Here is a 59,027-nt window from a genome sequence, read left to right as displayed (position 1 = left end):
ACATTCTGTTTTTGGATCTGATTAAAGGCAGCGCTTTCTCAGGCTGCAATGGAGCGCCCCCTAACGGCCTAAATAAAGCATTGACATTTATCCACACAGGTACTTTAGTTGTTCATCTGCTTGTTTTTGTTTTTTTGTCAAACCTAAATATTAATTGGCCATAATGAGGAGATAATTTTGTTCCAATTCTATTCAGTTTATTTCTATAGCGCCAATTCACATCATGTCATCTCAGGTCACTTTCCAGTTCACCAGATCATCCAGTCAGATTGATTCAAAGTTTTCTATCTAAGGAAAACCAGCTGATTGCATCGACTCATTGACTCTTCAGCAATCCCTCACACTAAGCATGCTTGTAGCGACAGTGGAGAGGAAAAACTCCCTTTGAACAGGAAGAAACCTCCAGCAGAACCAGGCTCAGTGTGAGCGGCCATCTGCTGAGGCCCACTGGGGTTCAAGGAGACAGAAGCAGACATAGAAAAAGAAGCATAGATACAAAAGGCAACTGTCAACCAGCTCCACAGGCGGCCCCGTCCAGGAAACACACAGCCAGGCAGACCAGCTCCGAGCCAGCTCCCATGTCAGAGGATGAAGAGAGCACATCCAGTTAGTCACAGTCAGAGAAACAGGACTACACTGGAAAAAAAAACAGGCCAAGCTCCAACATCTAGAAACAAAGATGTTGATGGCAGCAGCACAGCTGATATAATGTTCCATTATTGTTGCAAGGTAAAAAAAAACAAAAAAAAAACACATTGTGTAAATGTGAATTTGAAATAAAAAACAAAAATTCATATTTTTAATTAAAATTTGAAAAAAAAAAAAAAAATGTAATCCAGAAATAAAATTTTGAAAATCATTTTAATAAAAGATTATGACATTAACTTTGCTGTTTTCACATTTATGTTATTTCAATTTTTATTTTTTCCACATTTATCTTTCGTATTAAATGTTGTCAACTTTACATTTTTCCAAAAAAAAAACTACACAGTTTTTTACAGATTTCAAATTGTCTAATTTGTTTTCTCTCATTTTATGTTTTCTTTGCGTATTTTAGATCTTTTTTATATTTATTGTTCAGATTGAGTTTTGCTATTTGCATTCTCCTTTTTAATTATCATATCAATAATATTAACCCTTCATCTGTCATCTGTGCAGATAATTGAAAAGTGAAGTAAATGTGATTTAAAGTTTGTACAACTCAATCTTAAAAAAATAAATAAATTGAAAACACAGACTAAAAATACAGAATCTGTAAAATATTTTTTGTTTTAAAAAATTTCTAAATGAAATTAAAAAAATTAAATGGTTAAAGAAGAAATTTAAACTTTAATAATAATTGGAAAAATAAAAACTGAGAAAACAGCAAACAAAACCTAATAGAAAAATACAAAAATTAATAGATTTTTTTCAAGTTTCATCGGTGGAATCTATTTTCTCCCAAATGTGGAGCTTTTTTGGGATAAAGAGCAAAAGAATAAAACATTGAACAGAGCAATAGTTTATAGATTAATATATAAAATGATCCAAGAGCCCCTCATTTATCTAAAGAGGCTCTGATAACAGCGAGGATCTTATTTCAACACATCTGAAGCTAAAGGAGCAACACCTTCTCTTCCAAATCATTTACAAAATCAGGTCTATGGAAATACATATGATCATATAAAACTTGTTTGGTATTAAATCTTCAGTAAAGAAGCAATAACAGGGACCAGGACCAGTTCTATGGGCCACTGGCCCCTGTTGGCCCCTGTATAGAACAAAAGATGAATTATTTTCTGAAACATATGCCTGCCATCTGCTGAACGCTGTCCGCAGTCAAAATAAAACTGCTTTAGCTGTGCTCTTTTCTGTTTCTAATGATCATTATTATATATCTGTGTTTCCTCTATTTTGCAGAACAGAAACCTGTTGAAAAGCGATTATATTAGAAAGCCAGATGTAATTCTTTTAATCTCTTCCTGTTTTAAAAACCTGAATTACTGAAAAACATTGGCTGTGGTTAAACAAATGCAGCTGAAACAGGAAACTGCTGCCTTCATGTTGACTTATCCTGATTCCTATTTTAAACAATAAAAATAGCACACTATTGTTTAAATAGTTTAAATAATAATTTTGAATGTTATATGTCAACATGTGGGAGCAGCTATTTAAGCTATAAACGTAGATAACCAGGAGGACGTGATGTAAATACAGCCGGGGGACTTTTTTCCTGTCAGACATGCAGGCAGGGTTCCCCTCCTTGAGGTGCGTTCCCACTAAACGCAAAATCTTCTCCAAGGAGGATCCATGATGTCCCTGTGAGAGCGAGGGGCCACTAAGGAACCCAGGGGAAGGAAGTGGTTCTAGTGAAGCAAATAGCAAGTTTTTGATGATTGCATCCAGAAATCTGTCCCTTTATGGATCAGGACATCCAATCAGGGACTGGATGTGACGTACAGTGGAGGAACACCACAGAGACAAGCTTGTTTCTACTAAAATGGAAGAAAAAGGAAATCATGTTGATATAGGAGGAAGTAAGGAAAGCTCTTAGGAGGTTTTTAGGCCAGCGGTCCCAGCGATAATAATGGGAAATGTGAGGTCTTTGGCGAACAAGACGGACGAGCTCTCAGCGCTGGTGAGGACTCAACGGGAATACTGCGAGTGTAGCTTATTTTGCTTCAGTGAGACTTGGCTACACTCCAACATCCCGGACAGCAGTGTGGAGGTCACCGGTTACAGTTTGGTACGTGGAGACAGAGACTGTTCTAAAAGTGGGAAGAAGAAAGGCGGCGGGCTTGTACTTTATGTGAGTGAGAGGTGGTGCAACCCTGGACATGTCAGAGTGAAGGAACGTCTCTGTACCCCGGACATTGAACTGCTGGCTGTGGGATTGCGCCCGTATTATTTGCCAAGGGAGTTTACATCTACCATTGTTATTGCTGTCTACATCCCACCATCAGCTGATGCAGCGGTGGCCTGTGACGTCATCAGCTCCGCCGCTGCTAAACTGCAGACTGATCATCCAGATGCGTTCATGGTTATTACTGGTGATTTCAATCATGCCTCACTGAACAATACTCTCAGTAACTTTCACCAGTATGTTAACTGCCCCACCAGAGACAATAAAACACTGGATTTATTATACACCAATACCATGGACGCATATGACGCCGCAGCCCTCCCTCCCCTCGGCAGGTCAGACCACAACCTGGTCTTGACGACCCCGAAGTATGTCCCACTTGTGAAAAGGCAGCCGGTGCACACCAGGGTGGTGAGGAGGTGGACACCAGAGGCTGCTGAGGCACTGCAGGACTGCTTCGAGTCCACAGACTGGGACGTGTTATGTGAGCCACATGGGGAGGACATCGATGGGATGACCAACTGCGTTACGGATTACATCAGATTCTGCGAGGACACCACCATGCCAGCCAGGACCGTCCAATGCTTCCCTAACAACAAGCACTGGATTACCAGTGACCTGAAGGAACTTCTGAACAAAAAGAAGAAGGCTTTCAGGTCTGGAGACAGAGAGGAGCTGAGGAGAGTGCAGCACGAACTCAGGGATATGCTGAGGATGTGCAAGGACAATTATAGGAGGAAGCTGGAGGCCAAACTCCAGCAAAATAGTGTGAGGGACGTGTGGGCTGGAATGAAGTACATCACGGGGATGAAGGGGAAGGACAGGCAGACACCTGGGAGCCTGGATAGAGCGAACCAGTTCAACCAGTTTTTTAACAGGTTTAGCTCACCTCCTGCCACCCCTCTGACACCTCCAGCCCCCCACACACTCACACTGTCCCAAATGGCTCAACCCTCCCCCCAGCCTTCTCCTGTACAGCACCTCTCCACCACCACCCTCCCCTCCTCCTCCTCCACTGAGGACATCTGCACCATCCCCCGTGTGACTACAGGCCAGGTTAAGAGGCAGCTGGAAAGACTACATCAGCGCAAGGCTGCAGGCCCTGATGGCATCACACCCAGGATCCTGAAGATCTGCGCCAGCCAGCTGTCTCCTGTACTGGGACATCTCTACAACCTCAGCCTGAGTCAGGAGAAAGTCCCGTTGCTGTGGAAGACGTTGTGCTTGGTTCCTGTCCCCAAGAAGCCGAGGCCATCCGACCCAGCAGACTACAGACCGGTCGCCCTCACATCACATGTGATGAAGGTCCTGGAGAGACTGGTCTTAGCCCAGCTGAGGCCACAGGTGAGGACGTTTCTGGACCCTTTGCAGTTTGCCTACCGGTCCCACTTAGGAGTTGACGATGCTGTCATTTACTTGCTGCAACGAGCCCATTTGCATCTGGATGGTGGAGGAGGCACTGTGAGGATCACTTTCTTTGATTTCTCCAGTGCTTTCAACACCATTCAGCCTCTGCTGCTGGGTGAGAAGCTGCGGGTGATGGGTGTCGACGACACAAGGATCTCCTGGATTACTGACTACTTGACAGGCAGGCCACAGTTTGTCCGTCTGGGCAGTGTCCTGTCTGATGTGGTGGTCAGTGATACAGGAGCTCCACAGGGAACTGTGCTCTCTTCCTTCCTCTTCACCGTGTACACCACTGACTTTCAGTACAATTCTGAGTCATGTCACCTGCAGAAGTTTTCTGATGACTCAGCTGTTGTAGGGTGTATAAGAGAGGGAGAGGAGGGGGAGTACAGGACACTGGTGGACAACTTTGTGGAGTGGTCCGAACAGAACCACCTGAGGCTGAATGTCAACAAGACCAGAGAGATGGTGATTGACTTCAGGAGAGAGAAGAGGTCTTCACAGCCACTACGGATTAGGGGGGAGGTGGTGGAGGAGGTGGAGGACTACAGATACTTGGGAGTGATAATTGACAATAGACTGGACTGGAGGTCTAACTCTGAGGCTGTGTACAAGAAGGGGATGAGCAGACTCTATTTCTTGAGGAAGCTGAGATCCTTCAATGTGCAGCAAGATGTTGGAGATCTTTTACCAGTCTGTTGTTGCCAGCACCATTTTCTTTGCTGCTATGTGTTGGGGCAGCAGCATTAGAGCCAGCGACACCAACAGACTTGATAAGATCATCAGGAGGGCTGGTTCTGTACTTGGACTCAGGCTGGAGTCTTTTGAGACTGTGGTGGAGAGGAGAACGCTGAATAAACTCTTATCCATCATTGACAATGATCAGCACCCTCTCCACCACACAGTGGTCAGACAGCGAAGCACCTTTTCTCACAGGCTGCTCCAGCTCCGCTGTCGAAGGGACAGATACAGGAAATCTTTCCTACCATATGCCATCACATTGTACAATAAAAAATAAACTCTTGTTTCAGCATACAGTAACCAGCACTGTACTATACTGCACTCCATATTTTAATACTTATTTATAATCTGTTCACTGCACCTCAGGACTGTTCACTGCACCCTTATAATGTAAATACGTGTGGATGTTATGTTATTTTTACTTTTTCTTATCTTATTGTGTTGTGACTGTCACTATGTGTAAAGCTGCTGCTACACTGCAATTTCCCAGCTTGGGATAAATAAAGTACATCTATCTATCTATCCATCTATCTATCTAGGTGGCTTTTAAAATTTTTTCAATAATTTGTTTCTCTTAAGCCTCTTTCCCACTGAAAATAGCAGGTTAACACATGTTTTTCAAACATCAGTCTACCCGCTTCCCACTGGCAATAACAGCCCATGGAGGTACCAGATCTGCTCAGGGCCCCCCCCCTTCTTATGATGTCATAATATGGCAACTCCACTCGGACAAACTGTATTGCATCCGATTCTTAAGGATCGAATCCCATTTGGAGTCTCAATGTAATATTCCTTATATCTGCTATTTTTTTACATTTCTTTTTTTTATTTTATTTATTTATTTATTTATTTATTTATTTATTTATTTATTTATTTATTTATTTATTTTCTTATAAGACTATACTTTCAGGGATCGTTTCTATAGTTATTTTACATTTCATCAGTTATCTAAAGTAGCCCGACAGTAGAAAACAATCATTGTCAGATTTGAAGGAAAGTACTGCGTTCTAAGATTGAGCTTTGCCATTTACCGAGGTGATAAAAAAAGTACCAGCTTATTTTTATTCTTTTTATTAAGATCTGAGGACAGGAAGGACAAATGGAACATCCTAAAAAATGACTTTCGTCGAGATTGTAGAGAAATAAAGAGTTATTCTACTTGTAGAAACTAACGGTTGTTGTTGACACAAAGTTAAAAGTAGTGTAGCTTAACATGGCTAACTGAGCGAGCTAACAGAGGCTAACCTGTTAGCTTCTGAGCTCAGCTAGCCACAGCGCTACCCAGCTCTCCCCCTTTATATCAGGGTCTAACAGTTAGTTTGTTCACCAGAAGCAGATTTTTTTCTGTTTTTTTATCGAGCAGGTAAAACGTCATCGGTCATTGGACACGCTAACGCTACAGATGCTCCTGATTCTGCACACTGACACTGCATGATGTTATTATCGTTGTCTGGGCAACCACAATGTTTTACATCATGTGGCAACGTTCAGCCAATCATGTAGAGTAACCCCCAAGTTCCTTGGGGGCCCCATAAAACTCTGTTTCCATGTATGGTTAATACAACTATTCCTTATTTGTGCACATTAATTGTGTTTCTGATGAAAATCCACCTTCAGTGTCCACCATATTGGATCAGTCCATCTGCTGCACATGTTCAGAAAGGTCCAAACAGACAGCAGCAAACCATTTGAAAACAAACCATGCAAAGAGCAGTGTTGCCAACTTAGCGCTTTAGTCGCTATATTTAGCCACTTTTCAGACCCCTCTAGCACTTTGATTTCTAAAAAGCTCCTAGCGCCAAATCTAGAGACTTTTTTCTGCTACTGGAGACTTTGGAGACAACATCTAAAAGCAGCGAACTGAAAACAAGAACAAAAGGGACAAGAAGAGAGGGACAAAACCTAGAACAGATAATGGATGTCTATTCTATTAACATTTCTCTATCTGTATCATGGGTCTGTTTTATGTTTTGTCTTCTCAATTCAGAGGGCCCCCTGCCTGTCTTTGCCTAGGGCCCCAAATTTCCTAAATTCGCCCCTGCTAGAAGACTTTGGAAGAAAGAATTAAAGATGGCTGCTGCTTTCAGCCCTAGATTGAGGCCTTCCCCTTAGATCAGACCACTAGGTGAGATGTTCCATTAAAGTAGCATAGAGTCCTTTATTTAATAAGTGCCTTACTGATAAAAAAAAATGTCACTATGGGGAGAATGACCACCTGCTTCCTCGGTAGTCCAAGTAGTTGTAGGTTCCTTATTCTGCCACCAGGTGGCATTGCTACTGTTTTTTGATGTGTTCCTTCAGCTGTACCACAGAAAAGTTACATCTGATCTGAAAATGTGTGTTTTTATAAAGAACTGCAGTCAGGGATTGAATCACTCTGACACAAGCCATTAAGTTAAGGCTTAATAACAGTTGTCATTAAGGCTAGATTTTATAATTATTCAAACATATTTTTCAAAATGTAATTTTTTGATTTAACCCTTTTTGTTATTTTTCTTAATTTATTCTGGCAAGTTGGCGTTTCTTGTTATTACATTGACTTTAATTTTTGCCATCAAAATATCCCTGTTGTTTTAATGTTACAAAGGTAATAAGGTCTTGTCCTGGATTCCAATAACATTATTGCCTTGATTTTCATTTTCAAAGTATTTCACTATATAAAGGGTTAAGGCCCCCGAACCATTTAGGAATTGAAAGATGATGTGCAGATGTTCAAAGGTAACTTTTTCTGTAACTGCCTCTTTCAGTCCATCCATCTATTTTCTATTCCCACCTTTCCTTACAGGTCAGCAATGTCTGTGTAAGTTTTATTTATTTTTTCTTGGTTTGTGATGCATCTAACTTCCACAGAGTTTGTATCAGCATCTTCCAAATGGAAAATGCCATTCAAGTCCCAGAAGATGGCAATTAAAAATGCCTAAAGTACAATAAGTAAAGAAAACATTTTTAGTCAGGACTGTTGAGGAAAACGTTCACGCGACGGTAGATGATATTGTCTAGAGATGGATCATTAGCACCGTGTTTGAGATTTAAAATTCATTGTGATTTACAAGAAAGAAACCACAGCAGCTGTTCATCTTGTAAAAACTAGATAGAAACTATTCAAAGTAACATCTGGATAGAAGGGTTCTAGAACGAATGCAGAGGACAGAATAAGTAAAGAAACTGAAACTGAAAACATGCTGCTTAGTGAACCATTGCAATAAAGAAAAGGCTTTTAAACCAGTTTATCGCTGTCATGCTGTTCTTGCAAAATGTTACTGGATTAAAGGGGTGAGCTTTAAATAAAAATTAATGTGGAATCGAAGAAAAATAATTTGCTTTTTTCAATAAACAGTGCAGCTGTATATTGTGTTGTATATCCACCCCCCTCAGAGAAACAATTCAATTCAATTAAATTCAGTTTATTTATATTACTTTTAATACAGTCACATGTTCTATTCAGTTTATTTCTATAGCGCCAATTCACATCACGTCATCTCAGGTCACTTTCCAGTTCACCAGATCATCCAGTCAGATTGATTCAAAGTTTTCTATCTAAGGAAGACCAGCTGATTGCATCGACTCATTGACTCTTCAGCAATCCCTCACACTAAGCATACTTGTAGCGACAGTGGAGAGGAAAAACTCCCTTTGAACAGGAAGAAACCTCCAGCAGAACCAGGCTCAGTGTGAGCGGCCATCTGCTGAGGCCCACTGGGGTTCAAGGAGACAGAAGCAGACATAGAAAAAGAAGCATAGATACAAAAGGCAACTGTCAACCAGCTCCACAGGCGGCCCCGTCCAGGAAACACACAGCCAGGCAGACGAGCTCCGAGCCAGCTCCCATGTCAGAGGATGAAGAGAGCACATCCAGTTAGTCACAGTCAGAGAAACAGGACTACACTGGAAAACAGGCCAAGCTCCAACATCTAGAAACAAAGGTGTTGATGGCAGCAGCACAGCTGATATTTCTCTCCACACTAAGCATGCTTCTAGAGACAGTGGAGAGGAAAAACTCCCTTTTAACAGGAGGAAACCTCCAGCAGAACCAGGCTCAGTGTGAGCGGCCAAATGTATTCATACGCCGTGAATCTTTTCCTTTCTAGTAACATAACTACAAGCTTACATTTTACACTCAGATTTCGTTGAAAGCAATAAAAATCTCAAATATGTCAATCTCAGAAAATAAAATAAAGGCTGTAACATAGAAGATAAAATGTGAAAGAAAGGTATTACACAGCATCTTAACTGGAATCAATTTTTAGGCTTCAGATTTGTTTGTATTTCAGTTTTCGATGAAAATAATTAATGTCTGAAAGACTGCAGATAATGTACATTTCTACATCACATTTTTCCTTTTAGAACTTTATTGATCTCACGATCGAAAAAAATTTATCTCTGCATTTGACCCATCCTCTTGGGGAGCAGTGGGCTGCCATTTTGCAGCGCCTGGGGAGCAGTGTGGGGTTAAGGGTCTTGCTCAGGGACCCAGAGGACAGGCTGTGGGAATTGAACCGGTTACTTGCAACGTTCTCAGAGCACAGACTGCTCCAACCACTAGACCAACACTCCCACATTTCCCTCTTATTACATCATGGGGATGTATTAAACAGAGGATAATATATAACTAAACAAGTTTTTTTCTATCATGTTTTCTTTACTTTCTTTAGTTATTTATCTGTAGAATTTATAAAGGAGCATATTACAGCTTAGAGCTTAATAATACTACAGTAGCATGTCACAGACTAACTTCATTTCCTACAGAGTAAAGAGGTCCTGGGTTCATTCATGATAATGGCTGCAGATCAAAGGACGGTCTGGCAAAGGCAATAAACTCCTTATTTTATCCGTAGACATATTTGGTTTAATAATCCTAAACAAAAATAAATGTATAGATATTTGAAAGTCCAAAAATATCAAATACAAACATTGAGTCAGAAATTATGTTAAAAGAAATCAGACGGCAGCGTTTGATCATCCTAAAAGATGAAAAGACTGAGCTGGTTAAGGTGGGAGACGTTCATGCCTCTCAAACAGATGCTGGCCAGATGTTCCAGATGCATGATGGGACGCCCCTTGATCACCGTCAGAGTAATCAGAGCCATAACCTTAAACTAGCTTCTAAAAGTGTAAAGGATTTAAATACCTTTGATCAATTACTGTCAGAGCTTTTCTTTTGTTTCATAGAGAATTTAAAATAGAAATCCATGTGGCCCTATATGGAACAGGGGTCCCCTGAGGGCCACTTCAAGGGCACTGAGTCAAAGGAAGGGTCCTAACCTCTGAACTGCAAGGATCACCCAAACTTTACACTTTATAAACATATATTTGTTTCTTTTAATTTCTAATTTTATTTTAGACATTTTCATTTTGAAATGCTCTATAAATAATTAAAAAAGAAGAGCAACAGAATAAAATAACATTTCAAACTGGTGAGTTTTTCTTTTTTCAGAAGCCTGAGGCCCCCTATATGATCCTAGAGGGCCCCTTGGTGCCCGTAGACAAGAAAAAGCAGCTGTAAAAACGGCCCTGTCCAGGAAACACACAGCCAGGCAGACGAGCTCCGAGCCTGCTCCCATGTCAGAGGATGAAGAGAGCACATCCAGTTAGTCACAGTCAGAGAAACAGGACTACACTGGAAAACAGGCCAAGCTCCAACATCTAGAAACAAAGGTGTTGATGGCAGCAGCACAGCTGATATTTCTCTCCAGGATGGAGTCACAGCCAAACAGGAACAGACCAGATGAAGCTACTATGAGAAAAAGCAGAGAGAGCAGAACGTTAGAGATTGAACTAACAGATTCTGCAGAGTGGGAGAATAGAGATAGAATGAAGCAGAATGATGAAAAAGGGGTCCCTATGTCCTCCAGCAGTCTAAGCCTATAACAGCATAACTATAGAGATAGCTATAGAGCTATCCAAATAAGAACTTTTCAGGTCTGGATTCCTATAATTTCTCCTAAAATGCATATTTATTTATCTCAAAAGGAAAGTTTTTTTGGTGTTGTCTTGTGGAAACTTCTCATTTAGGCTTATTATTAGCTTAAAAATATTTATAGTACCTATGTCACGTAATATGACTATGATTTCCTATGTGACAAGTTCAAACTGGCTGCATATAAAAGGCTTTCCATTTAATTTATGTAGGACTTAAAATGTTTAAGTTCAATGTTTTATACCTGTTTTGATTTGTTTGTTAGTAAACATAAACATAATGAAGAATGAAGCACAATGGTGAAAAAGGGGTCCCTATGTCCTCCAGCAGTCTAAGCCTCTAGCAGCAGAACTATAGAGATAGCTCAGGATAACCTGAGCCACTCTAACTAGAAGCTTTATCAAAAAGGAAAGTTTTAAGCCTAGCCTTAAACTAAACTAAAACTTCCTGTGTCCGCTCTGCCCTCACTCGATTCTCTTCGGCTTTTGACTCTGGTCACTTTCTGGACTGCCTTTGCTTATCACCATTCTGTTGTAACGTTCCTCTAGTTGGTTCAGCCTTTATTTGCCTATCACAAGCCTGCTAACCTGCCATTACAGCTCAGTGTCACAAACTTTCCATAAACGTCTTTAAGCGCAGCTGGTTTTCGGGTTTTCATGAAGCGTCTCATTATAGCTTTAAAAATCCAAAAAGAAATCCCTGACTACTACGCCAAGTCAATATTCTGCTGGAAGTATTTACACTAGGAAACAGGTGGCTTAACAGGTTATTAAAAACATTTTTGTATTCAAAGGCTCCTCTTCCAGGGAGCTATTTGCTTTTTTTAAACAACACAAAGCAGATCCTGCTTTTGCTCAGGGTTAGGCGAAGCTTCAACTGCTGTATGAAAACCACAACAATGGAAGCTTGAGGTGTTACTCTGAAGTTAATCAGTCCCTAAAAGCCACGTTGATCTACTGTCAATATAACTCCTTTAGTTTTCAAACTGTAAGTGTTATTCAAATATACACAGAGTGTAAACAAAGTGAAAGTTGGTTTTGTAGCAGCAGTGATCAAATATAAACAGTGTGGGAGAAAAAAAACATAGTGCAAAAAAAGCATTGATATGGAAGTTCAGTTGCATTAATATATATTGTGCAAAGATGCAGTATTTCTGTTTGGTGTCAGTTTGATGCAGAGTCTGAGATGATTTAGAGTCCAAGCGCTTCTGGGCCCTTTGGACCAGTGAGGTGGTGTTTCCAGTCCAGGTGAGGGTGTCTGTGATGAATGTGGTGCTGCTGACCACCTCTACAGCTGAGCTGTTGATGAGCAGTGGAGCGTGGTTAGGCCGGTTCTTCCTGAAGTCCACCATGATCTCCTTGGTCTTCTCCCCCTTCAGGATCAGGCTGTTATCTCTGCTCCACCAGCTGCTCCACCTCCTCTCTGTAGTCCAGGTCGTTGTCGTCTCTGATGAGGCCCACCGCTGTGGTGTCGTCTGCAAACTTCACCATGTGATCGGTGGTGAACCTGGGGACGCAGTCGTGTGTCATCAGGGTCAACGGCAGGGGGCTCAAAACGCAGCCCTGAGGGGAGGGGCTTAGACTGATGACATCAGAGGTGTTCTGTTGGACCCGGACTGATTGAGGTCTGTTGGTGAGGAAGTCTAGCAGCCAATAGCAGAGGGGTGTATTGAAGCCCAGCTGTTCCGACAACCGTTCAGCATTTTTCCTATTTCACCACCTAAGATCAGTTGGTGCATTTAGGCTGCTAGGATAAACACTAAATATACAGGAGAAGCGGTAACACATTAAACCCCTGCAGAGCAGAGTTTATTTGTCCTCTAAACTACAAAAGAGATCAAATTTTTCTAGATTTCATATTGGAAATAAAGGGACAAAATAGATATTTTTACAAACTGTGTTTCTTATTTTTTATTTTGAACAATGGACTACAAGGAACATAAAATGCGAATAAGCTCAAGGTAAAAAACAAACCAACAACAACAAAAAAAAAAATCTGTGCTTAGTTTTGTTTTGAAAAAAAAATGCATTTTTCAAGGCCCAAAAATATGAGACAGAGCCAAGGACTGAGGCATCACATTCCAGGGCTGAGACCACGACTGAGAACAGGGATAAAAAACAGTCTCCAGCTCTCTCTCTCTTTCTATCTCAGGCGTAACTTTCTGTCCCAACCAATAATTTCAATACATAGACTTTGGCTCTCAGCTCTGGGACAAATTTCTATATTTGATTTAGCTGCTTTTGAAGGAAGATAATCACTGATAATCACATCCACAAATCAGCATTTTTCAACATTATCAACAATCGCTTTCAATCTGCAGATGAAAGTAGAATGGGAGGCAGATCTTTTAGTTATCAGGCTCCTCTCCTGTGGAACCAACTACCAGTTTTAGTCCGTGAGGCAGACACCCTGTCTACTTTTAAGGCTAGGCTTAAAACTTTCCTTTTTGATAAAGCTTCTAGTTAGAGTGGCTCAGGTTATCCTGATCTATCTCTATAGTTCTGCTGCTATAGGCTTAGACTGCTGGAGGACATAGGGACCCCTTTTTCATCATTCTGCTTCATTCTATCTCTATTCTAGCCTGGGTGCCATTCCGAACTTAGTCCCGCCCACAAAGTTTGAGGTTGGGAAGTTCGGTCTGGCTCTGCTCCATAGTAGCGTGAGTATTATCGCCCACTGTCAGGCGATCCAATCAAATTGTCAGGGCGGGCTTTATACGATGATGGACAGATGATCAACAGTAACATAATCAACCACGTGACCAAAGCGCGCTTGGGTGACGACAACAATGGCTGCCGCTGGAGAGTTGAGGTGTGTAGATTCTGCTATTAGGTCTGTTCTAGAAGATATCGACAGCAAATTAATTTTAAAAGAGGAACAGAGAAACGCGATCAAGGCTCATCTTCTTATTCTAGGCGTGCAACTGCACGCTTTGATTTTTGTGGACAACAACTATGCCTCGCTTAACATACGTCACGCACTCCGTTGCTCTTATTGGTTGTAGGTCTATCCAATTGAGTGCAGAGGCATTTTTTTTCCTGGTTCGTTCGAAACACGCCCCATAATCACAGCTCTATGGAGCAGCATCAGACTCATTCTGACTAGAATTGAGTCGGACTACGTCATTCTATCTCTATTCTCCCACTCTGCAGAATCTGTTAGTTCAATCTCTAACGTTCTGCTCTCTCTGCTTTTTCTCATAGTAGCTTCATCTGGTCTGTTCCTGTTTGGCTGTGACTCCATCCTGGAGAGAAATATCAGCTGTGCTGCTGCCATCAACACCTTTGTTTATAGATGCTGGAGCTTGGCCTGTTTTTCAGTGTAGTCCTGTTTCTCTGACTGTGACTAACTGGATGTGCTCTCTTCATCCTCTGACATGGGAGCTGCCTTGGAGCTTGTCTGCCTGGCTGTGTGTTTCCTGGACGGGGCCGCCTGTGGAGCTGGTTGACAGTTGCCTTTTGTATCTATGCTTCTTTTTCTATGTCTGCTTCTGTCTCCTTGAACCCCAGTGGGCCTCAGCAGATGGCCGCTCACACTGAGCCTGGTTCTGCTGGAGGTTTTTTCTTGTTAAAAGGGAGTTTTTCCTCTCCACTGTCGCTACAAGCATGCTTAGTGTGAGGGATTGCCTTTCAGTCAATGAGTCGATGCAATCAGCTGGTTTTCCTTAGATAGAAACTATTGAATTACACTGACGAGTTGTCCAGGGTTACTGGAAATAGCTGGAAATAGGCACATCTGTTATCTAAAAAGAGTACACCATTAATTCATTTCATTCCACTCATATTGACAAACGCAGACATTTCTCTGTCTTTCCACGCTCTGTAGGTACGTGGCCTACAGAGCAGCCAATCAAATTAGCCAGAATATAATAAAACAAATAAAAATCAATTATGCTCCCAGGAGTAATTTCTTTATGCCTACATAAACTTTAAAGTACTCAAGCATTACTAGGCCTGGCCATGGACAGAATGGTCTGTTTTTATGTTTCACCTTTTACCATTTTAAGATGAAAATGGGTGCTGAACTGTTAGCTAAACGTTTTAACAGTAAATGACCATGCCAACCGGGATTGCTCACCCAAATACTGAGATCAGAGATTGTTTTTTTTTTTTATCTATATTTCGGTTTGATTCATGTTACTGCTGCAAAAAGCACAATTTCTAAAGGCTATTTCCACATATTTACTGGCTGTATGTATAAAAGTATACGCTAAGTGCATAAAAACATTTTGGTTTTACAGATTTAATAATAAGAGTAACAAAACTGAACTTAAATTGAGTGCACTAAAGAAATAAGCAAAAAAGGTTCAAGCATCATTTTAAGTTATTACTATTCATTTTATGCTAATTATGTTATTATTTTTACAAGAAAACAGATACGGTTATAATACAGTTCTTCAATGAGGATAATTTTTTTGATAATTATTAAACTTTAATCAGGATGAAAATGACATAAGACTAGATCTGGAGTCTGCAAACTTTCATATCCAAGAACCATTCTGTATGACATTACTTTTTAATAAATCTTAACCCATTATTTTTGTTAATTATATGCCGTAGGACACCTGTTACAATCTTAATCAACCAATAGATTATTGGTACTATTAGCTTTTAAAATATGGAAAACCATAAATCGATTTATAATAATAAAGCATTGATGTTCTTCTATCAGAATAACTTTATTTATCCCTACGGGAAAATGTTTTGTTGCTGTGCAAACGATTACAGAAGAGAAAAATAAGGTTGTAAAGAAAATAGAGCAAAGTAAAATGTAGTATAATAAAATAATAATAATATGATAATAAAAAAGTAAAAATAGTAAAATTACAACCCACATAGTAAAATTAAACCCTTTCCATATATAAACTGTAAAATAAGATATAACAATAAAATAAGGTTCTCATTATATACATATTATCGACAGTATTAACAATTCAAAATGCTGCTCAGAACCAAGATACCATTACTGCACATGACCGTGTTGTTGCAAATAGTGAAGTAATGAAATATATAAATAATAAGTGATGAAATAAAATGACTGTCAGAGAGATAATTTAAACAGTTTGATGACCACATGCAGGAATGAGTTCCTGTAGAGCTCTGTGGTGCAGCGATATGAAATGAGTCTCTGACTGAACGTGCTTCTGTGGGCGTCCAGCATATTTTGAAGAGGATGTGCAGAATTGTTCAGCATGGATTTGATCCTACATTCTGCAGTCAGAGAGTCCAGCTCCTCTCCAACAACGTATTATTTGATGTAAAAAAAAAACAAAAACAAAAAAACAACGGAGCACATAATTTCTAAGTGAATTTAAAGAAAAATTGCTCAATAAAACATATTTCTGGTTCTTTTAATGTCATTCTGTTGAAATATTCTTATTAAAAGCCACTAAAGTGCTGGGTTTATTTTTTATTTTTTTCCTTTTTCTTTCTTGATGGGGATAAAAAAAAGGCTGAAACTGCTGGATTGTAATTTGTAATTATGAGATTTTTACTTTGGTCACCAGAGATCTTTGTACTGGATTTGTGTGTGATCACAGCAAGAGGCACATTGTATATATATATATATTTTTTTTTTTCTGTTGTGTTCTGTTGTGTTCTTTTGGTTCCAATTAAAATAATAAAACACAAAACAAAAAAACAGTAAAGCTGGTGTTTGTTATGATAGTACATGAGTTGGTTCTGTATTAGGAGCCATTGCAGAGGGTGCAAAGAGGCCGATGCAGCTCTGGAGATGCAGGTTGCAGATCTGTGGACTAGATGGAAAACTAGAGTAACTCCAGAAATTGGAGAGGGATCCGCAATGATGCATATTGTGAAGGGGTCTTGATGCATCCTGAATAAAAACACAGGAGTAGGAGCTTTATTGGAAAGAAAACAAGAAAAGAAAAGCTTTTCTTAGCAGCAGATGAATGAATTAAATTATATATCCAATCTTTATAGAACTATTTTAAGAAGAGATCAGCTGTAATTTTCAAAATGTAGTCTAAAATCTGCATAATCTGTGCGTGGTGGCCTAGTGGTTAGATAATTAAAGAAGGTCATTAGAGGGTGATTAAAACAAGAAGGTAATTAGAAGGTATTTAAAACAAGAGAGCTAGTCTCTAAAACAGAAATGGTTACGGCTTGATGCTCACATGTTTGTTAGCTCTCAGATTTCAGTCAGAATTCTGAGATTAAAGTCTCAGAGATTAAAGAGATTAAAGTCAGAATTCTAAGTTTAAAGTCTCAGCAATTAAAGAGATTAAAGTCAGAATTTCTGTGATTAAAGTCTCAGAGATTAAAGACATTAAAGTCAGAATTCTGAGATTAAAGTCTCTGAGATTAATGACATTAAAATCAGAATTCTGAGATTAAAGTCAGAATTCTGTGATTAAAGTCTCAGAGATTAAAGTCAGAATTCTGAGATTAAAGCCAGAATTCTGAGATTAAAGTCAGAATTCTGAGATGAAAGTCTCAGAGATTAAAGTCAGAATTCTGAGATGAAAGTCTCAGAGATTAAAGTCAGAATTCTGAGATTAAAATCAGAATTCTGTGATGAAAGTCTCAGAGATTAAAGATATTAAAGTCAGAATTCTGAGATTAAAGTCGGGATTCTGTGATTAGAGTCTCAGAGATTAAAGACATTAAAGTCAGAATTCTGAGATGAAAGTCTCAGAGATTAAAGTCAGAATTCTGAGATTAAAATCAGAATTCTGAGATGAAAGTCTCAGAGATTAAAGATATTAAAGTCAGAATTCTGAGATTAAAGTCGGGATTCTGTGATTAGAGTCTCAGAGATTAAAGACATTAAAGTCAGAATTCTGAGATGAAAGTCTCAGAGATTAAAGTCAGAATTCTGAGATTAAAATCAGAATTCTGAGATGAAAGTCTCAGAGATTAAAGATATTAAAGTCAGAATTCTGAGATTAAAGTCGGGATTCTGTGATTAGAGTCTCAGAGATTAAAGACATTAAAGTCAGAATTCTGAGATTGAAGCCAGAATTCTGAGATGAAAGTCTCAGAGATAAAGTCAGAGTTCTAAGATTAAAGTCTCAGAGATTAAAGACATTAAAGCCAGAATTCTGAGATTGAAGCCAGAGATGAAAGTCTCAGAGATTAAAGAGATTAAAGTCAGAATTCTGAGATTAAAGTCAGAATTATGAGATTAAAGTCGGGATTCTGTGATTAAAGTCTCAGAGATTAAAGATATTAAAGTCAGAATTCTGAGATGAAAGTCTCAGAGATTAAAGACATTAAAGTCAGAATTCTGAGATTAAAGTCAGATTTAAGTCTGACTTTTTTCCCCATATTATACTAAAACAATATTACTACTATATATATACTATATATACTAAAACAAAAATCCATAAACTTTTTTTTCGTTTTCAGTGGCCCTAATCATCCCAGCCAGCTCTTTATGCCCCAAATTTCCTAAATCCGCCTCTGTTTTAGACTGATAACTTTATTTCTTCTGGATAAAAACCCTACAACCTACAGCTAAGCTCTTAATTTATTTACTTAATCAGTTCTTTCAGTCATTTTTAGCATGACTTATAAACTTCCACATATATAATATTTCCCAGACTGTTGCCAGTAATGAATCGTTTCTAACTGCAGTGTCCAGAGTAATGGTGGCCATGCTGAGGTGGTTCAGATGAAGAAGTTGTGAATTAAAGCCTCACTGCTGGCAGTTGTAACCGGACTCCTGGACGTGACGTTCGCGGACATGATTGGTGGCGGAGTCCTCTATATATCCGCCAGGCTTCACTCCCACCTTCTCGCCAGTGGAATTTCAGTTCCTGCACCTTCAGGGCAGACGAACACATCAAATAAGTGAGTATCGCCTCGTTCTGTCCAGTATCAGCCTCTATATTCCTGCCATCGGTGACTTTAGCCCATAAAGGCGCCGCCATGCGGGTGTTTTATCCCCGCTGTGGATGAGCGCCTTATGTTCCAGGATGTTGTGGCCTGACTCCGTGTCATCTCAGCCTGCTCAGCTGTGTGCCTACGTGGACTTTAGCTCGCTGTGGAGGCTAACGCTAGCTCGCTAGCTAGGCTATAGTTGGACTTGTACTTTTAGTGAGTGCGCTAATGTTGGGCAAACCACATTAAAATGACACGACCACAGTCTGAATATGCGGGGCTGATTGTTGGAAGGATTTCCCGCTTTGAATCGGCCTTTACTCTGATGTCACTAACTATAAAAGCGATAGACGTAAGTTCAGTTTCTCTAAGTGAGAGTACGGCATGCTAACCGAAGGCTACCTGTTAGCAGGAGGGCTACGTGTCACGCGCCGTAGTTGAAGTTTTTAGCAAGTTTCCTACCAAGCTAATGATAATGGTTGTCCTTGAGGCTCTCTCACTTCTATCCAAATGCTTGTTTATTTAACGTTATCTCGCCTGATGATGTAACATTTTGTCAGGCTGACTTTATCTGTTAGCCGATGTGACTTAGCATTAGCTGTAGTTTAAAGTATCGTTGGCAGCTGTCAGCTAGTTAACATGATATCCTGTTAGCTGCTGCCTTAAGTCTGTAAGCTGGGATTTACACTATAACGTTAGAAAGGATGGCAGGCGGTAGAAAATATAATTATTGCAAGAACACGGTGGCTTATAAGCAGGTTATTAACAATATGATCAATTGTTTAAAATTTAATAGCTGTTAAGCATTTATTATTGGTTTTAATTAACTTTATTTAAACTAGGTAAGTACAAGTAAGGCAGAAGCAACAGTATAAAATCTGTGGAAGGCAAAGTAGAGGCAGATTTCAAAATGGAAAAAATATAAGGAAACATCGATAAGGAACTAAAAACATAAGAATAAATGATAATAATTAATTAAGGGGATTCATGTTGGGATCAGGGGTGGATTTAGGAAATGTGGGGCCCTAGGCAAAGACAGACAGGGGGCCCTCTGAATTGAGAAGACAACACATAAAACAGCCCCATTCTCCAGATAGAGAAATGTTAATAGAATAGACATCCATTATCTGTTCTAGGTTGTGTCCCTCTCTTCTTGTCCCTTTTCTTCTTGTTTTCCTCTCTATGTTTTGTACTCAGCTGACTTTTCATGCTGTCTCTAAAGGAATGAAAGATTTTTTCCAAGCACTAAGCTCACTTAGCTGATTGCTCCTTCCTGTGTTTCCAAAAAGGCCAAAGTAAATAACCCAGTCCTTCTTTTCACTGTAGACAAGCCATGATCTGCTTATCTGTTCTCCATTTTTCATTTGGATGAAATAATAGCTGCATGAATCATGACAGCAGACAAGATAGAGGAGAGCAGGAGGCGGGGTTACCAATCTACTCGCTCTGGAGAGCAGAGTTCGCTGCTTTTAGATGTTGTCTCCAAAGTCTCCAGTAGCAGAAAACAGTTGCTAGATTTGGCGCTAGGAGCTTTTTTGAAATGTGAGACACACTTTATATTATAAGTGTTCTGAAGGTGTTTCAGCGAAAGGATTTTTATCAAAAACATAATTAATGTTTACAAATAAGGAATGTTTTATTAACCGTACATGTAAAAGGGTTTCATTCGTGCCCCCAGGAACTTCGAGCCCTAGGCAACTGCCATGTATTACCTAATGGTGAATACCCCCCTGGATAGGATTGATGTACATCTGTGGGCATTCCCATTAGTATTTCAGTCAGATATTCAAATGATTTAATAATATATTAGTGGTAATGGCTGTACTATACTGATAATGCACAAATTCTAGCTTCATTCTCAAAGGAGCTATACCTGAAAATAAGTGATTATATATCAGAGGTGTAACTGAAAGAGATGAATCAAAAATTATTTATAAGCTGGAAACTGTATTTTCCCTGGATCCTGTCTGAAGGGGGGGTTAGGTTAGTTATGGTGTGAACAACCTTATGCGGTTTTATATTTGGATCAATCGTGTAATAAAACCTTAAGTGGAGACCGAAGATTTGGCTGTGAGTAGCGTAAAATTATTTGACTGCAGATTTTGCAGAGGACCAGTTAAGGATGTGCTGCCTTAATCGGTTGTGTTTTAATCTTTTTGTATTTTTAATGCTTAACACTGAATTAAATTAACATAATGAATGGATTCAATGTCTTATTAAACCATAAGACTGCATACAAATTTAGTTCTGGGAATTTTTTAGTGGGATTTCATAGGTTTAAACTGATAAACGGCAACATTTTGGGGTTATTCTGTATCTGAACGTGGGAGGACAGCCACTAATTGAAACAGAAGTGGATCCTGACCCACATCTGGTAATATGCCTGATTATAAGCCATGCGTTGGCTGTGTAAGATCAAACATTTCCATTTCCTGATGTTTAAAAGGTAAAAAGCTTCACAATCCTGCTCGTGCCAATTTCTGATTGCACTAGTCGCTCAGATGGTTTGTCTTATGTAAATTAGCAAAGCTAGAGGGGCTGCATGTTGAAGGACCGTAAACTTGTGAAACTTTTCCCTGGATAAGGTCTGTTGCACATTAAAATCGCAGCACGCTGCGTCTCAGCCAGTTCTTGTTTTTTATGTTGTGCAGTAGCTCAGCACATTGCCGCTCTGCACGGCGTCCCCAAGTTAAAATGGTTTAAACTGTAGCAAAATGAATAGCCCCCGGACGCCTTATTGGTCTGATCAGAATAAATCCTGCACCTCGAAACCAGAAGACAACTTGTCCATGCATTAACAATGCTCCAACTGAAAAACCTATCCCTTATTAAATGATTTTTATAGAATATCTTCTACTGTAATGCCACACTGTCTCATGAGGGATCATTGTGTTTATGGAGGTGATAATCGTCCATGCTGCTCCGCAGCGACTAATGACCTGAAAGGCTTCAGTGACAATTTTGGTTCGCTGCTTTTTCATCAAGTTGTAGGCCGATGGGAATGTTTTCTTTTGGAGTATTTATTTCCACCCCTTCTCTTTTCTTTTTAAACAGGAAAAAAAGCTGGCAGGCTGACGGGAACTTGCAATTTTACAGGACGGATTATCTGGTAACTGACCATTTAGCTGGTAAGTTAGCACGCACACAGCAAACAGCCATTTATCCACAACAAATGTATCATGATGCTTTGCTAAAGGATCATATCTGATGGATTACGATGGAGTATTAGGACCAGGCTAGAGATCTTTTTTATTTTGAGAATGAATTTGTAAAGTTACGAGAAGGAAGCGATCCTACAACAACCCGTTTCAGAAAGAAAGTTTGGAGCTCCGCCCAGCAGATGGCGGCTGACCAGCTCCACCAAACAGCATCCAGAGTCACTTTGACCTCCTGCCCAGTTGGATGCTGCTGCTAAAAGATTTCCTGATTTGTCAAACCGATGCTAAAGTATAATTTCCCATGATGCTCCACATTCCTCATTTTAGGGAGGAAAGGGATTCTTGGAAGAGTTGTCATAAAATACAACTTTATTCTTGTAATTTAAGACTTTTATTCTTGTAATTTTAAGACTTTTATTCTTGTAATTTTAAGACTTTTATTCTTGTAATTTTAAGACTTTTATTCTTGTAATTTTAAGACTTTTATTCTTGTAATTTTAAGACTTTTATTCTTGTAATTTTAAGACGTTTATTCTTGTAATTTTAAGACGTTTGTTCTTGTAATTTTAAGACGTTTGTTCTTGTAATTTTAAGACGTTTATTCTCGAAAAAAAGAATCTTTCTCCTAATACTCCATTATAGATGGATAGATCCCTGTTATAAATCTGTTGTTTTTTTTTACCTCTTAAGCTTGATCCCTCCTATAGTTTCTCTGTTTTTACATTTATTTAGCTTTTTTTTTATGCTAAAGTTTTCCTGTATGACAATTATTAGTGAGGTTCCCTGACCAGGAAGTACCTGGATGGCCTGTTTTAAGCCTTTTATACGCGCTTGAGGACAGGAGCGATACCAGCATGTTTCTTCCCATGTTCACAGCTATGAACCAGAAGACGATGGTTAAACCTTTAGAGTTCCTTCATAGTCCCAACACCCCCAGGCTGAGCTACTAGGCTGTTCCTAAGTAAGCCGCAGGTGTTTATTGAACCTCTCCATGCACGGCATTACCTTGTAGTAACTAGACAGGCTTTGACAGGTTATTGGTTAACGTCAGGATGGAAGAATTCGTCTCATTTAAGTAAAGCACGCAGTTGAGTGAAAATTGACCCAAACCCTGTTCACATATTTCCTTTTGTTGGCTTCATTTTTCTCCTTTTTAAAAAAAGAAAACGCAGAAGCTAGATATTTGCCTGCCTAGATCAGGTTTCACCATAGATGAAGTTTAATCCAGCCTGAAATGGGGCCCTGTATTCATTTGTTCCCACTGTAATCAAGGTTTTATTAGTGGAGCTTAATCAGAGCCTCAAATGAATGAAATTTGAAAATACTGGGTTATGGTGCGTTTTATTTTATCCCCCCCCCTTCATCTTGGACGTGAACATTTGGCTCAAAGATCTAAGGCCTGGCTTGCTCATGGGTATTGACTTTAATCTCTTGCATTGTGGACAGAGAGGGGGGGGGTCACTGAGGGAAATCCTCTTAACCTTCACCCACCTATCATTCTTGGAAATGGCGCACTGTGCTTTCAGTTAGTTCTTCTCATCAGTGTTTGATCTCCTTATTTAGCGTCTTTCTTTCTTTTTTTTTGTATCAACACTACTTTGAGGTCACTTATGTAATAAAGGTGATCCTGATCTCTGGAACATGACTTGTCTCTGATAACAGTAGATTAGATTAAGCATGTCCCTATGGAAGCATGTGACTGAAGGTTTTTATGTTCTTCAAGTTAAAGTCGTAGGGAAATCGGATTTAAATTTCAAATCATTCTGGCTTAACATGTATATAAATGTTCTCTTTATCAGACCATATTGTCCTAAAATTTAGAAAATTTCTATTTAAAAAAAATCCTGTCCTAAAATCTGTTTTTTTTTTTTTTTCCGTTATCTTCTGCAGGCCAGTTAGTTCTACGTCAGCCTGAACACCTAAATTCAGCCAATCATATATCAACGATCATCTGTCAATCAAATGTTTTCAGTCATAGCATCTTGATTCATGTGTCGCAGCTAATATACGCAACGGTTGAAATCAGAATCCTTTCCTTTCCCATTGAGTTGCGTCCCAGTGTTCACGGGGATGGACGTCTGTGTCTTCGGCAGGCGTAGAGCTAACAGAACTGGCAGCGTTGCGAGGCAAGGGCTCAAACATGTACGGCTGGAAGCCTTCTACACCAAACCAAGCTTCTGCCGCCCTGGCGTCCTCTTCCACAACATCTTCGTCCCCGCTTTCCTCCTCTAAATAAAAAATGGATGACGGAGGAGACTCATCCACGACCTCCGACACTAAACTCTCCTCCTCTTGCATGTTTCCGCTGTCCATAGCGTTCCTTGACAGCGTCGTTTCTAAGTCACCAATTTAGTGCTACTTGGTCCCAATGGAATTTCCCATTGGGAACCTGCTAGCACTGAGTTGCTTCAAAGATGGAGGGACATCACAGACACCATTACGTCATTTTAATGTTTTTAGATGCTCTAAATCTGTGATGTTATTTGGTCTTCGGCGGTTTTACAGGCCTTTTCTAAACTTGGTAATGTTCTAAACTTTATCACTTTTTGTTTTAAAATTCTCAGCAGGTAAAGATCAGTGCTAATAGTTTGGAGATGCTATGTAAATGCCTTTAAATTTTGGACAGTATTTCCACTTTTTATGTGTAATTTTATTTTTTCATTCCGCATTTTTTTTATTAATGCCCAAAAGAGCCCTTATTTTTCATTTTATTTAGTATTGAATGTTTTTGCTTTGTTTCCTGTTTTGTTGCTGGAATCTTGATAAGGGTCTAATATCGACACCCAAAGACATCATGGAATTATTAGTGAATATTAGTGAAAAGCTTTGAGATGGTTAAAATTAAATTAGAAACCAAAAGTTTGAATGAATATATCAGTGCAATTTATTGTTTTTGAAGGTAATTTAAACATATCTGGATATATGGTGTATCGCGATATAAAGCCCAAATATATTGTGAGGTTAGATTTTCTTCATATTGCCCAGCCCTAAGCCATTGGTGTAAATACTTTGTCAGAATTCAGACAAAAAGGGATTTTCCGTACATGACTAATATGTTTTATGTTAGCAAGTCAAATCACATTAAACACTTTTCCAACTAATAAAAATGTGAAATAAGTGTCCAGTTTGAAGCCATTGCTTTGCGTGTTATTCACCCTGTGGTTGTTTCTCCTCAGTGGAACGCTCGGACTCTGTGTTTGACGTGGGATCCTAACCATGAGCTCAGTCGCTGTACTTACGCAGGAAAGCTTCATTGAGCACCGCAGTGGGCTTTTGCCAGAGCAGAGTGGTGGTGAGTCCATCATTTCTGCTTGTTTATTTTTAGTAAGCAGAGAAATTTCATCTGACTTTTTTTTTTTTCCTTTAGCTGCTGGAGGCCCCAGTGGTGAAGATGAGGAAGACCTTCCTACCTACAAGGATGCCTTCCCACCTCTTCCTGAGAAAGCGGCCACACCTGAGGGGACGCAGGAAACCGCCAACGCGTGGACATCAAAGATTCGCCCTCTGAAGTCCTCCATTATCACCCAGGTATACCAGCACCGCTGCTATTATACAACCAACACTCCTGATGCTGTATTTCAGAGTTATTGGACTGACTTAATGTCCATTTATCAGTTTATAATTTCCGTTGATCGCTGTTACAGATTAAATTAATCTACAGTCAATAAATCCTGTTGACTGTTTTCTTAAAGGAAAAGTACGGTCAGCAAGGAATAAAAAAACAAACAAAAAAAACCCTGAAAAAAATCATTTTCATCCAGGTGTGGCCATTTTTGTCCAAATAGTAACCCCTCCCTCCTGCCATCTTCCAGCAGTGACGTCACGGTGCGGTAAGCCTAGCGCCATTCTCCCCGCTTTACAAGCTAAATCAATGGGAACTACTAGACACATCTGCAATCAACAACAACTATTGAAGATTTCCAGAGGACTTCACCATTGAAATTCACCAGAGCTATAGTGAAACTGACAATGCCCACGTGCGTGGCAGCTGGATGCTGGAATATATTAGGGATGGAACGGTTTATGAAAACCGTCCGAACCGTTCGGTTCGGTTCGCGTGTGTTGCGTTCGGTTCATGCGCTGCTCCTTTTTCTCATAGGCGAAGCGTTTACACTGCAGAGCAGAAGGTGGCAGTACTGCGACCAAAGCCAACCACCAGTAGTAAACAAGAAGAAGAAGAAGAAGCGAAGCAGCGTGTGGATAAAAGTGCAACAGTGTGCAAATATTGTGCAACACGTTTTATGCTAACAGCAACATGTCAGGCTAACAATCAACATATACCGAACCGAAAACTGTGACCACGAAACCATGAACCGAACCGAACCGTGGATTTTGTGAACTGTTCCACCCCTAGAATACATCGGGTAAAAGTGGGAAAAAAAAAAACGTTATTCCACCTTTCTGATTCCTGATCATCCACGGACGGGTTGGTCGTTGGATCGCCAACTTGAAGAGGGAGGATTTGCCATCGAACTTCTGGCCAGAGAAAAAACCCGTAATATGTAGCCAACATTTGGAAGAAGAATGTTTTCAAGATGACTTGGATAATAGCGCGTTGTGACAAACACCAGATACAGCACTGGGACTTGAAGAAGCAATAACTATTCAGTCTATTGCTGAGTTTTTTAATGTCAGTGGGGTTTCTGCTTCACGCAGCTGAATCTCCTCCTATTTGATGATGCGGTCCAGGGTGTAAACACTGCAGAGCGGTGAACTACCTGCTGGAGTAAATCACCGCGCTCGACGTGCACGCACCATAACGGGAGGCAGGCGCAAGATAACATAAGTAAACTTAACATTTATTGGAGGAGGCCAAAAAAAGAGTCAACAGTAAGCAGCAGTGAACCATAGTGAAATAAATTAAACTATAATCTTTTAATCACAAATATACAGCTTTTGAACTGTAATAAAATAAACTTTTTATTTTACTGTTTAAAAAAATTTGTGGTGAAAGTTAATTTTATTCTTTCCCGAAAAATGTTTGAAACCTCTCCAAGTTATTATTTATCTGATTGTGAAACCCTCTCAGGGAACCACCGGTCTAACCTTTGATTTGACAATTAATTTCCTTCCTTAATGAAGGTTGTGAAAGCTTGTTTCTCCTCGGCCTATTTGTGAGGCTAAATATTTAGATCGTGCTTTTTCTTGGCCTAGTTGAAGTGAGTTTAGAGAAATCTTGTACCCGCCTCTATGCTGTAATGTTTACGGTAGGAATGACGGAAAGCAGCTACCTCCTTACTCTAGACAAAGGTGAAATATAGAGACATGCTTAAGGATTCCTTATGCTGTGAACAGAAGACGTTGTTGTGAAATGTTTATCTGGCCACTAAAAGATGTATTAACCTATCAGGGAATGTCATTGATGAACTGCTGTTTTCCTCCAAATTTTTTTGTGTGCGAAAGTTCTTTATTCAGGGGTGGGATGGTTCCAAGGGAGAGTGTGTTGGGATTTATACAATATAAATGTGTGTGCTGGGCTTGCCCCAGTCAGAGCTTTATCTCTCTAAGGATGTAAAATAAATTTTAACCTTTTTGTCCATAACTTCACAGGCTGCACCTGTTTCGCTGTGGGCATCGTTCCACAATCGGTGCACAATCAGCAAAAACTCTAAATCTGATCCTCCTCCTTATATGATCCAGGTTTTCCATGTGCCGCTGGAGGAGCGCAAGTACAAGGACATCAACCAGTTTGGAGAAGGAGACCAGGCCAAGGTCTGTGTGGACATCATGCACAAGACTGGAGCCCACCTGGAGCTCTCCTTGGCTAAAGACCAGGGCCTCTCCATCATGGTTTCTGGGAAGCTGGAGGCCGTGATGAAGGCCCGTAAGGAGATCGTGTCCCGACTGCAGACTCAGGTATGCAGCTTTTTCATTTGTCGTTCAACACGCGTTGCTTTGGAGAAGGATGATAAAATAATTTTATTTTTCTCCCCTTAACCCCAACAGGCTTCAGCTACTGTCGCCATCCCCAAGGAACACCATCGTTTTGTCATCGGCAAAAACGGGGAGAAGCTTCAGGAGCTTGAACTCAAGACCGCCACCAAAATCCAGATCCCACGACCCGACGACCTCAGCAACCAGATCAAGATCTCTGGGACGAAGGAGGGTCTCGAAAAGGCAAAGCATGAGATCCTGTTGATCTCTGCCGAGCAGGTAATGTTCAACACCCTGAAGCATGACACCTGGAAACCTCTGCAGGTGGAGGATTTCATTTCTCCATGAACTGGTCTTTGTTTAAAGGACAAGCGTGCTGTGGAGAGGGTGAACATCGATAAGGTCTACCATCCCTTTATCACCGGGGCCTACAACAAGGTAGTGGCAGAGATGACGCAGGAAACAGGCGCTCGTATCAACGTCCCCCCTCCCAGCGTGAATAAGACCGAGATCGTCATCACTGGGGAGAAGGAGCAGGTGGCCCTTGCTGTGGCTTTGATCAAGAAGATTTACGAGGAGAAGGTATGTGGATGAGGGGGGGGGAAATGTTTCACACATTGTGTTTCTCTGCTTCTGTCTCCTTGAACCCCAGTGGGCCTCAGCAGATGGCCGCTCACACTGAGCCTGGTTCTGCTGGAGGTTTCTTCCTGTTCAAAGGGAGTTTTTCCTCTCCACTGTCGCTACAAGCATGCTTAGTGTGAGGGATTGCTGAAGAGTCAATGAGTCGATGCAATCAGCTGGTTTTCAAAGTGCCTTGAGATGACATGATGTGAGTTGGAGCTATAGAAATAAAATGAATTGATTTAAAATTGTCTCCTGCAGAGGAAGAACACGACCACGATAGCGGTGGAGGTGAAGAAGTCGCAGCACAAGTACGTAGTCGGCCCCAAGGGAAACACCCTGCAGGAGATCCTGGATAAAACTGGAGTCTCGGTTGAGATCCCACCTTCTGACAACAGCTCAGAAACAGTCATCCTTCGTGGGGAGCCTGACCGCCTGGGGCAGGCCCTCACTGAAGTTTACGCCAAGGTCAGGCTGCTTTCAAAGGAAGGGGGTAGAGGAGGGGAATTTATGGAAAATTAACAATCTGTTTTTAACTGCAGGCAAACAGTTACACTGTTTCCTCGGTGTCGGCTCCTTCTTGGCTTCATCGTTTCATTATTGGCAAAAAGGGACAGAACTTGGCTAAGATCACCCAACAGATGCCCAAGGTGAGAGCCGTCTGAGTGGGAAATCAAAGCTCTGTGTTCTTGGTCTTAACGTTACTGATCTTTTTATTTAGGTGCACATTGAGTTCACTGAGGGCGAAGATAAAATCACCTTGGAAGGACCAACCAAAGACGTGCAAATGGTGCAGGGTCAGATTGAAGCCATTGTTACGGACTTGGTGAGGACTGACTTTGTTTGCTGGTAGCAGCAGAGGTTAGGTTTTCTACAGATGATATAAAATGAAATCTTTCAGTTCCCTCCGTACTCATAAGTCTGCAATCTAAAAATGCTCTCAGGTGAGCTCTAAAGATAAAAACCCAAACATTTTCTGCAAAGCCGTCCGTGGCTCCCAGGAAAACTGTCTTAAAATGGTTGTTTGCTGAAGTTACACCAACATGTAGCTTTTATTGAGACTGGATCTGTTGATCTACTGTGACTCTATGAATATCTACACTAGTAGCTCTGGTTACATTTCAGAGATTTGGACTAACCACCTACAGATGGTTCAGGTTTCTGTACTTTGATTGATTTTTCTCAAGATCTTTCACTTTTATTCAGCACATTTAAACACAAATATCTGCACTTTCTGCTCCTTAATTCCTCAAAACTGTCTTTGAAGAAAAAAAAAAAAGAATATTTTCATTTTAAAAGTTAAAATAAAAAAAAAATCTCATTTAATAGGACAAGAAATTCTGTTAAAGATATTTAAGTATAGGTATCTATCTTTTTTGTGTAGTGTCCACTATGCAATCAATTAAAGCTAATAATACAGAATTTAATTATAGTTGGTAATATGCAATTAAATGTTTTTTGTTTTTACTCTTAAAAAAGTTAATATAATTTCATGATTAAATAAATTATTTCATATTCTTGAGCTGAAGCTCACCATGAGTTTAACTGTCACACATCTATCAAAGGTAAGGAGGCGGGGCCAAACTAACCTCAGAAACTCTGACGTCTGATTGGCTGTTTTTCACTGAGAAATTTGGTGGACGTTCTCCAGGTTTTCTTTTACTCTTTAAGTCAATATTTTCTCTGAAAAAGGCCAAAATGACTTCATTAATTTCTTCCGATCTATTTGCACATTGGAGGAGCGACTCTAGCGTCTGTATGTCTAGTTTGATCTTATGTATATCTAATAATTTACGATGGAACAGACAGCCAGACTCAATGTTGGCCCCGCCCACTAACAGCAGCTCACCTTCTCTTATTAACCTACCGAACTACAAGTATAGAGGCTGGAATTACTCACCAGTGTGCTGCATATAAATAAAAACACTTTGTAGAAAATGGTTTACATTTCCAGGAAGAAGTGATCTTTCTCAGTGAAAAGCAGCCAATCAGATGTCAGGGTTTCTATGGAAGCATCCCTAGTCCCGCCTCCTTTATTTTGATGGATGTGTGACGGTTTAAATTCAGTCATGGTGTGCTTTAGCGCACAAACATGAAATCTATTAAATCATAACAGAATTGAATTCACTATTTTTAGAAAAATATATATATTTGAGGTTCATGATATGTTCTATATTTTCAGTTTTAATAGATTAATTATACATTTATCCAATTATTTGTGCTGCGGCACCCTATATTTTTTGCTCTTTGCTGGACTGAAGTCAAAAATGGCTATTTGGATTGTAACGATTGCAGAGGCCTAGATTAGACCAACCAGTGAATATGGAGTATAAAATGATCCAATCAGAAATATTCTTTGCCTTTCTAACAGGTAAGTCGAATGGACTATGCGGAGATCTCTGTGGATCCTAAATTCCATCGTCACCTGATTGGAAAAGGCGGCGTCAACAGTAAGCCTGTTCCATCAAATCCTGAAGCTACATGAGCCGTGAGCTTTTCTTTAAACTGAAAACATCGTTTTCGATTTTCACTCTTAGTCAACCGCATCAAAGAGCTGCACAAGGTGACTGTCCGCATCCCTCCTGACAACGAGAAGAGCAACCTGATCCGTATAGAGGGGGATCCCCAGGGTGTCCAGGAAGCCAAGAAGGAGCTGCTAGAGCTGGCGTCACGCATGGTTGGTAGACGGACGCTGTGTGGTCTAACTACAGAACCACGTGTCGCTAAAGAACTTGTTGGGTTTGCAGGAGAACGAGCGTACAAAGGACCTGATCATCGAACAGCGTTTTCATAGAGCCATCATTGGCCAAAAAGGGGAGAAGATAAAGGAAGTGCGGGATAAATTTCCAGAGGTCAGTCCGAACCGCTTTTATCAGTTTGCTAACGGTCATCTCTGTAGAAAATGTCTCTAAACGAGTCGGTTTCTTCCAGGTCATTATCAACTTCCCTGACCCAGCACAGAAGAGTGACATCGTTCAACTCAGAGGGCCGCGGAACGAGGTTGAGAAATGCTCCAAGTTCATGGGCAAGATGGTGGCTGAAATGGTGAGCTTTCCATTCCGAGCGCCACAGCAGTGCAGCTATTGTGTTCAGCTTCTGGTTTGATGGCTTTTTCCCCATCTGCCGTAGGTGGAGAACAGCTACTCTCTCTCCGTCCCCATCTTCAAGCAGTTTCACAGGAACATCATTGGAAAAGGAGGGTCCAACATCAAGAAGGTGCTGGATGTCACTAACGCAACAGCTCGGTCTGTGAGAGCAGCTTTTTGATCAGTGTTGGTCGTTTCTGCCGTAGATTCGAGAGGAAACCAACACCAAAATCGACCTGCCTGCAGAAAACAGCAACTCTGAGATGATCGTCATCACTGGGAAGAAGGCGAACTGCGAAGCTGCAAAGAACCGCATTCTGGCGATTCAGAAAGAGCTGGTAAACATGGAGGACTGCTGCCATCACGCCGTCTTAAAAAAAAAACTCCAGTTTGATCATCCCCTCTCTGCTTGCAGGCCAACATCACAGAGATGGATGTGTCCATCCCCTCAAAGCTGCACAACTCCCTGATTGGTTCAAAGGGCCGTCTGGTGCGCTCCATCATGGAGGAGTGTGACGGCGTGCACATCCACTTTCCTTCTGAGGGATCAGGGATAGATAAAGTCACCATCCGGGGGCCTGTGGAGGAGGTGGAGAAAGCAAAGCAGCAGCTGCTTGCTTTGGCAGAGGAAAAGGTTTGTATAGATGGGGAGGGGGACTGGTGGTCAGTCGGTTATAGAGGGACAGATTAGTATTTAGTTAATTCAATTCACTTTATTTCTGTAGCGCCAATTCACAACATGTGTCGTCTGTAGGCACTTTCCAGTTCACCAGATCATCCAGTCAACGTTTTTTAAGAAAAACCGACTGATTGCATCGACTCATTGACTCAAAGGCAATCCCTGTTTGTAGCGACAGTGGAGAGGAAAAACTCCCTTTGAACAGGAAGAAACCTCCAGCAGAACCAGGCTCAGTGTGAGCGGCCATCTGCTGAGGCCCACTGGGGTTCAAGGAGACAGAAGCAGACATAGAAAAAGAAGCATAGATACAAAAGGCAACTGTCAACCAGCTCCACAGGCGGCCCCGTCCAGGAAACACACAGCCAGGCAGACGAGCTCCGAGCCAGCTCCCATGTCAGAGGATGAAGAGAGCACATCCAGTTAGTCACAGTCAGAGAAACAGGACTACACTGGAAAACAGGCCAAGCTCCAGCATCTAGAAACAAAGGTGTTGATGGCAGCAGCACAGCTGATATTTCTCTCCAGGATGGAGTCACAGCCAAACAGGAACAGACCAGATGAAGCTACTATGAGAAAAAGCAGAGAGAGCAGAACGTTAGAGATTGAACTAACAGATTCTGCAGAGTGGGAGAATAGAGATAGAATGATGAAAAAGGGGTCCCTATGTCCTCCAGCAGTCTAAGCCTATAGCAGCAGAACTATAGAGATAGCTGAGGATAACCTGAGCCACTCTAACTAGAAGCTTTATCATGCCTCACGGACTAAAAGTCCAACTAGGAAAGATTGAATCTGTAATTTTCATCATGCATCACATTGTATGGTCATTTGAAATGATGATGGAAATTAATTATTTGATTAAAAACAAATGTTCAGCTTGATACTTTGTAGCACAACCTTTGTTATGCTGTACCAAAGTTTATCTTAGAATCTAGTTTATCTTTCAATTAAATTTTTTTGTTATAACTGGTCTTTTTACAGCAAATAAAGAGTTTCACTGTCGAGCTGCACGCAAAGCCAGAATACCACAAGTTTCTGATTGGAAAAGGGGGCGGAAACATCCGCAAGGTGCGTGACAGCACCGGAGCCAGAATCATCTTCCCCACCTCTGAGGACAAAGACCAAGAAGTCATCACTGTGGTCGGCACAGAGGAGGCGGTGCGGACGGCCCAGAAGGAGCTGGAGGAGCTGATCAAGGGTTTGGTAAGTCCAGGAGATTTAAACGTTTCTAAATTTAGCAGCTTTGTTTTTTTGTTCTTTTTAGGGTTTTCATGAACGGCTTTAAATCAGAAACTACAATCAGTTCAAAGCTGTAATTTAGCTCTGAATCTATAGAGATGTAAATCATTGCAGAAGCAAAATTTCAACTAACTCAACCCATAGATGACGTATACGGAGACGTCTCATTGGACGCTGGCCGACTTGTCTAGAGGGCAGCCATCTTGGATCAGACCTCAGTTCAGACAGCTGCTCTGAAAATGCAATCAAACTCCATGTTTGATTCTTAAAAAAATCATCCTGTTAAAGTCTGTTAAACCCACCTGCTCTGTTCTTTACTTATCGGGGTGGTTTAGAAAAATAAATACAAATAAAAGCTGCTTTATTGTTAAAAAAAAAAAGCAAAACCTCCCACTCGTTTGTATTTTATATATTTTTCTTTTTTTTAACTGGGGCAAACGTCAACATTTGAAGAAAAGCTTTAGTCTCAGCAGTGATGATCTCAGTGAAAACAAAATGAATCGCTTCAAACATCCCATAATGCCACAGGACGGCTCCTGTCGGAGGTGATGCGCCGGCGCTCTCTGGTTTCATTTAAAGGCCGCGCTCGGCTCTTCTACTGTAACTGACCATCTGCTGCTTTGAGCGACAGGCTTTCTTCACCTTCTGCTAGGGCTGGGTATTGTTCAAAAATTTTCGGTGCCGGTACCAATACCTTCACTTCGATACCGGTTCCTGAACGATACTTTTTTCGATACCAGTTTCATAATATCAATTCGAAGAAAATTACACAACATAAAAAAGTACAAATCTTGAGTTTTATTTTAAGCTCTGATTTTTCCATTAACATTTCTCCTCTTACATAAAAAAAAAAATTCAGTGTCTAATATTCACTGTTACATTGTGAGGACCTTTTTACTTAGCAGTTTTCCTTTAGAAAAATTACCATGTCTGACAAACAAGCCCGTTAAATGGGATTCCTACTGACAGCGCACCGCTGGTATGGGGGGGTCTGAGCGGCTCCCACAGAAATATTGGAAGGCAGGATGAACTGACTGCACTGATGAAGTTCTCAGGTGGATTTTCCCACTTAAAAACATATTAGAACTACTTTATTCCCACTGATCACAGCAAATATAGCTGCAAGGCGAATAAAGGATAGAGTAGCTCCGCCCAACGCGCGTCAGAGCCACTTTTCGACCGCGCAGCCAGAGCAGCAAAGCTGCTTCAGCCGCGCGTCAGAAGCTGGTACAAGCAGCAAAAAGGAAGCGGCAGACGTGATTTTGCAGCTCCTGCTGCGTCCAGTGTGAAAGCAGCATGATTCACTCCGCTCTGGCTTTGCTCCGCCCACGGGCTGCTGAGAGCGCCGGCTGCGGTCCGCTCTTCTTGCAGTCAAACACCGAGCAACTTTCTGCTCTTAAATTGTTTCCGTGCACGATGTATTGCATTGCGCACTATTGGCGTCAGTCTTAAAGGAATAGTACACCCAAAACATGATAAGCCTTCATTTTCTACTCACCCCCATGCTGAACAACACTCTGGAGTACTTTTTTGATATCTCAAATGCATCTGGAGATCTGGGAGGCTTCTTGCTGTCTGCTGACATTCAAATAATGGAGGTCTATGGCGCCCGAGGCAGAAAGGTCCATAAAAGTCCACAAAAAACGTGTCAATATTCCTCCATACTGGTCGTCCAATGTATTCCAAGTGTCCTGAGTGGGTAGCGTCCAGAACTACTCGAAACGAAGTCATTTAGAATGTTTTTTGAGCATAAACAGTAGTGTATAGGATTTCCTGAAAGCGCGCACATGCGCGTTCACGACGCTACGGAAGCCGGCAAACCAAACCAGATGAAAGTGCGCATTCAGCGTCTGCTCTGCCGATAATGCAAGCGTAGAAGAAGAAATGTGCTGTTTACCTGTGCAAAGAAAGAAACAACGAAAGAAAAATGTCTGAGGACTTCAGTGTTGAGGAAGAGCATGAGTTCTTTGCCGAGCTGAATGCGCTGGTTTGGTCAGTCTTTTGGGTTAAAATGGTAACCGTATCTTTGTGGTTTCAGGACAACGTGGTGGAGGACACGATGAGTGTGGACCCAAAGCATCATCGCTACTTTGTGGCGCGCCGGGGTCAGGTCCTCAGGGACCTGGCTGATGAGTACGGAGGGGTCATGGTGAGCTTCCCTCGTACCGGCTCTCAGAGCGAGAAGGTCACCCTCAAAGGAGCCAAAGAATGTGTGGAAGCAGCCAAGAAGCGCATGCTGGAGATAGTCGAGGACTTGGTCAGTAATGACTTGCTGTCTTTATTTGGTTTAGTTTTTACCCGATTTTTAATCTAAATCTATTTTTCTCCAGGATGCCCAGGTGACTGTTGAGTGCGTCATCCCTCAGAAGTTCCACCGTTCTATCATGGGTCCCAAGGGATCAAGGATCCAGCAGATCACCAGAGATCATAACGTGCAGATAAAGTTTCCAGAACGTGAGGATCCACAAGGTAAAAGCTGCGTCACGTACTTCCTCATTAATGTTCGTCCAAAGAGGGAGGAGGCGATTTGCTCTGTCGTTCCCAGCCTTCATTATTTGTTTCTTTAGCAGCGCCTCCTGCTGAAGCTCCTGTCCAGGAGAACGGAGAAGCTGACGGCGAAGCGAAGGAACCGGTCGACCCCAATGCTCCCAAAAAGTGTGATGTGATTTTGATTTCTGGACGCAAAGAGCGCTGCGAGTCGGCTGTGGAGGCGCTAAAGGTCAGAGCAGACGCCTAAAGACTGCCTTGGTATTTATTCCTCCCATCTAAATGAGTTCCGTCTGTAGGCCCTGGTTCCCGTCACCATCGAGGTGGAAGTGCCTTTTGAGCTTCATCGATACATCATTGGACAGAAAGGAAGTGGAATCCGTAAAATGATGGATGAATTTGAGGTGTGCTGTCTTATAAAATTGGTGTTAAAATATTAGATTTTTTAGGGATGTTTTTTTTCTCATGAGCTCAAAATATTTTCAGGTGAACATTCAAGTGCCTCCTCCTGACCAGCAGTGTGATAAAATAGCCATCACCGGCTTGGCCTCTCACCTTGACCGCGCCAAAGAGGGCCTCCTGGAGCGAGTCAAGGAGCTGCAGGCTGAGCAGGAGGATCGGGTTGGTTTTAAACTTTGTTTTTATTAGGAGAATAAAGTGGGTGGAGTGGGAGAATAAAGTTGTATTTTATTACAACTCTTCCAAGAAGCCCTGTCCTCCCTAAAATGAGGAATGTGGAGCATCATGTGAAGTTCTACTTTAGCATCAGTTTGACAAATCAGCAAATCTTTTAGCAGCAGCATCAAACTGGGCAGGATGTCAAAGTGAACTCTGGTTGCTGATTGGTGGAGCTGGTCTGCCGTCATTTGATAGGCGGAGCTTCTTTATTTTTACATTTTATTCTCAGAAAATTATGATTTTATTCTTGAAGTAAAATAAAAGAATCTCTATCCTGGCCCTAATACTCTATCGTGGCTTCTTTATGGTCAAAAATTCATTCAGGTTGTCTGAAACTGAAATTTCGATTACAATGTAAATTGTAGTTGACAATAAAGAAGTTTCGATTGAAAGGTGTCATTCTCAAAGGAACTTAATTACATTTAAACGGGGGAGGAAAATGTGCTGGATGAACTTAACGAGCCGTTTTCCCCCTCAACCTCCAACAGGCACTCAAGAGCTTCAAGCTGACCATCACTGTGGACCCAAAGCATCACCCAAAAATCATCGGGCGCAAAGGCGCCGTCATTACAAACATCCGCACTATGCATGATGTCAACATCCAGTTCCCAGAGAAGAATGATGAAAACCAGGTAAGTTAGGCCACATCAGGTCCATTCACAGCTCCAACACTTTTCCTAATGAGTGGAGGAAGGGAGGCGAGTCTGTTGCTTTACTTCTGAAAGCAGAAAATATGTTCCAGAAATGATAAAAAAAAAGCACTCGAGGCATTTTACTCTTTTGTTTATATATATTTTACATTTTTTCTTTTTTTAACAGATTTTATATATGTATATTTTAAGTGATTTGAATTTATTTAATTGTAGTTTTTCAAAGAATTTATTCCCAGAATTTATTTTTTCTTTTCAAATATCTTTTTTTCTTTTTCTTTTTTTTTTTTTTTTTTTCGGGTGATTATTTTCTTAAATTGCGTTTCACAGATTAGATTCTTTTCCCTTCAAGTCAAACACAAATGCTTCATTTTCACGCACAGATTGACCAATAAAAATGTTGCTAACGTCCAGCAGACCTCAGAGGAAAGCCCGCCCCTTTAATTAAAGACAATGTGATCTATAGAACGCAATTTTTAAAACTCAATAAGACTTAAAGTCGTAGGGAAATCATATTTAAATGTCAAATCATTCTGGCTTAAACATGTATATAAATGTACTCTTTATCAGACCATATTGTCCCAAAAGTTAGAAAATTTCTATTTAAAAATAAATCCTGTCTTAAAATCTGGATTTTTTTTCCGTTATCTTCTGCAGGCCAGTTAGTTCTACGTCAGCCTGAACACCTAAATTCGGCCAATCATATATCAACGGTCATCTGTCAATCAAATGTTTTCGGTCATAGCATCTTGATTCATATGTCGCAGCTAATATACGCAACGGTTGAAATCAGAATCCTTTCCTTTCCCATTGAGTTGCGTCCCAGTGTTCACGGGGATGGACGTCTGTGTCTTCGGCAGGCGTAGAGCTAACAGAACTGGCAGCGTTGCGAGGCAAGGGCTCAAACATGTACGGCTGGAAGCCTTCTACACCAAACCAAGCTTCTGCCGCCCTGGCGTCCTCTTCCACAACATCTTCGTCCCCGCTTTCCTCCTCTAAATAAAAAATGGATGACGGAGGAGACTCATCCACGACCTCCGACACTAAACTCTCCTCCTCTTGCATGTTTCCGCTGTCCATAGCGTTCCTTGACAGCGTCGTTTCTAAGTCACCAATTTAGTGCTACTTGGTCCCAATGGAATTTCCCATTGGGAACCTGCTAGCACTAAGATGCTAACTGGTTAGCAAGATGCTTCCCACAAACCGGCCGCAACCAAACTTGCTTGTGAACCTTCCGCCATAACAATCCCGCCCCCTTTAATTTCCAATCACATTCACTTTCGGAAATAAAACTGTTGGAACAGCCGCTTCCCTACGACTTTAACGGAGAAAAAAACAAAACAAAAACAAAACAGAAATTTGGTTTAAATGAAAGTGTAAAATATGTTTAAAGAACATTTGAAAAATTTTTAAAAGTTTTATCTGAAAAATTTAGGGAAGAAAATGTGAAAAAAACCGAGAAAAAGATTCTCATAACTTAGAATTTTTTTAAAATTAAATGTTTTGTTTGCCACCATAATGGAAGGTAATTCACTCCATATGTAAGAATTCCCCCCCCCCCCCCCCTTTTCAGGATCAGATCACCATTACAGGGTATGAGCAAAATGCCATCGCTGCACGAGATGCCATCCAAAATATTGTGGGAGAGCTGGAAGAGATGATCACTGAGGAAATCACCCTGGACAGCAGGGTTCATGCTCGCATTATTGGAGCTCGGGGAAAAGGCATCCGCAAGATCATGGATGAGTTTAAGGTGAGTGTGCGGTGCCAAGTCTGGATCTACTCTAAACCTAGAGGAAATAAAAACTCTAAACTATTCCTGGAGAACTGAACTTTTGAAACGTCGATTCTGTGCTGAACCCTAGAAAATAAGGTTTTGTGATCAGGAAAGTCATACTTTATCAGGTCAGCTAGTATTAAATATCCGTACCATTTGGAGAAACAGAATGTGGTTCTAATGTTACGCCGGCAGCAGGAACGGCTGATCCTTCATGTGGGTAGCTATGTTGAAACTTATCCAACAAATGTTTCAGTCTCCTCTTATCCACATTTTTTAAAAGGAAAAAAAACACATTTTAAAATGTAATGGCGATGCGGATAATGCTGGGGAGATCCGGGGCGGGGGAGGAAGTCTTCCACCTTATTAAACAAATATTAAAACTGTTTATTCTTGGACTTTTCTAGTTTAGTTTTTAAATTAATCCTGTATTTCTCTGCACTAGTGCCCTGCACTGCTACGGGACCCAACCCAAAGCAGTGCGGGACAAATATTGAAAGCTCATAGTGGCTGAGGGCGGGAGGAAGAGCGCACAGTGCGGGCGCGGGCTGGAGCGCTGATGAGCGGCAGTCCGGCGAACCCAAAACGCGTTTTAAAATGTAAAATAAAGTCATAAATTATCAGTCTAGGTCTATCATATATATATATATATATATATATATATATATATATATCTATATCTATCACAATGTGCTGCATATTGCAGCTTGTGCCACCTAACGCGCATCATGCTCTATGCGGTGAAGACTCGGCCAGTAATGTGCTCAGCTAAGCACAGCGTGTTTAATTCCTCAAACTAATGACAGGAATTGCCTTGAGCAGTAGGTGAACGTCGTAATTATGTGGGAATTGCAGGCGGGACAAACTATTACAGGTGCGGGGGGGGGGGGGGGGGGGGGGCGCAGGACTGGAAAATCTGCGATGCACAGGCCTCTACTCTGCACCACTCTTTAAGAGGGATGTCCTGATAACTTTCATTTACAGCACTGATATTGGAGCTTTGAGTATTTACTGATATTGACCTGATAAAGCGTCTTTATAAATCAGTCGAGCTCTTATTGCTGAAACAGACACGCTGAAATTATATTTAAAAAATAATTTAAAACAATATATTAAAAGTACTTGTACTTCTGAAATCATTTTTTCCTCCACCGCCTGCGCGGTTCATCTGCCGTATGGATTTTTTAAGTTTTCTTTCTGTGAGAATAACCTTAAAGGTTCTCTCTCTCCAAACCTTCTTCCTGCTGCTCCTTATTTTTACTCTGCAGATTATAAAGCACTGGATTTTCTTTTCTTAAGCTTAGAGCGTCCTCTTGTGGCCGTAGACGGTAATATTTACTGGCTGTTCATGTCAGTTTGGTGGGATTAACTTTTAAAAAAAAGGTTTATATATTTTGCTACAGAAATCCCACCTTTTATTGAAATGGCTGCACTATGATGACTGGATTATAATTCTTTTGTTTTCTGTCAATCTTTTTAGATTGATCTCAGGTTTCCACAGAGCGGAGCTGCAGACCCGAACATTGTGGCGGTGATCGGTCGCCCTGAACATGTGGATGAAGCCATAGATCATCTCCTGAACCTGGAAGAGGAATATGTAAGCTCCTCCCTGCATGTTCTCAGTCACTCATGATGGCAAACCAAATGTCTGACATTTCTACATCATCAGTTGTCAGACGTTGTGGAAAATGAGGCGAAGATGGCGTACATGAGGCCACCGGGCGGCAGCGTCGCTGCTGTGGACGAGCAGCGCGGTCAGTCCAAAGGTTTCGTGGTGAGGGAGGCCCCCTGGGCCAGCAACAGCGAGAAGGTGAGTCTCTACCTGGATCGCTGCTTCTAGAACATCCCACGCTTTGGTTTTCATAACCATTCTTCTTCCTTTAGGCCCCGGACATGAGCAGCTCTGAGGATTTCCCAAGCTTTGGAGCCCCAGTCCAGGCCAAGGCTTCCCCCTGGGGGCCCAAACGCTTTTAAAGCCGTTTCTGCTGCCGATCAAAATAATAATGTAACAAATCTTCCCCGTCTGCATCCCCCTCCTTACCCTCTAGACCTGGACTGCCCGCTGACCCTCCAGAAAATCGTCCTCCATCATGATCTACCCTTTAGGGTCACCAGTCCAAACAGAAAGAGCTTTCAGATCCTGTAATTCATTGAGCTTCGTATCTGCGTCACTCGCCTTCGCCTCGCCGTTCCGTCTAAAAAAACAAAGACTGAAGTTTTAAATGTTTAGACCAGACAAATCATCATGGTTTGAAACTGTTATACCAAATAGTGGTGACCAGACATCACTACGTTTTACGTGAGCTGCCCTGATCTTAGTTGCCTTTGCAGGAATGAGGGTGGGGGGGCTTGAATCGGTGCTGTTCAGGCTCATCAGATGAAGGTTTCCACCCTCTTCCTGCTTCATCCATGTAGCTGAGTGGAATCACCTAATTTTTTTTCTAGTCTTCTGTTCCCAAGCAAACTATAGTGGTTGTCTAACCGTGTCCTTCCATGTGCTCGTACCTGTGCTGCTGTGCAGATGATCAAACTTTAGCTCCCACCTTTGTAGCCTTATGAATGGGTGAGCTTTGATGGGAGGGGTGGGTGGGGGTGGGGGGTTTTAGGAGTGGGGGTTTGCTTTCAGCCACTGCAGAATGGCACCAACTCAAACTGCCAGATGCTTGGAGATCATGCCACACTTTAAAACTTTGTACAACACTAGGCTAGAGCTCCGGCGCATCAAACCTCACACTAACCGCTAACTAGACTCGTTGCATTTCAAAGTGAAATCACTCTAGGAAAGAAAGAAAGAGGACCACCATGTGCCAACTTCCTTACACGTCCTGTTGATTCGCCCTCTGTAGTGGGTCAGTGTCCAGTCCCTTTGTCTTCCCGTTGCTATGCAGAATCCTCTGTTCAGTAGCAATGATCCCTTTTATTTTCTTTTAATTTTTCTTTTTTTTTTTTTTTTTTTTATTTGAGCCTTACAACTAGAAAGATACAAACCAGGTAGAGATGAGTTGCTTTCTGTAGACGACTGCAAAATGTTTCTCCGTTCTGTTAAAACATCGGAACCATTTTCTGCCCAGTTGTGTCGTTTGACTTGGAGTGTTAAGTGTTAACCTCTAGCATCTGCCTACCCTGGTTTATATCCTCCTAGTATCGAACGAAAGATTATGCAAATATGATGAAGTGAACGGTTATGGGCGACACTGGAAAAAAATGTCCAAAAGCCAATAAAAAAAATTGAAAACATTGCTTGAATATCTGGAGTCATTTTTGGGGAAAATGATCTATTTATGGAAGTTTTTCTTTTTTGCAGTAATGTTTTTATCACTTTTCATTGATTAGGTCTAATATTAGGGTTTGTTTTTATGGATGGACAAAGATGTGAAATAAAAATTTATTTCTTATTTATTTCTTTGTCAATAAATCTGGATAAAAGTTTCCAATATTTAGTTTGGTCAGGGTTAGTTGACTTATTTAATAAAATCTAGAGTGTTTTGAACTTTAAGGAGTTTTGGTATCAAATATACATTCCAGAGGAACAAAGAATATTGTAAAAGTTTATTTTGGTCCCTCGGTTTATAAAAATAAAAATTGACATCTGCAGGTAGATCTACAAAATATGAGAAGTTTAATATTAGAAACTCATTGGGTAATTCTAAAAGATGGCTTCTAGACAAGCTGTACCAATGAAGCTGTGTTTTCCATGGAGGCACAGGATAAAAATAAAGTATTTAAATTAAGCCATAAAGTCATAGATGTAGACTGCTGATCTAACAGATCAAAACTTTTTTCTTAAAACTGTACTTACCTGTAGTAAAGTGAAGGATTCAATCTGTTCGAGTGCAAATCTAACCAGGATCCAACCAAAAAATCTTACCTACTTCTGAGATTCAACAAGAGAATATTCTGTTAGATTATTAATCTTCTATTGAGGAGACTCTACAAAAATATAAGCAACAATCTTCCAATACAGTGAGACGATTTCACGCGCTGAGACTTCTTCATATCAGGATTTAGATTCTCAAAACAAGATCAAAAAGACTTTTCAGCTGGATCGATTGAGACTTGCAGTATATCCTGATATAAACCCCTGGTAAAAATGATGGAATTAGCGGCGCCTCAGGATCTTCATTCAGCTGTTTAACTTTGTAGGAAAAAAAACAGATCATAGACTGGACACGCAACAAAAGTAATTTCAAATGGCAACTGACTTTAAGAGACATTAAAGAAATTAAGAAAAAAAATGTGGCTGTAACGGTTACTTGGATTACATTTTAAAATGATGGAATCATTGAATTCTGAGGGAAAAATGATGGAATCACGGAATTCTGAGGGAAAAAATGGTGGAATCGCTGAATTCTTAGAGAAAATGGTGGAATCACTGAATTCTGAGGGGAAAATGATGGAATCACTGAATTCTGAGGGAAAAAATGATGGAATCGCTGAATTTTGAGGAAAAAAATGATGGAATCGCTGAATTCTGAGGAAAAAAATGATGGAATTGCTGAATTCTGAGGGAAAAATGATGGAATTGCTGAATTCAGAGGGAAAAAATGATGGAATTGCTGAATTCAGAGGGAAAAAATGATGGAATTGCTGAATTCAGAGGGAAAAATGATGGAATTGCTGAATTCTGAGGGAAAAAATGATGGAATCGCTGAATTCTGAGGGAAAAAATGATGGAATCGCTGAATTCTGAGGGAAAAAATGATGGAATCGCTGAATTCAGAGGGAAAAAATGATGGAATCGCTGAATTCAGAGGGAAAAAATGATGGAATCGCTGAATTCAGAGGGAAAAAATGATGGAATCGCTGAATTCAGAGGGAAAAATGATGGAATCGCTGAATTCAGAGGGAAAAAATGATGGAATCGCTGAATTCAGAGGGAAAAAATGATGGAATCGCTGAATTCAGAGGGAAAAAATGATGGAATTGCTGAATTCAGAGGGAAAAAATGATGGAATTGCTGAATTCTGAGGGAAAAAATGATGGAATCGCTGAATTCTGAGGGAAAATGATGGAATCGCTGAATTCTGAGGGAAAAATGGTGGAATCACACACCTTTATATGCTGAGAGCTTCAGCTTTTCTCCACATTTTGTTTTTTGTAGTTCTTTTTCAGAAAGTTGTAGTCCCAATTTGAAAAGCATCCTCCATGTGTGTTTACATTGAGTAATCACATTCTGAAGGCTGTCCAGATTCGGCACGGCAGGACCGGGGGTTTCTTATACCCACAATAGTACTCTTACTGTTTGAACCCCATGAAATAATGAAGGGACAGGAGCTAGGGGCCCGACTTGGTGTTTTTGGATTGAACCTCTTGTTCAGTAGGATTTACAACCACGGGGAAGACTGCAGACTAGACGGATAAAAACAAAAAAAAGAGTCAACATTCTGAAAAAGCTACAAAATATAATTGAAGAGTCAGGTTGTTCATATAGTAAATTAATGGTTGTATAAAATAAATGTTCTACTTTCTGAAATGACTGGAAAAAAATACTGAAGTTTTATATAATTAAATCTTTTTTCCCCTTTTGATGTCTTTATAAAGTGAGATGTAGATATAAGCATTGAAAAAACATTTCAAGTCTTTATTATAATTTTGATCATCTTACTAATGCTGATGAAGGTTCTCAGTCATCCAGGTCATAGTCATTCTGTAAAAATTCAAAAAATATCCACTGGACTATCCCCCCTTAATGACAATCCCCCCTTAAACGACCTACCCCTAGAATCATAGACAGGAATCAGATATTACAGGCTAACGATGGAACTAAACGACCCATTCATCGGTTTCTATTGCATGTGTCCAAGCGATACAAGGCCTTGTCCATATAAGACTCAAACTCACTGCGGATCCAGACATTTGAATTGAGAAAGCTTCCTGGAGAGGTGGAGAAACGTCTTCAAATCTTTAAAACCAAGTCCAGTGGATATTTTTTCAATTTTTACGGAATCATCTTACTAATGGTGAAAGGTCAATTCATAACACATCATCTTCAGGCTCTTTACAGAGATGGTTCAATCAGATCATCGAGTCAGATTGGTTAATAGGAACTAAGAAAATGCATGTAGCGACAGTGGAGAGGAAAAACTCCCTTTGAACAGGAAGAAACCTCCAGCAGAACCAGGCTCAGTGTGAGCGGCCATCTGCTGAGGCCCACTGGGGTTCAAGGAGACAGAAGCAGACATAGAAAAAGAAGCATAGATACAAAAGGCAACCAGCTCCACAGGCGGCCCCGTCCAGGAAACACACAGCCAGGCAGACGAGCTCCGAGCCAGCTCCCATGTCAGAGGATGAAGAGAGCACATCCAGTTAAGGCTGCTTAATACTCAGAAACTTTGAATCAATCTGATTGGATGATCTGGTGAACTGTGAGATGACATGATGTGAATTGGTGATATAGAAATAAACTGAAAATGAAAACAAACAGAGTTTCGTACCCGAGCATCTCCCACCGCTCCCTTCTTGCTGCCAAAAAGGCCACATTAGAGGACAGGAGAACTAACTAATGGGAATAGGTTTTAATCTAGTTCATCATTTCCCAACAATATACACAACATTGAAAATATAAAGGTTTAGTTTTAATGTTTTTGAAAGGCTCTCTAGCTGACTTGTCTATTCAGTTTTATATCAAAATGAGGTTTCTTTTATTTCAATAAACCGCCTTCTTTCTGTGTTTGTTGCTCACATTTGTCTGAGTTTTGAAGTGAATGCAGATAAATCTATTTTCCGCTCTCATCCCATCTCCTCCTGGGAGCCGACAGTGTTGCATTTTCAACACTTCCGAATCCCCCCGTATTTGAAAAGAGCACCGGGAAGCTCTCACCGCTGCTTCCAGGCATAATCACCACACAATTAAGATAATTTCTCAACGACTGCTGGTGGCAAGGAAAGCAATTTTTCTGCCTTGTAATCGACTCAGGCTGTCAGATTAAGATAGCAGGTGATTTAAGAGAAACTGTCTGTGCTAAGTGTTTGGAGTGGATCTAGGTGGCCTTAGGATTCCCTCTGCCCACTGAGATTCCCTGGAGGCAAAAGCAGCTCTGATTTTTTTAAGAAAAAAAAAAGGGAAAAACATTTAAGAGGTGGATTTGTGTCTGTGGGCGTTTTTGTGGCGTTATTACTTGCCTCTGCTGCCATCTGCTCCTGCATCTTCTAACATGAAAGAGTCAAGTGGCTTCTTATCTTGTCTCCCTTTCCTTTTTTTTCCTCTTGCAAGCCAGTGAGAAACCTCTAATTTAATAGATGCTGGATGACATTATCAATTTACGAGGGTGGGGTTCCTCATATTTTCATTTTTTTTTTTTTTTTAGATCTCCAGAATTTAATATGTTCTCTCACTATTAGAAATTAGAGAAATAAAAAAAAAGATTAGAGGTAAAAATGTAAGAAAACTGACTTTTTATGGGTTAATGTACGGATGCAGAAGCCCACAGGTCAGCAATAGCTCCATTCAAAGCAAAAACAAGCAACTGTTGCTTCTTTGTAAAGATCCCCAGACTCTCCTTCTGATAAGCACATAACATATGTTGCCGCCAGAGCAGAGCTTGCTAGACATTGGTGGCTGGTAGGTATAGGAAGGTCTGCAGGAGCAGTGGGAGTTTGGGAGTTTGTCGATAGTTTCTCCAAGGACGAAGCTAAATTCTGCAGGAACTTCTTGCTTTGTTTGGTGAGAGGTGAGCAATGTGACAAAAATAGAGACATTTTCTTTATTAATCCCAAAGGAAAATTAAATGGTGTAGTAACAGTTTTTTTATTTTGTATGGAAGTTGTTGTCAAGGGTGTAACTTTGTAATGAAAGCTGGTGGGGGCGCTCTAAGGGTGGAGGCTGATGGTCCTGCAGTTACTCCACCTGAACGCTTTCATTAGGGTTTTGTATTTTCCAAAAATCAGCTAAAACATCTATTTATTGGATGTTTTCCTATTGTTGAGAACACAGGAGAATGAAAATACTCTGATATTTATATTTAGAGAGATTCCTTTTGGTACATTATATATATATATATATATATATATATATATATATATATATATATATATATCTCTTTGAGTCTTATTGTCAACAATTAGGATTCTGATCTTTAACTAGACTGAAAACGTAACGACCTGAAAGAATATCAACATGTTGGACAGGAAACTCCCTAACTTAATATTGTAAACTTCTTTTATTTCTTAACTGAATACATTTTTACTCATTTTTCGATCTTTTTTCCAGTGTGATGATGGTGATGATGATGATGCTGATGATGCTGTTAGGGCCTCCTGTTGTTCACCTCTGTACTCGGTCCACTAATGGTTGAGCTACAGTCAGGTTAAAGTTCACAGGCTGTTGGTGGCGTTTATCTCTGGGTTTTATTGCGCTTCCTTCGGTGGACGGCTGCCCCTCAGACGTTTCAGTGCAACTCTTTGATTTTCATGTTCAATTTTATGGTGAAGAAGGACGACTCAGCAAGTTTTTACCTATTTTAGGTGTTTTTTTTGTTTTTTTTTTTCATTTGTCTAGAATGTTGAGCGTTTTAATTTATATGGCCCTTTTTATTATATAAAGCAAAGAAAAATCTTAGCACTGCTGCCTTGCAGCAAGAAGGTTCTGGGTTCAATTCCCGGGGTGCATGGAGTTTGCATGTTCTCCCTGTGCATTTCTCTCCGGGTACTCCGGCTTCCTCCCACAGTCCAAAAACATGACTGTTAGGTTAATTTGGATTCTCTAAATGTTCCTTAGGTGTGAGTGTGAATGGTTGTGTGTCTCTGTGTTGCCCTGTGATGGACTGGAGACCTGTCCAGGGTGGACCCCGCCTCTCTGTCCAGGGTGGACCCCACCTCTCTGTCCAGGGTGGACCCCGCCTCTCTGTCCAGGGTGGACCCCGCCTCTCTGTCCAGGGTGGACCCCACCTCTCTGTCCAGGGTGGACCCCACCTCTCTCCAGGATGGAACCCACCTCTCTGTCCAGGGGGGACCCCGCCTCTCTGTCCAGGGTGGACCCCACCTCTCTTTCCAAGGTGGACCCCACCTCTCTCCAGGGTGGACCCCGCCTCTCTGTCCAGGGTGGACCCCACCTCTCTGTCCAGGGTGGACCCCGCCTCTCTGTCCAGGGTGGACCCCACCTCTCTTTCCAAGGTGGACCCCACCTCTCTGTCCAGGGTGGACCCCACCTCTCTGTCCAGGGTGGACCCCGCCTCTCTGTCCAGGGTGGACCCCACCTCTCTGTCCAGGGTGGACCCCACCTCTCTCCAGGGTGGACCCCACCTCTCTGTCCAGGGTGGACCCCGCCTCTCTGTCCAGGGTGGACCCCACCTCTCTTTCCAAGGTGGACCCCACCTCTCTCCAGGATGGAACCCACCTCTCTGTCCAGGGGGGACCCCGCCTCTCACCCTGACAGCACCCCTCGCTTTGGATGTGTGTGAAAGAAAATAGATGGATGAAAAATCACTTATAATTCGATGGCATCAATAAGAAAAACAAACTTTATGTGGTTCTGATGAAGTAGATATTGTCACATTTGTGAACCTTTACAGCTTCCGTAGTATTTATTACGTATTTAACCGTAAGGCACGTTACTGGGCTTTAAAGTTTCACATATAATCTGTAAGTCATATCAAAAATAAACAAACTAACTCCATATGAACATTTACAGGAAACTGATCCTTTATTTACCGCAAATTAATCTCAAATCTTAAAGTCCTCACAACTGTATCCACCCCTCAGATGCACTTATCGTTATTATTTTTGCAAATCTACTCTTTATCTATAAATATTGTACAGATCTTTTCCTTTATATTATGTATATATGGTTTTTTAATAATAATAAATAAAAGCTTTAAAATTTCACAAAACAACCGACTAAAAACTCTGGTTAATAACCAATAAGCTCAAAGGAAACCTCTAAATGCAGGAAATATACCAACTTTACACAATATTTATACGGTTTACTTATATCTACCCGTCAAAATAAGACAAAGTACTTTCTGAAACTGAGACTTTTAAAGATTAACATTTTCGGTTTTTAATCCTTTGCTCTGTTTCACTGAATGAAGAGAGAAACTGGAACCAGTTTATCATCCCTTAAAAAAGAAAATGTGAGAAAAAAGCTTCATGTGCTGCAAACACTGACCATGTCTGTCCACTAGATGGCGCAGGCAGACCAGGGTTTCATATTCATCAGTTTCACATTTTAAAATGAAGCTACAGCAAACAGGCATTTCTTAGGATAATGTTACTTTTATTTGGATATCTTTGATTATTTTTTTTTATTGTTTATTATATTTAGGGACAGATACAGTTAATTAATACTATGATTAAAAACAAGTAGCGCTCTGGTTGATCTTAAGATATTTTTTCAAGCTTCAGAGAGAAAATAATTTATTCATTAATTTATTATTTATGCAATGCATCTATATAAATTCATTGATTGTTGGTTGGTTCTACTTATTGCAAACTATTCTAGATAAAAATCCCTTTTAAAGACATAAACAGTCTAATGTAATGATGTAAAAATTCCTGTTTAAGTTTGTTAAATTATTGATTTGATGTTTTTATATAAAGTGATTCACAAAGCAGGAAAAAAAACCCAAACATTTCATTCAAACACTGAGAAGAAAGTTCTTATTTTAGTTTGAAAAGAATTTTAATACCTAATAAAATTTGATATTATAAGGTAATAAAGATATAAACATAATTAAAATATAGAAAGCATAAACAAGTCTCGGAATATTATTTAATAATAGCTGCCATTAGTAATGATGATAGAAATGAAACCAGAGATCAGGTTTATTTAGTTTTTAGTTCAGTCTTAAATTTTATCAAATAAACTCAGAATTAAAATGACTCTTATGCTTCTTTCAAGAAACATGAGATTTTTATGCTGGAAAGTAAAAACAATCTTTTATTCTGTATAGGTCACATGACCACCAGTAAGCTTTATAATAAATTAGCCTAAAGAAAGAAAGTGCATAGCGATACTCTACATTCCCTCTCAGAAATATGACTTCCTTCCTACTAACTACCAACTCTAGAGCACAGTAGTGCCACAATCATGCTAAGGGGCATTTTAGGTTTTTATCTAACTGCATAATTTCTGATAAAAAAGCGGTTAATAACCAAATCAGTTCTATTCTTTATAACCCTCTTCAGGTTTCCCAGTTAAAGAAAAAGCTTCCCTTTTCTTCTTCATTGAGGTAGTCAGCTTTTGACCATAAAACTTAAAGGTTTCGGCTTTTAAACTGACGGTTCTCAACTTCTTCTACATTGAAAAAAAAAATGTTCCAGCCAATTGGGGGGGGATTTACCTTTAGGCAATACTAAACAGGTGCCTAGGGCCCCAAGTTCCTGGGGGCCCCCATAAAACTCTGTTTATATGTATGGTTAATACAACGATTCCTTATCTGTGCACATTAATGATGTGTTTGATAAAAATCCTTTTGCCAAAATGTCATCAGAACGCTGATAATATTAAGTGTGTCTCAGCCCCCCCCCTTCAGTGTCCACCATATTGGATCAGTCCATTTGCTGCACATGTTCAGAAAGGTCCAAACAGACAGCAGCAAACCATTTGAAAACAAACCATGCAAAGAGCAGTGTTGCCAACTTAGCGCTTTAGTCGCTATATTTAGCCACTTTTCAGACCCCTCTAGCACTTTGATTTCTAAAAAGCTCCTAGCGCCAAATCTAGAGACTTTTTTCTGGTACTGGAGACTTTGGAGACAACATCTAAAAGCAGCGAACTCTGCTCTCCAGAGCGAGTAGATTGGTAACCCCGCCTCCTGCTCTCCTCTATCTTGTCTGCTGTCATGATTCATGCAGCTATTATTTCATCCAAATGAAAAATGGAGAACAGATAAGCAGATCATGGCTTGTCTACAGTGAAAAGAAGGACTGGGTTATTTACTTTGGCCTTTTTGGAAACACAGGAAGGAGCAATAGCTAAGTGAGCTTAGTGCTTGGAAAAAATCTTTCATTCCTTTAGAGACAGCATGAAAAGTCAGCTGAGTACAAAACATAGAGAGGAAAACAAGAAGAAAAGGGACAAGAAGAGAGGGACACAACCTAGAACAGATAATGGATGTCTATTCTATTAACATTTCTCTATCTGTAGAATGGGGCTGTTTGATGTGTTTTATGTCAGAGGGCCCCCTGCCTGTCTTTGCCTAGGACCCCAAATTTCCTAAATCCGCCCCTGCAGCCAATGAGAAGAAAACAGAACAGGAAGATGGGTCACAATCACATTTCACCAAACATTTTAGCTTCCATTGATGTCAACAAACCTTCACTAACTAAACTTTTTTGTTTTAACAGGTTTCTCTACTTTCAGGTCTAATTTAATCAGCTGTGTCTGTATTATAACTCAGTTCCTTTAATGAACATCTTAAGCATCATCATTAGTTGTTGTTCTAATAAAATACCCCACAATGGAATAATCATTTATTTTTTTAAACTTATATTAAATCTTTATTTTTCAAGGAAAGTCCTTTTGAAGTTACTAATCTCCTTTTCAAGGGTCAAGTCTTTGCACAGATCACTGCAGACAATAAATCTATTTAAAAACATTTATAAACTATGGATTTCTTTTCCAAACCATTGAGCAGGAGTTTAAAATGTCCCATTGAAAGCAGCACCTTTCATTTTCAGTTGTTGTGACCATGTATGTGAAATCTTTAGTAATTTGTTATTTCTACCAATTTAGTTTTTTCTTTTGGTATTCAAAATATAAGTTAATTTAGAACCAAAATTTGTGATTTATTTTTTATATTTGGAATTGTTTAGAGTAAGTTGTTAATTGTTAGAGCCTCCCAATAATTTGGGTAATTAAGAACACAGCGGGTGCTTACACTGCAAAAAATTTAAATCTAAGTAAGTTATTTTTTCTTAAAATAAGTGCAGTTGTCTTTGAATTGAGGAGGTAAGTGAGACCCTTTGCCAATGGAACAAGACAATTTACATTTGAAATAAGAAAAAACTATTGTCTTATTTTAAGTGCATATTATCTAATTATCTTGTTTTAACTGTAAAAATACTAATTCCATTAGCAAACTATCTTATTTACCTGCTCAAATTAAGGGTAAATACACATGATTTAAGAAATTTCTACTTATTTTCAGATAGTTTTTGCAGTGTATTTATTGCTTTTACAATAAATAATTCAGGTAGGAAGTGCAAAGCCAAAAACCACCTGTTACCGATTTTTATTTTTGGAACAGAAGGCTGTGCTACCAGTGTTTTTGTAAATTGTTTCACATTGTGGGGGCAGAAACTGAAATACCACCTTCTATGTCGTGATCTGCTCCCTTTTAATTACTGTTATATTTGTATAGTTGTGCAGATTCACCCCACACTGGAAAAACCATCTAGAAATAAGTAAAAATTTCTTGACTTAAAGGTATTTACCTTTAATATCAACCCTCCAGACCACTCAGGTCTTCTGGCTCCAGCCTGCTCTGCAGACCTAGAACCAGAACTAAACATGGAGAAGCAGCATTTAGTTCCTATGCTCCACTTATCTGGAACAAACTTCCAGAAAACTGTAAAAGTGCGGAAAGCCTGAGTTCCTTTAAATCAAGACTAAAAACACATTTGTTTAGGATTGCCTTCCACTGTTCTAGTTAAACAGTTCAACTAAAACATATTTTCTTTAGTCCAACTGTTTTTAATATTCTTTTTTGTTTCTGCATTTTTTATTTTATTTATTTATTTTTTCCCTACTTGCTTTGATTCTGTTTTATCTTCCTGTATTTTAATCATGTAAAGCATTTTGCATTGTCTCTGTACTGAATTGTGCTAAACAGATAAATTTGCCTTGCCTTGCCTTGCCTTAATTTAAGTAGGTAAATGGAATTAGTACTTTTACTCTTAAAATAAGATAATTAGATTATATGCACTTAAAATAAGACAATGCAATTGTTTTTTCTTATTTTGAATATAAATTGTCTTGTACCATTGGCAAAGTGTCTAATTTCCTCAATTCAAGAACAAATGCACTTATTTTAAGAAAAAATGACTTATCTAGATTTCGATTTCTTCCAGTGTACTTCCCACACTGCAAAAACAATCCAGAAATAAGTAAAAAATGGCTTAAATTAAGTATATTTAGCCTTAATTTGAGCAGGTAAATAAGATGATTTGCCAATGGAATGAGTATTTTCACTCTTAAAATAAGATAGTTAGATAATATTTACTTGAAATAAGACGATAAAATAGTTTTTTCTTATTTTAAAAGGAAATTGTCTTGTTCCATTGGCAAAGTGTCTTACTTACCTCCTCAAATCAAGGAAAAACACACTTATTTTAAGAAAAAATAACTTATTGAGATTTATATTTTTTGCAGTGCAGTAATCATTGGACTTTACACTGGAAAAACGATCTAGAAATAAGTAAAATTGTCTTGAAATTAAGGGTATTTACCCTTAATTTGAGGAGGCAAATGAGATTATTTGCCAATGGGATGAGTATTTCTACTCTTAAAAAAAGATAATTAGATAAAATGCACTTGAAATAAGACAATGGAATTGTGTTTTCTTATTTTAAATGTAAATTGTCTTGTTCCATTTGCAAAATGTCTCTTTTACATCCTCAATCCAAGAACAAATGCACTTAGTTTAAGAATAAAAGACTTATCTAGATTTCAATGTTTTCCAGTGTATCTGCACCTTCTGGAGCAGAAGTCCAGCTTAGTGACCAGCAGGGGTCACATGGTGCCTGGAAATTCCTCCTCCTGACTTTTTTTTTTTTTTTTTTTTTTTTAGAGTTTTGTCTTTTTAAAAAAAAAAATCAAACATTGCTCATCAACTCAATCAGAATTCCCGATACTTAGCTCACCTTTATTTTGGCGGTTTATCGTTGGGTTTCTGTGGAGTCGGAGGCTTGCCCTGCAGCACGCAGATCGAAACCTGATTTCAATCTCTTAAGAGGAGTCGCTTTTAATGTTTATTCCTTTAAGTGATTAAAAATGGCTACTTCATGAGACCTACAGATCAGAAATGAAAGCATCAGAACAACAGGATGTGTTTGTGTTGCAGAGTTTATAGAAGTATGATGCTCCTGGTTGCTGCTAATCTGCCTTTAGATCTCACTCATGCCTGGGTTTTGTTTAACGTTTTAAAAACAAAAGCACAGAGTAATGTAGGCCGCCTCCAGGTGAGCTCCTGCATGCTCCGGCCGCCACGCTCACCGCTGCTGATATCTCTCATTGCTGGGCCTTTCAAGTCAGATATCACCTCCGCAATCCGCCATGTTTTAGCCTGTAGCTTTTAATCTAGAATAAAAACAAGGCTTGTTTGCGATAAAGTAAATCGGGAATGACTTTGCATCCTAATTAAATGGAGTCTTCCTATTGAAGCGAGCATAGCACAGAGAGACAAAATAAAAACTAACTCCATGTGTGTCAGAGAGCAGCTATTGGTTGTGCTCTTTATCAGATCCCTGCAGCATCTCTTCCTCTGGAACCGCAGAGGTTTTCATGCTAGCTGGTGATGAAAAAAGGGAGTACGGGAAAAGGGGATCTGCTGAGGCGCTCTCGCACAATGACATTGTCTGAACTACAGCCTCCACGACTTGCCGTGCCTCAGCGACAGCCCTTTAGTGTTTTCTGTCAAACAGAGCATTGTTGCTTTTAGTTCACTTTAAGTGTCTAGACAGTGGTTTTGCTGCTCCGCTGGTTCCCTTGGATTGAGGCCAAATCTTCACTCCTGGCAGTGATAAGAGTCTTATCTCGCTGTTAGAGGGCCTGGAAACTGGAGCAGAGCTCAAGAGAGTGTCAGTCAGGTGGGGAGTGTGGGCACCTAGAGGAGCAGCCGGGGTTAGTCAGCCAACATCACACCTGCATATTCACTTTGAAGCTTCTTCTAAAGGATTTCTTTCATTTTAGAGGCTGGATACTCTTTACACTGCAGAAATGATCCAGAAATAAATACAAATGTCTTAAAGTCGCAGGGAAATCATATTTATATGTCAAATCATTCTGATTTAAACATTTATATAAATGCACTCTTTATCATTTATTCACCTATTGTCCCAAAAGTTAGAAAACTTCTATTGAAAAAAAAAATCCTGTTTTAAAATCTGCGTTTTTTGTTTTTTTTCCCATTATTTTATGCAGACCAGGTTAAAATAAGAATCTTCGCAGGGCAGTGGTGACTGTTACAGGTGTATAGTTGGAGAGTGAATTGTTGGCCGTTTCTCAATTCACAAGAACGCGAGTACGAGCATAAATATGGGTCAGCGTACTGATGATGTCACCACACGCCCGGCTCGTCTGGAGCTGCATTTCACCTCCTGTTATTAATAGTCTCTAAATAATTATAAATTATGACTTTTTTCATTTAGTGGGGGAATAATATTTGGGCGACAGTGGCGTTGGGTGTAGGAGTTTGCCCTGAAATCGAAGGGTTGACGGTTCAAGCCCCGGCTCTGACTTTCAGTGTTGTTGTGTCCTTGGGCAAGACCCTTCACCTGCATTGTCTACTGATGGTGGTCAGAGGGCCCGGTGGCGCCAGTGTACGGCAGCCCCGCTTCTGTCAGTGAGCCCCAGGGCAGCTGTGGCTACAATGTAGCTTGCTACCATCAGTGTGTGAGTGTGAATGAATGTAGTATAAAGCGCTTTGGTCAAGTCTCCTGACTTGACGCTATATAAGTACAGGCCATTTACCATAATAATGAACACAGTTAGATAAACACAAATCAAATGAACATTTTGCCAAATAAAACAAAAATATCGGCATCGTACAGGGAGGGCTGCTGCAGACGGGCTTCCGTTAGCCTTCGAGCCCCGCTGGTTGCCGCTGTCCTGTCAACTACGGAACATTTTTTTAAGATTACCAATTAAATCGGTAAATGGGCCATAAAGTGACACTTAAAACTGTAATGTTCTCGTCTCAAATTATCTTAAAACGTACTTTTATTGAACAACAGCAACAGAAAAGAGAACTTTTAACTTACTACTCTGAACTCTGTGAGCGCTCCATTGAAAGGAGACGGAGGAGACTCATCCACGACCTCCGACACTAAACTCTCCTCCTCTTGCGTGTTTCCGCTGTCCATAGCGTTCCTTGACAGCGTCGTTTCTAAGTCACCAATTTAGTGCTACTTGGTCCCAATGGAATTTCCCATTGGGAACCTGCTAGCACTAAGTTGCTAACTGGTTAGCAAGATGCTTCCAACAAACCGACCACAACCAAAGTTGAATGTGAACCTTCCGCCACAACAATCCCGCCCCCTTGATAATCGACCAATCACATTCACTTTATTCACTCGTGTAAAGTCGTAACCTGACTCCGCCAGATGGATTTGCTCCGCATATCCATCTGGAAACCTTCCGTTGGAGTAATTTTGGGAAGGGGTGAAAATACTGGTTAGCTGATTGGCCTATGTTGGTGATAGACGGGCCAAATAAACCAATCAGATCAACGAAGCATATGACGTACTAACAGAGCGACGACGAAAACACAACCACAAGCCAGGCTACTCTTGGCGAAACCAGTCGGGAGAAGAGCAAAAACATCTTTTCCTCTGAGAAAAGCCTCCAGAGCAGTGTTTTGCTCTTCTTTCAGTGAAGAAATACTCTGTAATTCCGATAAAACTGGTTGGTTAGCCACGCTAACACTAGTTTCATCGGCTGAAGCCGCCATGTTCTTTAGACTGAACTGTCGCGCTTCTTGTTGCGTCACACCTCAACCCGCCTCAAAGCCAACGCTGATTGGACGTTCGTTTGGTGAACGGCTCCAAATTTTCTTTAACTGAGAGTCTCCAGACTGATTAGCGAGTGAAACCTTGAAAGCTCGCGAGATCAGGATGGTCTCAGGAGGCTAGTAAAGTCGGGCACCACTCGGGAGAATTCGGAAATGCAACAGTTGGAGGAGCCGTTTCCCTACGACTTTAAATTATTGTGTATTAACTCTTAATTTGAGTAGATAAATAATGTTTGCCAATGGAAATTAGATAATTAGATAATATGCACTTGAAATAAGACAATTGTTTTTTCTTATGTTAAATGTAAATTGTCTTGTTCCATTGGCAAAGTGTCTCACTTACCTCCTCAACTCAAGAAAAAAAATCCCTTATTTTAAGAAAAACGTATTTCTTTACATTTGATTTTTTTTTTTACAGTGTGTAACCACCTCTCATTTCCTGCAACTTCTACTGAAAATATAGCATTCATATGATTCCAGGTAACAGACAAGGGTATGTGAAGGAGCTTAGTTTCCAAATATGCAGGGAAAACTTTCAGAATCAAAGCTGTGGAACAATGCAGAACAACAGCCTCTGAAGGCAACTATTTACTCTGCAGCTCCACACTGACAAACCGTGAGGTTCGGGTCACCCACTGAATGGCCCGCATTTTTCCCGACAAAGGCCAAGAGGCTAATACAACTATTCAGACACTCTCTTTTATGCAAGTCATTGCTGGAAGCTGTTTGTTGTGAAAAAGTCCAAGGTCCCTCAGGTAAAAAAATCAGTGCGCAGATTGTGTGCTGGTTTCTTGTTTGAAGTCCATTGTGGTTTTATTCCCCAGCCAGGTAACTTAAGAATGCCACCATTCTTCTCGGAATAGTTGATCCACAATACAACTCTCAATGGCGGTTCTTGTGTAGGAGAATGAAAAGGATTTAATAGATGTGGATGATTTATTCAAGGAAAAAGCACTAAGACTTTGGAATGAGAAGCATGACTGTATTCTCCGGCGAAGGACACGTGGTTTAGTGAAACACAAGGCGAAATCTATGGCTGCTCAATTCATTCTGGGCACCACAAAAGAGACTGAACTGATAAAAAGAAGAAGAGAGACAGCAGGAGGGAGGATGGGGAATAAAAAGTTAGCTTGAATTCATAGGTACAACCCCCCCCCCCCCCCCCCCCAAGCTTTGATTCAGATTTCAACTTTTCTTCAAGGACATTAAGTCCAAACAATAAGATGGCATCATGGAATAATAAAGCCCTTCCATATTCACAAACATCCTGCTGGTACTTTGAGTAACTTTAGTTGCTCACGAGAAATTTCTTAAAGGTACAGTGCGTAATAAATTCGGCTTTTTATTGGCAAGGAAAATTCAAGTATTGCTTCAATAAATAAAGATTCTGCTTAAGTCTACTAACATCATATAAAAAAAAAAACGTGGAGAGCTCACAGAGCTCAGATTATTTAAAAAGCTCTATTTTCTGTTGCTGTTGTTCCATAAAAGCTCAGAGGGTAACAGCAGCCAGGGCTAACATTAGCCCGTCTGCAGCGGCCAGGGCTAACGTTAGCCCGTCTGCAGCGGCCAGGGCTAACGTTAGCCCGTCTGCAGCTGCCAGGGCTAACGTTAGCCCGTCTGCAGCAGCCAGGGCTAACATTAGCCCGTCTGCAGCGGCCAGGGCTAACGTTAGCCCGTCTGCAGCAGCCAGGGCTAACGTTAGCCCGTCTGCAGCAGCCAGGGCCAACGTTAGCTCATCTGCAGCGGCAACGTTAGCCTGTCTGCAGCGGCCAGGGCCAACGTTAGCTCGTCTGCAGCGGCCAGGGCTAACGTTAGCCCATCTGCAGCGGCCAGGGCTAACGTTAGCCCATCTGCAGCTGCCAGGGCTAACGTTAGCCCGTCTGCAGCAGCCAGGGCTAACGTTAGCCCGTCTGCAGCGGCCAGGGCTAAGGTTTGCCTGTCTGCAGCGGCCAGGGCTAACCTTAGCCCATCTGCAGCGGCCAGGGCCAACGTTAGCTCATCTGCAGCGGCAACGTTAGCCCGTCTGCAGCGGCCAGGGCCAACGTTAGCTCGTCTGCAGCGGCCAGGGCTAACGTTAGCCCATCTGCAGCGGCCAGGGCTAATGTTAGCCCGTCTGCAGCGGCCAGGGCTAATGTTAGCCCGTCTACAGCGGCCAGGGCTAACGTTAGCCCATCTGCAGCGGCCAGGGCCAACGTTAGCTCGTCTGCAGCGGCCAGGGCTAACGTTAGCCCATCTGCAGCGGCCAGGGCCAACGTTAGCTTGTCTGCAGCGGCCAGGGCTAACGTTAGCCCGTCTGCAGCGGCCAGGGCTAACGTTAGCCCATCTGCAGCGGCCAGGGCCAACGGTAGCTCATCTGCA

At 40.6% G+C, this 59,027-nt stretch overlaps 1 protein-coding gene across 2 annotated transcripts; it reads left to right on the top strand.

Moving 5' to 3' along the window:
- Positions 1–18,571: 18,571 nt before the first annotated feature.
- On the top strand, positions 18,572–42,234 carry hdlbpa (high density lipoprotein binding protein a). Of its 2 annotated transcripts, none has more exons than XM_038306877.1 (28): positions 18,572–18,721; positions 21,806–21,879; positions 25,086–25,201; positions 25,277–25,437; positions 27,550–27,765; positions 27,856–28,062; positions 28,150–28,365; positions 28,666–28,872; positions 28,947–29,054; positions 29,126–29,230; positions 30,776–30,854; positions 30,942–31,081; positions 31,152–31,256; positions 31,336–31,449; positions 31,534–31,620; positions 31,697–31,828; positions 31,906–32,124; positions 33,148–33,369; positions 35,444–35,662; positions 35,736–35,874; positions 35,976–36,124; positions 36,192–36,296; positions 36,379–36,513; positions 37,059–37,202; positions 38,794–38,973; positions 40,478–40,594; positions 40,667–40,807; positions 40,882–42,234. In XM_038306877.1, the coding sequence occupies exons 3-28, from the start codon at positions 25,126–25,128 to the stop codon at positions 40,969–40,971; spliced, it is 3,813 nt and encodes a 1,270-aa protein (XP_038162805.1). In that variant the 5' UTR covers positions 18,572–18,721; positions 21,806–21,879; positions 25,086–25,125; the 3' UTR covers positions 40,972–42,234. The 2 variants fall into 2 exon arrangements, with proteins under 2 accessions (XP_038162805.1, XP_038162803.1); XM_038306875.1 differs by having other exon boundaries at positions 35,973–36,124.
- Positions 42,235–59,027: the final 16,793 nt, after the last annotated feature.

This window comes from Cyprinodon tularosa, unplaced genomic scaffold, assembly GCF_016077235.1.
Source record: "Cyprinodon tularosa strain WSP-4 unplaced genomic scaffold, ASM1607723v1 ctg596, whole genome shotgun sequence".
NCBI classification, from domain to species: Eukaryota; Metazoa; Chordata; class Actinopteri; order Cyprinodontiformes; family Cyprinodontidae; genus Cyprinodon; species Cyprinodon tularosa.
The sequence above is the reverse complement of the archived record's forward strand: the minus strand, read 5'-3'. Positions and strand labels throughout refer to the sequence as shown.

Coding starts and splice junctions, on each gene's coding strand:
- hdlbpa (XM_038306875.1), top strand. CDS start 25,126: ATGAGCTCAGTCGCTGTACTTACGCAGGAAAGCTTCATTGAGCACCGC. Junction 25,202..25,276: donor TTTGCCAGAGCAGAGTGGTG/GTGAGTCCATCA, acceptor TTTTTCCTTTAG/CTGCTGGAGGCCCCAGTGGT. Junction 28,063..28,149: donor TGTTGATCTCTGCCGAGCAG/GTAATGTTCAAC, acceptor CTTTGTTTAAAG/GACAAGCGTGCTGTGGAGAG.